At 40.9% G+C, this 72,089-nt stretch overlaps 2 protein-coding genes across 4 annotated transcripts in view; both read right to left on the bottom strand.

Moving 5' to 3' along the window:
* Positions 1 to 8,350: 8,350 nt before the first annotated feature.
* Positions 8,351 to 43,386, bottom strand: LOC138826799 (rho GTPase-activating protein 20-like). 3 transcript variants are annotated; one of them, XM_070022045.1, is made up of 18 exons: positions 43,250 to 43,383; positions 42,156 to 42,325; positions 41,327 to 41,476; positions 38,945 to 38,986; positions 38,056 to 38,134; positions 36,959 to 37,128; positions 36,351 to 36,500; positions 35,658 to 35,699; positions 34,806 to 34,890; positions 25,166 to 25,243; positions 24,593 to 24,659; positions 23,876 to 24,058; positions 21,842 to 22,020; positions 19,340 to 19,501; positions 14,322 to 14,431; positions 13,391 to 13,580; positions 11,942 to 12,023; positions 8,351 to 8,765 (listed from the first exon to the last, which is right to left on the bottom strand). In XM_070022045.1, exons 1-17 carry the CDS (start codon positions 43,334 to 43,336, stop codon positions 11,952 to 11,954), a joined length of 2,016 nt encoding a protein of 671 aa, XP_069878146.1. In that variant the 5' UTR covers positions 43,337 to 43,383; the 3' UTR covers positions 8,351 to 8,765; positions 11,942 to 11,951. The 3 variants fall into 3 exon arrangements, with proteins under 3 accessions (XP_069878146.1, XP_069878145.1, XP_069878147.1); XM_070022044.1 differs by having other exon boundaries at positions 35,658 to 35,729; XM_070022046.1 differs by lacking the exons at positions 13,391 to 13,580; positions 14,322 to 14,431 and having other exon boundaries at positions 35,658 to 35,729; positions 43,250 to 43,386.
* A 10,130-nt stretch (positions 43,387 to 53,516) lies between these two features.
* The window catches only part of LOC138826743 (rho GTPase-activating protein 20-like), an 88,704-nt gene continuing 70,131 nt past the window's right edge, over positions 53,517 to 72,089 (bottom strand). The window contains exons 4-9 of the mRNA XM_070021984.1: positions 71,795 to 71,872; positions 71,224 to 71,290; positions 70,478 to 70,660; positions 68,439 to 68,617; positions 54,776 to 54,879; positions 53,517 to 53,613 (exon numbers count right to left, since the gene is read on the bottom strand). Of these exons, the coding sequence (XP_069878085.1) occupies positions 54,835 to 54,879; positions 68,439 to 68,617; positions 70,478 to 70,660; positions 71,224 to 71,290; positions 71,795 to 71,872 (552 nt within the window). The 3' untranslated portion in view covers positions 53,517 to 53,613; positions 54,776 to 54,834. The remainder of the gene's footprint in view (positions 53,614 to 54,775; positions 54,880 to 68,438; positions 68,618 to 70,477; positions 70,661 to 71,223; positions 71,291 to 71,794; positions 71,873 to 72,089) is intronic.

Consider the following 72,089-nt stretch of genomic DNA (forward strand, 5'->3'; position numbering starts at 1 on the left):
AAAAAAAAAAAGAGTCTCATGGATTTTCCTGCTGGGGATGGCTTTGAACCATGATCCTCAGATCTCAGCTTCCTGAGTAGGTAGGATTAAAGACATGAGCCACTGGATCCTGGAAAACTATGTCTTTATAAGACTTGGGTAATTTAAAGCATACTGCCAAGTTCAATATCCTCAAAGTCAGACAAGTATTTTTTGTAATAAAAATGAATATACAAATATAGAAATGTAGATGAGAGACATAGGTAGATGAGAGACATAGAAATATATTCCGGTAAATATAAAATAGAAAATTAATGTCATCATTGAAAGCCAATTGATATATTTACATGTGGTGTGTGTGTGTGTGTGTGTGTGTGTGTGTGTGTGTGTGTGTGTGTGTGTGTGTTTGTGCTGGTTCTGAAAGTAGAACTCTGTTGGGTCTTTGTCTGTCCCACAAAATACAGACCGGGTCTGAGGAAGGTTGCCCCTTCCCCAGCCTCCCTCAGGCCAGGAGATATTCAGACACAGCGGGGAGCCAAATCCACAGATTCCCCCTTTTTTTTGTTTTAATGGCAGACCCACCTCCCAGTTAGTTATCCTTTTCCCTCCTCTGTAAAAGTTGTTTTAATAGGATTACATTGGTAAGGATAGCATTGGCTACCCAGGGGGTTCCAGGCAAGTCTGGGGGAAGAGGGTGGAGGGAATTAGGGAGATGAGGAGGGAAGGGATTGTAGGGGGAAAAACAAAGGAGGGAGAAACAATGTTTGATAAGAAATGTACTCATTACCTTACTTATGTAACTGTAACCTCTCTGTACATTGTCTTTACAATAAAAAAAAATACCAAAAAAGAACAAAGAGACTCAGGGATAGCACCCAGGCCCTGAATTCAAGACCCAGGACTAGCAAAATAAAATGGGGGAGGGAGAAGGGATGAATAGAGAGAGGAATGATGAACAAAACCAGTCATAACATTCAATTAAATATATACATAGGTGAAAATGCAACTAGAAAAATTGAGGGAAGGAGTTGGGAGAGAGGAGGGAGAACAGTGGAAGGGGTAATATTGATCAAGATTTGTTTTAATGGCAGACCCATCTCCCAGTTAGTTATCCTTTTCCCTCCTCTGTAAAGGTTGTTTTAACAGGATTACATTGGTAAGGATAGCATTGGCTATGCAGGGGGTTCGAGGCAAGTCTGGGAGTCGAGATTCGCCAGACTAGGATAGGGAGGGCCCTTGTGCATGATCCAAGAGCCCATCCCAGTTACCTCACATCCCCACCTAGCACAGTAATAAACATCAGTTGGACAAGATCTAAACTGGAAGCATAACAAAAGGTGGTTGTTTAACAATAAGTATGGATTCAATGCCGCTACACAAGCATTTAGCAAAAGAACAATTAAAGCAGGTAACATTAAAATAATTAACTCCTAAAAAATATTAAACAGTCCGTAGGGTGGTGATCAAAATGAAGGTCAGGCCACCAGGTCGAAGGGACAGCTTCTCTTGTGGTACTATTGATGATTTCTGCATTGCCAGCGTTGATCACTGCCCAGGTAACCTGTTGAGGTTGATGCAGATTCCATAGGGCCATTCCCAGGATTGGGAGTCAAGGCAGCCAACAGCTGGAGTATCGCCATCTGCAATTGTTAGAGAACACAAGAGCTTCTCAAGGGCTGGTTGCCCTTGGGGATGGTTAGTAATTGTCTTTCTAGCTTTTGTCTTTAAAACACAAGCCTTGGCCATGGCCGTTTTTCTTTCCTTGTTGGTTAGCTTATTCTTGGGCATCCTCCTGTATAGAGGAAATGGGTAAAAACTTAAGGTTCCTGGCAGGGATCCAAATGGGAGTGGACTCCCCTATGGGGAAAACATATCCAAGTCCCCTGCCCATATTAACTAGGGGGTCATGTCCTCTCCATTGTTGTGTCAGGGGGTCCTTCCACCTGACTTTCACTTGGGGCTTAGGGTTTAGTTGTCCCCAGTGCTTCTGAAATCTGGATTCAGTTGCCCCTTTTGAAAAAGTTAAAATGTTAATGGTAAACAAAGCTATCTGTAACTGTATATGGGGGCTAACTCCCCCTTTTTTGTTTTATTGGCTATCAGAATCCAAATTAAAGGGTTTTTGAATGTCCTGAAGGGCCGTAATTATGGCCAGCATTTCCTTATATTGTAATTGTAATTAACTTCTTGTGACATCCTGTCTTTTAGCAGGGCAAATAAGGGCACAAGACTATCTTTAGGGACAGAAACCCATGGCAACAGCCAATTGATTTCCCCTAAAAGACTCTGAAGTTGGGTTAAGGTCAGAGAGGCTGGGATATCCAGCAAAGGCTTAAGGGGGCTGGCCTGTGTCAAGGTAAGGGGGGGTCCCGAGCACCTTAAAAGGAGCTACCTTTTGAATTTTGGCGAGAACCTGGGCCAAAAGGCCCTCCAGGCAGCTTGGATCTTGGTGCCCCAGAATTATATCATCCATGTAGGCATAGGCAAGGGAGGTATCTGAACCCAGCAAGGCCCTAAAATTGTGGCCAAGTATTGTTGGCAGAAGGCCAGACTATTGGCCATATCCTGTGGCAGCACCGTCCATTCAAACCTCAGATCAGCCTGGGAAAAATTAAGAGAAGGTATAGAGAAAGCAAACTTCTCGCAGTCATCTGGATGCAGAGAGATAGAAAAAAAATACAATCTTTAATATCAATCACAACCAAGGTATATTCTGAAGGTATAGCAGGAGTCCAGGGCATACCTCTTAGGGGCGTTCCTACTAGCTCCATCCTTTCATTTACCTTATGTAGGTCTTGGAGCATAGGCAAAGCCCCAGAGGCTTTTTGAATAACAAATACGGGTGTGTTCCAAGGACTTATGGAAGGGCAAATATGCCCAAGGTTTATCTGTTCCTCCACCAGAAGGTGGAGGGCTTCAAGTTTAGGTTTGGTCAATGGCCACTGCTCCACCCAGATTGGGCTTCCTGGCTTCCACCTAATGGGAGGTACTCGGGGGGCAGTGGCCTTTTGGATTGGGGGTGCACCCGTGAGGGTTCCCTATGTTCTTCTCTGTAATTATGAAAGTTAAAAAAATCCCTCTCCTTAACTCCCTCTAGATCCTGTTTAAACCTTTGTGCTTCTTCCCCATCCAGGATATCATCATAGGATGCTCGATGGTCTAGTGACCACGGCATCCATTTGTCTTAGCATATCTTGCCCTAGTAAATTGGCAGTGAGGTTCTTTGCCACTAAAGGGCATATCTTTCCCTGTTCTCCCTCTGGGCTAGTCCATGTCATAAGGGCAACCTTCTCTTTGCTCTGGGAGTTGCCCCCCTACCCCCAATATCGGGGGCCCAGGTGCAAGCTTCCAGTCCAAGGGCACTTCCTCCTCCCTGAGTATGGTTCGGTCTGCCCCAGTGTCAATTAAGCAGTGAAACCTCTTTCTGCCTATGAGAATACTCATTTTAGGGTGGAGTCTGTCCACCAGGGGCACAGTCCAATGGGCCTGGGTCACCCTGCCATGAGGCTGCCTGGGCCTCACAACAGAGAGGGTTCCTCCTTCAGTTAATGGGGCTGGAGTTTGCCCCTCCCCAAGTTTAAAGACTTCCCATCTAAATCAAACTTGTATCCCTCCATGCCCCTGGGGCAGGGTGTAGGGGGCTGTTTGCCCTCAGTCCTATTGGCAGGAGATTGTTGTAAACAGTTCCTCTTTTTTTTTTTTTTAATTTTATTTTATTTGAGAACATACTGTACAGAGGGGTTACAATTACATTGGCAGGATAATGCATACATTTCTTACCAAGCATTGCAGCCTCCTCCTTTGTTTACCCTTCACCTCCCTTCCCAGCCTCCCCCCTCCCCCTCACCCAATCATACCCCCCTCCCCCCCACTCCGACATTGTAAAGCTTGCTTTGACATGACATTTTGTAATTCTCCTTGTTACAACAGGTCCACCTGAATCCTTAAACGACTTGTTTGTCCCCCTCTCCTCCACATGTTATACTGACATCAAATAAAGTGAAAGCGGGGGTTACACTGTGGGGGAGGGACATACAAAGCAACAAAGAAATAATCTTATAAATGCATTAGAAACACATGCATGAAAGAAACGAAAACATTAAAATACATATTTAAGGGTTCGTTTTCCTAACATCACATTATCTGATCTTTTCCGCTTGACTCATACCTATACTAGATATTGCAAATAAGGGAAACCATGGGACCTATGTTTCTTTGGGCCTGGCTTACTTCACTTAATATAATTTTTTCCAAGCCTTTCCATTTCCTAACAAATGGGGAAATGTCATTCTTTCTGATGGAGGCATAGAATTCCATTGTGTATATATACCACATTTTCTTGATCCATTCATCTACTGAGGGGCTTCTGGGTTGGTTCCATATCTTAGCTATGGTAAATAATGCTGCAATAAACATAGTTGTGCTGGTAGCTTTAGTGTGGTCTTGTTTGTATACATTTGGGTAAATGCCCAAAAGTGCGATTGCTGGATCATTGGGGAGATCTATGTGAAGTCTTTTGAGGAACCTCCATACTGCTTTCCAAAGTGGTTGAACAAGTTTACATTCCCACCAACAATGAAGTAAGGTTCCTTTCTGTCCACATCCCCTCCAGCATCTGTTGTTGTTAGAGTTCTTGATTTTTGCTGTTCTAACTGGAGTGAGGTGATATCTCAATGTTGTTTTGATTTGCATTTCTTTTATGGCTAGGGATGTTGAACATTTCTTCATGTGTCTAATGGCCATCCTTCTTTCTTCTTCAGAGAAGCTTCTCTTTAAGTCTTTCGCCCACTTATTTATTGGGCAGTTGTTTCTTTGAGGATTTGTTGTTGGGTGGTTTAATTTTTTGAGTTCCAAGTATATTTTAGATATGAGACCCTTGTCCGTTGTATGGCTAGTAAAGATCTTCTCCCAATCGTTGGGCTTTCTATTGATCTTGCTAGCTATGTCATTTGCCCTGCAGAAGCTCTGCAACCTTATGCAATCCCATTTGTCCAACCTTTCTTTGATTTGTTGTGTTTCCGGGTCTCTATTCAGAAAATTTCGGCCTGAGCCAAGGAGACCTAGGGTTTCTCCTATTCCATCCTGTAATGTTTTCAGAGTGTCTGCTTTGAGTTCAAGGTCTTTGATCCATTTGGAGTTGATTCTGGTGCAGGGTGATATATAAGGATCTAGCTTTAAAATTAGGAATCCATGGAACATTCCTCAATACAATAAAGGCTGTATATGACAAACCTACAGCCAGCATTATACTCAATGGTGAAAAACTAAAGCCATTTCCTCTTAACTCAGGAACAAGACAAGGATGCCCACTCTCTCCACTTCTCTTCAATCTAGTATTAGAATGCCTAGCTACAGCAATAAGACAAGATGCAGACATAAAGGGGACCCAAATAGGGAAAGAAGAAATAAAACTCTCCCTCTTTGCAGATGACATGATCTGGTATTTAAAGAATCCCATAGACTCCACTCCTAAATTACTCAAGCTGATTCAAAACTTTGGCAAAGTAGCAGGTTATAAAATTAACCCCCCAAAATCAATGGCTTTTCTGTATGCCAACAATGAGAAAAGTGTGGCTGAAATTAGGAAAGCAACTCCATTTGTAATAGCCCCACAAAAAAATAAAATACCTAGGAATTAACTTAACTAAAGAAGTGAAGGACCTCTATGATGAAAACTTTAAAATCTTGAAAAAGGAAATCAACACAGAGCAAAACCTCCCATGCTCCTGGATTGGCAAGATTAACATCGTGAAAATGGCAATACTTCCCAAGGCTATCTACAAATTCAATGCAATACCTATCAAAATTCCACCCTCATTCTTCAAGGAAATAGAAGAGGCAATCCAAAAATTCATATGGAACAATAAAAGACCCCGAATAGCAAAAACACTTCTCAACGGAAAGAACACTGCTGGAGGAATATCAATACCAAATTTCAAACTCTACTATAAAGCCATAGTAATCAAAAAAGCTTGGTATTGGCATAAGAACAGACCTCAGGACCAATGGAATAGAATTGAAAACCCAGAAATGAACCTACAGACCTATAGCCATCTAATCTTCGATAAGGATGCTAAAACAATAGAATGGAAGAAAGACAGCCTCTTCAGTAAATGGTGCTGGCAAAATTGGTAACTACATGTAGAAAACAGTCCCTCTTAAAGTGCCCCTCCTCCCCGCATTAAAAGCAAGTCCCCCCCCTTGGGGCTGGGAAGGTGGCTCAGTGGTAGAGTGCTTGCCTTGCATGCATGAGGCCCTGGGTTCGATTCCTCAGCACCACATAAGCAAAAAGAAAAAAGCCGGAAGTGGAGCTGTGGCTCAAGCGGTAGAGCGCTAGCCTTGAGCTGAAGAGCTGAGGGACAGTGCCCAGGCCCAGAGTTCAGGCCCCACGACCGGACCCAAAAAAAAAAAAAAAAACCAGTCCCTCTCCCCGGTAGTCTTGGGGTTCCTTGGCCCTGGGCTGCCAGCGCCCGAGTAATAGCCTCAGTCATTGTAGATGCCTGAGCCTGTAAAGCTAAAGCTAGTGATTGGGACTGGTGCTGTTGTGTTCCCACATCCTGGGAGGCCACCACCCATCTGCCCAGGGAACTCTCTCTCAATCCCCCCGCAGGCCATGTGGTGGTCTGCATTCATCCCTTCCCAGACCAGCAGCTTTACAAACTGATCTCGGAGGTTCCCTGTGGGCAGCTTGCAGTGAATGCTCTGTTGGACTCGGTCTATGAAATCAAGTAGAGGCTCTCCCGGTTTTTGCCTCACTCCTGCCATGGGTGACTCAGTGGGCCCATTATCTAGTTTGTACCAGGCAACAAGTCCTGCCTGCCTCACCTGGTGACAGTACGGGCCAGGTATTGCGGCCTGTTGGACACCGGTGGAGTAGGCTTCCCCCGTTCCTGCTAACATGGCATAAGTAATAGATATTGCGGGTTGAGCCTGCTGGTTACTCTCGGCTCGCATTCTGCATTCCTCCTTAAAGAAAGCACACCATTTAATAAACTGAGAACTAGTAAGAATGGCTTTGGCCACATCCATCCAGTCCTTAGGGACACATGGGTGATAGGCAATGTCTTATAATAGGGTCTGGGCCCAGGGAGAGTTCAGGCCATCCTCCGCCACCACCTTGTGGAGCTCTTTAAGATCCTTAGCTTCCCATGGATACTATTCCAAGGGCCTGTTAGCTCCTGGTGCCAGGTTGACCGGATATGCTTGGGGAAGCGAATCCTGTGGCCTAGAGTCGGGGCTCTGGAGTGGTCCTTCTTTCCAGAGGAGGTCTCCGAGTAGGTTACTTTCTGGCCCTTGGACCCTCCATGGAAGGTTGGTAGGGGTCTGGGTCTTGCAAGTCCCTCTCGAAGGTCTCGTAGGGCTCCATACCTCCCCTCCAATTGGGGGAATAGGGAGGAGGGGGCCTAGGACCATCAGTATCAGCTGGGTCAGAAGGGGTATCTTTTACCCTCGTTTTGACTTCCATTGTGCACGTTTCAGTGAGTTCTCGATCAATTTTTCCTTTTTTTCCTTCTCACTTCCCAAGTTCTCCTGTACTCCTTGTATGCCTAATGTTGCCTTCTCCTCCTTCTTCTGTGATATAGCATTACCCATATTTAGGGTTTCACTTAGAGAGACCGCTTAGCCTCAGCCTGTATCTTTTCCTTTCGGGCCCCACGTTGGGCCCCAGATGTTGGGTCTTCTTCCATCCCACAAAAGATGGACGGGGTCCGAGGAAAGGTAAGTGCTGTGCTCGCCCATTCCCCAGCCTCCCTCAGCCCGGGAGATAATCAGACACAGTGGGGAGCCAAATCCAGCAGGTAGAAAACTCATTTATTAACAGAGAGCAGCCCTTTTGAAAGCCAAACAGGGCAGGTGGCATGGCAAGGAGGAAGAGGAACCAATCACTGTCAAGTCACAGCCCATCATGCACCTGAGCCTTCACTGGCTGGTTAGGCACTGATTGGAAGATCAATTGGGCTCTGCCCACTCTACTCTCTCCCAGCGCCATCTTGGCTGCCCATGTGCTCTACAGTAAACTGGGCTCTGCCCATTCAACCCCCTCTCAGTGCCATCTTTGCTGCCCATGTGCTCTAAGGAACTCAGGGTTGGAGTCCTTTTGCTAAACACATGTTGCTAAGGACTAGCATTTTGCTGCTTGAGCCACAGCTCTCCTTCCTGGTTTTTAGTGGTGAGATGGAGATGTGTCTCAACCACTTTCCCGCACAGACTGGCTAGGAACAGTATCCCTCGATCTCAGCCTCTTGAGTTGGTAGAATGACAGATATGAGCCACCAGTTCCTGACTTGAGAGATAATTTGCTAAGACAATTCACCTATTTCTAGAATGAAGTAGATACCCATACCAATGACCATTACTTTGATTTTAGAAATGTTTATTTATAACATCACAAAGCATAACTGATTGATACATATGCAGTGTTATTGCCAGTTTGGTAGTGATTAGTATCAGAAAGGTATTCAGCCTTTTTTCCCACACAACTAGACAATTGGGATCTTTTCACAGTTTGAGGGTCCCGTAGATTTTATTTCATTTTGTAAGAGTTGACAAGATATGTAAGAGAACATAGAAGACAAGCGTCAGTGTTTCCTGCATGTAATTCTGGCTAGTCAGAAGGATGCCATCTGAAGAACATGATTGGAAGACAGGCTGCTCAGTGTAGGCGATGAGAATTTTTATCTCTACTTGAAAGAGTGTGGTGAGTAGAGTTGTGTGGCATAAAATGGTGAATACTTGCATAGAAGCCAAGGACATCTCTCTGTATGCATTCAATCACTGGAATATAACTAGACAAAATAATTAATACTATGTAAATACAGTTATAACAAATTGACTAGAGAAGGCTCAATAGTCAGGGGTCATATGTGTTGAGTAGAGTTGCAATTTAAAGTAAAAAAATACACTAGGCTGCAGTCATGGATTTAAACCGACTATTATGAAAGGATTTGAATATTTTTAACAGATCTTATCCAGGCATTACCTTCAGGATAAATGAACACAGAGTTTCCCATAAGGTTGATATTTACAGGGTGACATTTAAATAGCAGGCTAAATACTGGTGGGGCAAATATGCTTGTGAGCCAAGGACTGGTGCTGAGATCACATGGTATAGAATAGAATATATAATATTGCACATTGTATTATATATACTATATATATCTACCCACAAATACAGTGCATACGCACATATTTAGCATGGTCATTCCTCTGCATAGGTTTACTAAGGCCTAGTATACATTAAGAGCACTAGGACATTAAGAATAGATTAGAGGGGCTGGCAAGGTCACTCAGTGGTTGAGTGCTTGCCTTGCATGCATGCGGTCCTGGGCTCCATTCCTCAGAAACATATTTGCAGAAAAAGCCGGAATTGGCACTGTGACTCTAGTGGTAGGGCGCTAGCCTTGAGCTGAAAAGCTGAGGGACAGTGCCCAGGCCCAGAGTTCAGGCCCCTCAAGTGACAAAAAAAAAAAAAAAAAAAAAAAAAGATTAGATAAAAACACTCATCACATTGGATTATAATGAAAGAGTGTGATGCAGATCAGTCTCATAATGTGTCACTTGATCTCACATTACACATAAAGAAGTGTTTTCTGGCCCCTCTTTGCCCTTTCTGAGTGGTGGGCTGGACCACTCTTGTGCTATAGTGCCAACCCACTTTCTCAGGTGAACCACTACAGGAATACACAGGTCTTCCAGGTACTGCCACACAGAATGTGACCTGGTGACAGGAGGGCTTCTAAGGGACTAAAGGCCCGGTGGCTGGATGAGGTGCCCTGGATGAGGTACGATTCACATTCTGGTACACACGGCACTGCAGAGACAGTGAGGTTCAGCACACTGCTCAGATTCTGTGCAATTTACAAACTATGCATTGTTTGTTTCTGGAATTCTCCTTTAATGTGTTCAGACAATTGACTGAGGTTCACTGAAAGTGTGCTAAAGAGAACTGCTGATTTGGGGGATAATATCACAGAAAATAAGTGTCTTAACAAAGAGGATCAACTATCTACATTGGGATACAGAGGAAACATGCCAGAAACCACCCGAGAATGCAATGTAGATGGTCTTGAAAGGGAGGAGAAAATCCACAAGTCAGGTGTCAGTTGTAGCCTATAATGTTAATTTGAGCTACTCAGCATACTGAGGTCTGAGCATACTGAGGTGAGGAATCTTTTGAGACTCTTATCTCCAGTTAACTACCAGGAAAGCCAGTTGCCAGGTGCCAGTGGTGGCTCATGCCTGTAATCCTAGCTAATCAAGGGGCTGAGATCTTCCAATCCTGGTTTGAAGCCATCCTGGAAAGGAAAGTCTGTGACTCTTATCTCCAATTAGTTGCATCAAAACCTGGAAATGGTGCTGTAAATCAACTGGTAAAGTCCTCACCTGCAGCAAAATTATCCCAGTGATATCCCCCAGCCTCAAAGTTCTAGACCTACTCCTGAAAAAAAGGTAAACACAACAAAAAACCCAAAGTGTAGCTGTAGCTCAAGGGGTTGAGCACTTGCTTCAAGCAAAAACTCTCAGACTCTCTTAGACTTCAGCCTCCTGAGTAACTGGGATTCTAGGAGAGATACTGACACCCACTTGTTTCTCTTTTCAATTAGCTTAAAACTAATTGGCAAGAGTTTCATTTTGGTTTTCTATACATTCATAGACTGCTCACTTTTTTAATTACATTCCCCTATTATTCAGAATCCTTTTCATCCTCACTTTTGGTGAGTTCCTTTCACTACTTTCATGCTCTCAGATAACTTTCTTCAATGACCCAGGGCAGGCTGTTTGACTTTGTGCCCATGGAGGATTCTGTGTTGCTTCCTCTTTGGCTTATTACAAATGAACTGCTCTTTGGATCTTCACACAGCAGGGATGGGAACCTCTCATCCACACTCCCCAGGCCTTTAAGGCTCCCAGAATCCTGGCAAGCATATGCTTCTTGTCAGTGCATAGTGTAGAACACCTGTCTGGCCAGGCCATGGATCCAGTCACCATGTCTTAAAACAAACAAAGAAAATCCTTGCTTGATTGGAGAAATTAACAGAAGGTAGAAGACGGGAAACTTTCCCAGAGTGGTAAGTAGAAGACAGAAATTCAAATTCATCAGCCCCTCCAGATTTCATTTAAAGCCTTTCACAACCAAGCTAAATTTGAGGGATCATGTGGACTGTCACCTGCAGAGTCTCTATCCACATTCACATTGTTATTATAACATGTTTATTGTATAAAGTAATGGAGTTCACAGGGACATTGCCATAAATCTGACAGCCTGCCATGACCAAATAATACCATTTGGGTATCTAACTTCTCTTACACCAGTAGTAACTACATTATATTGACAAAATGTTAACATTGGAGAAGGTCACAGGAAAATACTTGTTTTCCAGAGAGTGGTGAACTACTCTAAAGACTTTCCCAAAGCAATGAGATAAACACCAAAAGAACATGAAAGTGCAAAATAAAAATATGTGATAGAAGTCCTGAGGTTCTGAATCTAAGCTCAATTTCTGAGATGAATCCTGGGGAAGAAGCTATAATTAGCTACCATTAACAATTCAGACCTGGATTTTCTAAGAAACCGCTATTAAATTTATTCAATTGGTAAAATTATTTTTTTTCACAAATTATCTGAAAGGAATCTTCAGATTCTGACATGATCCTGCTTGATTTGAGAGCTGAAAGAAACTAATTGTGAGACTGCACAATTAGATTGCCTTTTGAAAACAGACACCTCTTGCCATGGCTTTGGTCTCCTGACAGGGTAATGAGCTGTGATCACCTTTGGGAAGAGAAAGAGGTGGTGACCTGGCCTGCAACATTCCCCTCAGGACAGAATCTTCTGGATTAGCCATGGCCTAAACCATCTCCCAAGCCTGGGCAGCCTCCCTGCTTCTCCTCCCCAAGGGCAGTTCAACTGTTCATTTAAATTGTTCCTGCTTCCTGAGGCCACCTGACATTTCCACAGTACCTGAACTCTCCTAAGAGACAGGAGTGAAGTCTTTGGCAAATATTTTGTGAGCATTTTCAATCAAAAACTGGACCAGGGCAACCTGTAACACAAAAGGAGACATGAACACTTCTCTTGTCTTCTGGCAGTTATGAATCCTCTGATATGTGAATCTTGGAGCAAACACACAGAGGATTGAGGAATGTTGGGAGAAACTCAGAATTTAAATTAGAAGCGATGTATAAGCCACTTTTGTCAAAGACACAATTTTCAACCTATGGATGGTGTTTATAGACCAGAGTTTGAAACACAATGAATGGACTAAAGGCATAGTGAGTCACTTTGCTAAACTGCCAACATCTTTGTAATATCCAAAATTATATATTCCTTATGGCATCATTGTTATACCTCTAAATAGAATGTTTTACTTACTGTTGTATATACTAATGTTGAAAAGAAAATCATTGAATAGAATGAACTGATGAAATTCCCTTCCAAAGTGCCCTGCCTTAAACTCAGGCCAGCTTGTGTGTGGAGCTGTGGGGAAGGAAGAGCCCCTGCAGAGGAGCTCTGTGTCATGCAGCTGCAATCCCTGCTCCACACTGCTGGGCCTCAACCCTGTGGCAGGGTGAGCCTGGCAACTGCCCTGGTCTCATATACCCTCTGTTTATGTGCAGACATTTTAGAATAGTTCACTAGTTTCTATTTTGTGTTGTGAATGAGGAATACAATATATTGATTATATGTTAGGCATCTCTCAAAAATCCCTGAAGAATCTTTCCCTTCAGTTGGGTGTATTTGGGAGGAAAAGTTGCAGACCTTTCATTAGTGGGAGGTAATCATAAGGAGCTGAGCTCAGAGAATACTGAAGGATTCTAGTCTGTTCCTCTCAACTCTCTATCTCACTCTATGGACTAGATCAGTACAAGTTATTAGATGATACTCTTTACAAATGGGAATCTGATGACTTATCAACAGGGACCAATATTTCTCTGAATAAAAACAACTGATAGTGGGAGCCTAGGCATAGGATAGAGATCCTAGCCTTCATGGTTAAATCCCCTTCTTATCAGCAAGTGTCTGGACATGAACAGAGCACTGGGCAGGATCTCCACCTACATTGTAAAGAGGAAGACACTAGCTTGAAAAATATCCAGGGATCACAGAGGCACAATGGCAAGAAGAGAGCTGAACTTTGCTGGATGGACTCACTGTCACCATTGTCATCCTGCTTTCTTCCCAAGCGTTTGTCAGCCTAGACTCTTATATACTGAAGGAAAAGAGAAAGGACCACACTGCTGCTTTCTCCTTGCTGCACATGTTCCTAAACCTCACTAGAGATAGGGTGAACTCCTCTTGCTCCCAAGACCTGCAGTCCATTGTGTCCTTAAATCCTGGACTGTCAGGCATGTCTTTCCAGATCCAACCAGCCACTCTGCTCATCAGGATGAAGCTAAGAGAGGTCATTACCTTTCTCATGAGTGGAATATCAAATCCTACCCTGGCATCAGGGGGTGGAAACATCAAGCTGGTGGCTGTGGACACAGCTAGGTTGTAGGAGGTCATCAAGTTTAGGGAGGAATTCTGGTGGATTTGGCTTAACATTCCAAACAGATGTTTCAGCAGCAGTTGGTTGCCTCTGGGCAGCATTTCTAAAAGACTGAACTCAGAAAAACACACTTTCAGGTAAGTAATTACTTGTCGCAGATTCTACATACACAAAGTGCCTTTTCTATATGTTGGACTGAACTAATTGAAAGTATAAAGAGAGAAGGATATTCTTTAACCTACTGCATAAAATCTATCCTTGAGATGACTACACTACACATTTTCATGGAACACATATATTTAGAACAATAGAATGATAGTGTCTTATATATTAAATCCTGTATTGGTTCATACTGTACTCAAGAAAAATCTTCCTGAAAAATTAAACAGCTAAATTATTTCTGAAATGGCAATTATAGAGTCAGGTTTAGTGATCACATCCCAAAGTACATACTATAATGAGAGACTCATTCCAAGAAAGAATGAATATAAAAAATTTCATTGAAGCAATATAGACTTTGATGTTTATGTTAGTATTTGACCAAGCTGAGATCTTGCCCTCCCTACATGGGTCCATCAGTATAATCTGCTATCCATCAGTGTTGACTTTCCTTATGTGTACATGGGAAAGAAGCTATGCAAACAATACCACAGGAAAAAACTCATTCATACACAGAGTATAATTGCCTGTCTCTATGAAGTCTTGCATGAATGTGACCAAATGAAAATTTTACCAGACTCACAATTATTTCAGCACCTCAAGCTCTCTACTCCATGAGGCTACTTTTCCCTAAGAGTGGAAACGTTGGATTTTTGAATCCTATCCAGAGCAGACTCATTTCCTGCATCCTACCTCTGGGCCAGAATGATTTTCTCCTCTTCATGGTCTTCATCCATGATCCTAAGCCATGTCTCATACATGCCAGTGTAAAACACACCGCCTTGCACATTGCGAAGAAAATCCTTCCAGAGACAAAAGCAGGATGTTCTGATGGAACAAACTATGTCATACAGTTATAACATACAGGTGGAAGAAATGGATTGACCCCCATCCCTTCTCAATGAGTGAATCTGTGACCTACACTGCCCTCTCTTCACTTCCCAAATAGACAGGTGCCAGCAGCCTCCCCACCTGAACTGAAAGCACAAAGCAGAGCATGGCAGTGCTGCTGAGGCAGGAAGGATTAGGGACCCGGTGAAGACAACTTAGAAACAGGTATTTGGAAACATGCATGTGCTATATTTGCTTCAACCTGAAAGAAGAGGATCGCTTCTTTTCCCAAGGAACAGACTCCGTTTCAAAACAGGCTACACCTCTTCCTGACAGGAATGCACTTTCACTTAAAAAGTACACCCACACATCACAAACAAGAATGGAAAACAAGAGCCAGAAACATCAAAAGAACTAAGCGAACAGTCACTACTTTAAGAATCTTCGCAAACACCCACCTTTATTAGGTACTGTGGGAGTGAAGACCCATCTTCCCCTTTCTCTGAAAACTCCTACTTGACAGGAAGAATCTACTCTAAAGAATAATGCTAGGTATGCAGTTGTTCTAAATCCTATTGCTGAGCTGAAATAGGCCCACACATTTCACCTGTTTTTTGCAGTTTTAATTGAAAAAGTAGTGTTTTTTTAACTAAATACTTCTGTACATATCATATGGGAAGGACTAGGTATACAGTTTGTTAGTTCTGAATTTTGGGTTAAAATTCCCCAACACTCTGGAATGAATGAAATACATCATCTTACACCTGTGAGTACCAGCTGGTTACCTTTCCTTTTACATCCATGAACAGTACCTATATTAGGTTCCTTTCAGCCTGTTGGGTTAAAGCACCTGTCCAACCTCATCAACATGTATCAATATGAATTTAGATGTAGCATCCCTTTATGATGAGGGTTCTGGAAAAATTAGGAATCCAGGGAACATTCCTCAATATAATAAAGGCTGTATATGATAAACCTACAGCCAGCATTATACTTAATGGTGAAAAACTAAAGACATTTCCTCTTAACTCAGGAACGAGACAAGGATGTCCTCTCTCTCCACTTCTCTTCAATTTAGTATTAGAATGCCTAGCTACAGCAATAAGAGAAGATGCAAACATAAATGAGATCCAAATAGGGAAAGATCAAGTAAAACTGTCCCTTTTTGCAGATGACATAATCTTGTATTCAAAGACTCCCACAGACTCCACTCCCAAATTACTCAAGCTGATTCAAAATTTTGGTGAAGTACTAGGCTATAAAATTAACCCTCAAAAATCAATAAGGATACAAGGCTGGGAAGGGGGGTGAAGGGTAAACAAAGGAGGAGGCTGCAATGCTTGGTAAGAAATGTATGCATTATCCTGTCCATGTAATTGTAACCCCTCTGTACAGTATGTTCTCAAATAAAATAAAATTAAATTAAAAAACAATGGCTTTTCTGTATGCGAACAATAAGAAAAGCACAGCTGAAATCAGGAAAGTAACTCCATTCCTAATAGCCCTCTCCCAATAAAACACCTAGGAATTGACTTAACCAAAGAAGTGAAGGACCTCTATGATGGAGACTTTAAAAGCAAAGCAGAACTTAGAAAGAGGGAAAACCTCCCATGCCCCTGGATTGGAAGGATCAACATTGTGAAAATGGCTATACTTCCCAAACCAATCAACAAATTCAATCCAATACCTAACAACATTCCAACCTCATTCAAGAGGAAATAGAAGAGGCAATCCAAAAATTCATATGAACAATAAAAGACCCAGAATAGAAAAACAATCCTCAACAGAAAGAGCAGTGCTGGAGGAATATCAAATTTCAAACTCTACTAAAAAGCCATACTAAAAAAACAGCTTTGTACTGGCACAAGAAGAGACCACAGGACTAATAGAATAGAATTGAAAGGCCAGAAATGAACCCCCAGACCTATAGCCACTTAATCGTTGATAAAGGAGTTAAAAAATAGAATGGAAGAAAGACAGCCTCTTCAGTAAATGGTGCTGGCAAAATTGGTAAATCACTTGTGGAAAACTAAAGCTAGATCCTTATATATCACCCTGCACCAGAATCAACTGCAAATGGATCGAAGACCTCAGAGTCAAACCAGACACTCTGAAAACATTACAGTACGGAATAAGAGAAACCCTTGGTCTCCTTGGCTTAGGCTGAAATTTTCTTAATAGAGACACAGAAACACAACAAATCAAAGAAAGGTTGGGATTTCATGCAAATGGCATTGCATAAAATTACAGAGGTTCTGCATGGCAAAGGACATAGTTAGCATGAGCAATAGAAAGCCAACAGATTGGGAGAAGATCTTCAAAATCCATACAATGGACAAGGGTCTCATATCTAAAATTTACCTAGACCTCAAAAAATTAAACACCCCAACAACAGCCAAAGAAATAAAAAGAAACAACTGACCAATGAATAAGTGGGTTAAAGACTTAAAGAGAAACTTCTCTGAAGAGGAAAGAAGGATGCCAATAGATACATGAAAAAATGCTCAACCTACCTAGCCATAAAAGAAATGCAAATCAAAACAATATTGAAATACCACCTCACCCCAGTTAGAATGGCTATAATCAAGAACTCTAATAACAACAGATGCTGGAGGGTATATGGACAGAAGGGAACCCTTCGGCTTTGCTGGTGGGAGTGTAAACTTGTACAACCACTTTGGAAAGCAGTATGGAGCTTCCTCAAAAGACGCCACATAGAGCTCCCCAATGACCCAGCAATCCTACTTTTGGGCATTTACCCAAATGATCACAAACAAGACCATACTAAAACTATCAGCACTACTATGCTTATTGCACCATTATTTACCATAGCTAAGATATGGAACCAACCCAGATGCCCCTCAGTAAATGAAAGGATCAAGGAAATGTGGTATATATACACCATGGAATTCTATGCCTCCATCAGAAAGAATGACATTCCCCTATTTGGTAGGAAATTGAAAGACTTGGAAAAAAATACATTAAGTGAAGTAAGCCAGGCCCAAAGAAACACAGGTCCCATGGTTTCCCTTATTTGCAATAACCAGCATATGACTGAGACAAGCAGAAATGGTCACATACGTTGATGTTAGGCGAAATGAACTCCAAGGTAAGTATTCAAATGTTTTTTCTTTCTTGCAAATGTTTCTAATATAGGTATATTTTTTTGTTGCTTTGTATATCCCTCTCCAATGGTACAAGCCCTGTTTTCACTGTATTTGATGTTCATATACTTTGTGTAGGGCAAAGTAAAATACAAATTGTTTAAATAGGGATACAGATGGATGCATTGCCACAATGAGATGTACAAGATGTTATGTCGAAAGGAACTGTACAACTGTGGCGCAAGGTGTGTGTGTGTGTGTGTGTGTGTGTGTGTGTGTGTGTGTGTGTGTGTGTGTGTGTGTGTGTGTGTGTGTGTGTTTGGAATTGAGGTGGGAGGGAGATGGTAAGTGATGGGAAGGGGAAACAAAGTAGTAGGCAACAATGCTTGATAAGAAACATACCCATAAATCCTCTGTACAGTATTTTCCAAATTAAAAAAAAGAATTTAGATGTTGCCAATTTTGGACCTTTGAATCTCAAGGTTAGTGACCTGCACATGTAATCTTCTCCCTCAAGATCATTTTGAACAACTGATCACTAATTCTTGATCCCGTAACTTGGCCTATTAAAATGTATATACACAACATGACACAAAGGGGAAAAATGCCCACAGTGTTGGGTGTTGTGTTAACATTCTCGAAATGGCTCCATGGTACATTCATCATGGTCCTGAGCTTATATTCATCTCCAGGCTGGGTAAGCAGAACTCGGTATGCGTCTGTCATGTTATCACCAGGTACAAGACCAGAGAAGCTGAGATGTACTAGTCTACCTCTGGCTAGTCAGTGATGTGAGTTTCAAGTGGGCAGTACCATAATTGTTATTCCATGCACAGTAATGCATGCCTATCTTCCTGGCTGAAAATTATTAGCATGGCTAATGTCCACACCAACAATGAAAGGACATAAAAAAGACCTAGACCAAGTAAGAAAAAAATTATTTTTATAAAGCCATTCTTAGTCATTTTCACATGATTTTCTGCAGTGGTGTTCACAAAGAGCAAAACCTATATATATATTGGTTCTCTATTGAATACTTCCTTCTACAAGCATAAAGATATTTGTAATCTTCCTGTATCATTTCAAACTTTATGTAATGTTGGTGAAACTCAGGTGAATTTTCAGAGAGCACAGCTGTTTGGGATGCTTAATGATCAAATTTAAGGGTAATATGGTTAGAAATGACTTTTTAGGTAAGTATAATAGTGGGATGTATGGGAAGAAAGAAAAACAGAAGAAAAGGTGCAGATGGAGGATACTGAGAGAAGAGGAGCATCTGCATATCCACACCAACTTTCCTGTAAAGGTATTGGAGATGGGCAGGAATGGTGGCATGAGCTGGCTCTGCTGGCCTGGCAAATCATGATGGGACTCATTCGGGCCTTCACCTTTGGTTATGAATGTTTACAAATTCTATATCATTTTGTGCCTTTGTGCAACCTTCCTTAAAGAAGGCAGTGCTGGGTGCTTGTTTGGCAAATATGTGGCAGGATTTGTTTGTGCTCATAGTTGTATAGTGATGGCGATTTACAGTGATACAGTAAATCAGATCACTCATTAGTCACATTGGGCATGGGTGTTCAGGTGGGAAGATGAGAGGAGCTGAGGTGAGAAGACAAAGTATACAGACAGAACACACAGACATGTGTCTTTTCATTTCCCACATGCTTGATGTGTGAGGCCCCTCGTGGTTCTTGGGTGATTGTGGTGCTGGTGATGCAGTGCTGTGGGCTCACAGTGAAGCTGCCTCCCTGGGTGATGCTGGCTGTGTCCTACCTTTAACACTGAGGCGACCACAAACACGGATTCCTGGTGCAGGTCCAATGGGGCTCCAGACATGAGTTTTTCTTTGAGGGCTCTGACGGCATTGATGCTGCCTGACTTTCTGAAGATGCCCTCGGTGAGCCGCCCCTCCTGACTGAGGAAGGAAATCATCTCCTGTGTGGAGGAGAGGAAAGAAAGCCTGGGTCCTCCATGCCCACCAGCCCAGAGCACCACCTCACACTTCTGTAAGTAAGATGTCTAAGTGTGCAAGTCTCCAGTGCTCAAGCTAGGCAACCTCATTAATAATTATGTTCAGTGGTTGGAAATATATTCTTTTGTTGTTTTCTTTTATTCTAGGGTCTGACTCAGAAACTTTGAACAGTGAATGGATTTGTCTGTGTAATGAACTGACTCCTGCACCTTCTACTTAATGCTTCCAGCTTCAGCTGGCCCAGCCTCCTTCTTACACACGTGTCCCCTCACACCTTCCCAAGAATGCTAGCTTCCTGCGCATTTCTTCTTTTTTAATTTCCCATTTACACCTTCTGTAGTTGCTAGATTCTTCACATCCCATTCATACTTAATCCATTAGGAAGTTTTCCCTGATTGTATTCATCACTGGGGCCTGGCTCTCTTTGGTTCTATTTTGGTGTCCCCTGTTTCAGAGTGGACGACTTGTAGTGTGACCTTGGACACAGTCCCTTCGTAAGCCCTAAGCCCTTTCCCTCCCTCAATCCTTTATTCATTCTTTGGGTCCTTCCCTCCATCTTTTCTTTCCTCTTCTCATTTCCTTCCCTCCCTCCTTCCTTCCTTCCGCCATGCACACATATGGCTCCGGTGAAGTTCAAAGGCCCACTAGCCAGGCTGCCTTTGTTTCTCCTGACCCAAACATCTTTTATTTTATTTTATTTTATTAGTGTGAAAATACTGTACAGACTGGTTACAATTACATGGGCAAGATAATCAGTAAATTATTATCAAGCATTGTAGCCTCCTCCTTTGTTTCCCATTCCCATCCTCCCCCCCCCCCCGAAACCTCATTGCTTTCCCCCTCTCCCGCCCCCCCCTCCCAGCACCAAAGTTTTAAAGTTCGTTTTAGATGTAACAACTTGTACATCTCATTGCTGACCCAAACTTCTAATCCTCTTTTTTGCTACAGATTTTGGAATAGTAATCAGTGGACATTTCCTCCTGGGCTGGCCTGAAATTTTAGTCCTCCAGTTTCCCGTGTCCCAATAACCTGGGTTTATAATAATGTACTGCTTTCGTACAGTAGTATGTCCATTTTTAGATTTTCTATTATTTTTCCAAATGTGAGATTAGAACAAGGGTGATCTTATCTGCCTCCTAAAAATTCTTGATAAAAAGTAAGACCAGGGCATTCTCTGTTGCATCCAAGGGAAAATTCCCATCATGTAGTAGTGATTGTACACATGATAGACATCCATTCATCCAATCCTCACACACACACTATAGTAAATTAGGATTTTGGGTGTGCATGTATGCATGGCCTGAAGCTTTGAACTGATGGCTTGAGTGCTGTCAGTAAACTTTCATGCTCAAGTCTTTTGGCCTAAAACTTCAGCTGAAGTTCTGCCTCTGGTTTTTCAGTGCTTCATTAAAGACAAGAGTCTCATGAACATTCCAGTCTGGGCTAGCTATGGAGCAGAAGTCTCACATGTCACACTCAATCTCACACTTCTGAGGAGCTAGCATTAAAGGTGACTCAGTGTTGGCTGGTTAATATACCAGGAAGAAACCGTGAAAAAATATCAATGGTTATTCAATGATACTCTACCTCGTTACTTAGATTTTGTTGGTTTCTATCAGAGGTTGAAGCTTCTTTTTCAAACAAATGAAAGCAAAGTAATATCTTTCTTTTCCCTTTTGCATACATCACCTAAGAGTCACCATTGTAGCCAGTTTGAAGCACACAGTCCATTGGCCTTCAGTACAAACACAATACTGTGTGACCAGCTTCCTCAGAACTTTTCCATCTTCCTCCATAGAATGGGCAGATCTTTTAAACACTATTTGTCCATCCTCCTCTCTGAAAACCAACAACCACCAATGGGCTTTTCTGTTGCTAATAAACATTAAAATATGATCTTGTCTAATATATGTAAATAGACTGAGGAATGTCTGAGGAATGTCTATGTATGTGACTGGAGACATTTGCAAGTTGGAAGAATAAAGCTGGAAGGGAGCAGGAAGGATGGAGACTCAGAGCTTCACATGCACAGTGCCTGGTACTCCAGGTCTGCAGCAGGGAATGTTGCCGCTGGTGCACCAGTCCCCCACTGAAGAGAATACTTACCTGATGGGCTTGACTTAGGGAATTGTACATTGTGACATGTTTATACCTGGTAGCAATAGTAACAAAGCACCCCCACCCATTGTCTGATGCTTTGCTGAATTGGACCTGGGGCTCCATGAGAACACTCCTCTCCATCTCCTCCATACTCAGGAAGTTCCTCTCCTCAGGAGGGCAGCAGACACCAAACTGGGACCTACCAGAAGAGGGGAGGGTAGTTTGCCATCCTTACAAGCAGCCTCCAGGGAAGTCCCAAAGAGCAGTTTTCTCTTTGCAGATAAAGATTTCAGGGGTCTGTTCTCCTTAGCTGTGCTGGACCGCCGCCCAAAAAGCCAATTAATGAAAGATCTTCCCCTTCCTTCTTTCTTCTGCTCTGACTCTAAAGAAACAACAGTTTTCAAGGGATCACTTTAATTTCCTAGAATCTAAGCTTCTGTGTCAAATTATCCACATTCTCTCATGGCTTAATTCCCCTTATTATTGGGTCTGTGCCCAAATAAGTAAACTGTTGGTTATGGCTAGGGGCCTGAGCACATTCAGTTTATCTTTGTGATATTGTGGCCAGCTCTCTTGCACCTACAAAGTTCCTGAGTTGAAGGAGGGCTGTCAGGTGTATCTTTCCCTTCTGAAAGGGAAAACTACCATTCCAGTTGAGTTTTATAACCATTCACATTGAGAGCCATTGTCCTCCTATTTGAATTTCTGGATGTGTCCCATTGATCACTTCCTGTATCAGGCTATCTCCCCTTATCACACGGCATGCCTGCCAGGTGAAAGACTAGGAGTTTTCTGGACCTTTGTTTGTGGTTTTTTTAAATTTAATATAGTTTGGAAGATGTTATACAGAGGGTTTACAATTACATGAATAAGACAATGTACATTTCTTATTTCTCATTCTCTTTATATATATATATATATATATTCATATACATATAGTATAAAGATAATGTACAAAGGTGTTAGTTCCATGAGCAAGGTATTGAGTGTATTTCTTGTCAATAATTGTTAACCTCTCCTTTGTTGCTCTCCAACTGTTCCTTCTCTTCCTCACCTGCTCCATTCCTCTCTACCCAACATTATAAATTTTATTTCCAATTAAGTATGTTTTGAATATCATTATTGCAATGGGTCAACCTGTGTCCTTGTTATTTCCATACCTTCCCCAAAGTAGATAAATTTAAAGAAGGTGCACAGTGTCAAATTCAAGCACAGTGACCCCAAGGGATATACCATAGAGGGAAGAACATACAAAGGAAACACAAATCTCATTGTACATTACAAATAACAACAACAAAAAAGACCTCTTGTATTCACATCTTGGTGTTCATTTCCCATAATTTCATTTTATTTGGTATGTGTACAGAGTTTTGGGTTTCTGCTCATCTCATAAAATTACCCTAGACATATACTAATTATTGCCAATGAGGGAAACTGTGGTTGTCTTACACTGTCTCTGCTCTCTTGTCCCACCTGAGGCATTCAAAACAATATCCTATTTGGGCTGTAAAAATGAAAATGTTACTCTTGCACTGGTGGCTCACGACTGTAATCCTAGCTACTCAAGAGGTTGCAATCTGAGGTTGGTGGTTCAAAGCCAGCCGCGGCAAGTTAGTTGGTGAGACTCTTTTCTCCAAAAAATCACCAGAAAACTGGAAGTGGCACTCTGGGGCACGTGGTAGAGTGCTCATCTTGAGTTGAAGACCTGAGGGATAGAGCCCAGTCCCAGAGTTCAAGCCCCACAACTGACCAAAAAAATGCAAACTCTTTCCTTATGGGTGACTCTAGTCACATTCTAGTTTTCACCTAAGGAAAAAACTCTAATTTAAGCTTGCTGTATACATTGAATATTCTCCAGAAACTTTGGAGGATGTTGACATCTTTTCTTCTCTTTATGTCTTCCCACAGGCTACCTGGTGATCTCTGGAGCCTTGTCCCTTAAGTGAGCTTTCTCTTTCAAAGGAGCCCTTTACCTCTGAGACATGGTTCTATTCCAGATTTTTCATGGACATTTGGAGTTAAGACTCTCAGGACTTTCCTTTGCACACTGACTTGACTGAGAAAATCAGATTTCAGCCTCCTCCATAGTTGGAATTACAGCTTGAGCCATATGTATCCTGCTTCCATTTACTTAAATGTGTTTTTTATGCATGTCAAATGCTTTAAGAGACCATAGAGGTCCTCGAATGTACAGAAGATACAGAACTATGTAACCATATAGAAGTGAGAGGACTCACCGTTAAGTTGCTGGCCCTGGGCTGGCTGCCTTGGCTTCAGAATGAACCGGCCTCCTGTGGCTAGAGAGCACTGCTCCAGGATAGGATTCTGGGGAGTGTGAGTCTCATGTGGCCTTGGTCCTCGTGGCTGGAATGCAGTCTCTCCAAACTGACTCTTTTTAATCACATAGGGATTTTCATGCCCTATGGTGAGAAAACGCAGCAGGGACTTTCATTGGAACAGGAGCCCAGATTTTGACAATGAATTTCCAATCTGCTTTCTACTACATGAAAACAAAACCCCTTATTTTAATTAGTAAACCTCAATTATATTTGTAGTTCATGTTTCTTATCTTTATGTAGTGGTACAAAGCAGTTACTACTCAACAAATGAGTTTACGAATACAAGGCATCTTGACCAATATCATCCAATAATGTTATATTTCAAGTGAATAAAGGCAACTACCTATTTTTCTCCTCAAACCAAGATTTGCCACATGAGGAAATGAACCTAGGTAGCCACACACACACACACACACACACACACACACACACACACACACACACATATAAATCAAGTGGCTGGTCAGTATTTATTGAAAAATGTACAATTTAATTATATAGGATGTATTTACTCTTAGTAATATTAAGCTTAACACTTAAAGAATCAGTATTGAAGATTTAGAAGTCCAACTTTGATGCCATTCCCTCCCATTTGAAATTTTCTTTCATATTTACCAATGAAGACAAAGGGAGCTTCTTTATTTTCAGAATGGAGCCACAACTGGTAGTCACACTCAGAGCTCTGGGGGAGAGAAGGACTGAGTGTCACACAAAGCCTATCACAGTGGAACCAAGAAGAACACATTGCCTTATACAGCTGTGCTTCTAACAAGGAAAACTCTGCTTTTGACTTTTGGGGGGTTAGTGATGGACTGGCTTCCTGAGTAGCTAGGACTGCAAACATCAGCCACACCTTCCTGTCCTGAAACTTTCTTACTCAGAGTATTACACTAGCTCATCATAGATAGACTTTTATATATAACAGAAATATATGGAGTTAGCAGGACAAAATTATATATCAACTTCCTTGTGTGTTCAATTGCACTTGGCATGAGATTAAGAATGAGATTGAAAGAACACAAGTATAGATTCATCTCATGTCCAGCTGCCTGCAGGTTCTCAATCTTGAGGCCAGGAGAAGACCAATGTTAGTAATGCAGTAGTACACACATGAGCATAAATGCATCTCTTTTCATCTCCATTAGGAAACTGGTTTTTTATTTAAAAAAGAGCTTACAGATGACTTACTTTTTTTCCAAGGGTCGAGAGTGTCTTGCTGATAACATCCTTCACTGTATCTGAGTTTTTTGCTAATACAGTTATTGGCTATAAAACACATGTGAGAAAAGGTACATATTAAGAAAACAAACAGTATCATTGTATAGTTATCATGAATTAGTTTCCTGATGAGTCAAGCAAAATGTGATTTCAGGTATTTAAAGGCCACAACTGTATAGTGCACAAAAACTTGAGTAGAACTGTTTCTTCATTTATTTGTATAATATGAAGCCAGGAGAAAGCAATTCAGACCCATGGAAACAAACTGCACATAGGTCAAATCTGAATGACAGCTGAAGAGACACCAGAGACTATAGAGAACAAAAGGTACTGGAAAACCATTAACATACAGAGAGGGGGAAATTGTGAAGGCCTAAAATTCAGTGAAATGTCTTTCAAGAGACAAGGTCAAATAGGAACCTTGTCAGGTCGGATGGTATCACAGAGCTGCCCTGGACCCACAAGCATGAATATGGAGCCTTCCCACAAGCTGATTATCTATCAATAGGCAGACACTCAGCTCTTCTGGAGAAATGACATGCACCTGCAATCTTTACTTCAGTAAACTTAGACCTCAGTAAAGCCCTTTTTTATCATGTAGAGCTGAGCTAACAGATTGCTCTCTAAGCATTTTTGCTATTGGAGTGAGTCAGGCACAGACAAGTCTGTGCTATCCACTGAGAACCATGCAGCCTCCTCTCCCTCCAGCCATGACTATGGAACTTAAAACAGATCAATCATATTCTAGACATTTACTATCATCCACTTAGTAATGTTGTGTCCTTCTGCTTTCCCTTCTCAATACTATCTTGTGTATGTATATGGACACATGTGTATTAATATAATGAACATGTGCCTATGTTCATAAACACACAATACTGAAATTTAGTGAAGAAGAGAGAGTATAGATATAAAGAATACCATTATTCTTCAGAAGTAGTCATGTAGGCTGACAATGTCTTAGAACAACTTATAGAGGAAAAATTACTTAAAAACTTAGGTTAAGTATTTCTACATAAGAAAATTGATGCAACCAAATCTGACATTCTATATAATATTTGGCATTGTTCCATCATTTAGGAGTTCCACAAAATCAAATGGAATTCATGATAACCACTCCAAATATAAATAAAAAAATAACATAAGTAGTACTCTTATTCCAGGTAGACTATGCCCATTTACTGATAAAATTGACCTTGTTTACAATAAAGCTGTGATAATTTATGTATATTAAATGTGAAAATTTCCTTCAAAATTTATACATGTTAGCTAATGAAAGTGAATAAAGCTTCTTACTATAAGCTAAACACGTATTAAATAAATGAAAGTCATACATGTCGACATGATAAAGCAATCTTTTAAAGGATCTTCCTTTTGTGTTTTCTCTTTTGCTTTGTTGTTGTGAATGTTGGATATGGGGCGTGAATTCATGTCCTGGAGTCCTTCTCTGAGATCTTTTTGCATGTGGCTAGTGCTCTAGCACTTTGAGCCCACAGCTCTACTTTGGGGCTTTGAGTGGTTAGATGGAGATAAAGAATCCCATTGGGAGTTTTCTGCCTGGGCTGGCTGCTAACTACAATCTCATATCTCAGCCTGCTAAGTAGCTAGGATGACAGGAGGTGTGAGCCACCAGTGCTGGCTGGTCTTGCTTTCTTAGGCTAAATTCATAGGTAAATAAAATGACTTATTTTTGTACCTCATGGGGCTGAAACCCAGGGACAGAATTCTGTACCTGAGCATTGTGATTCAAGTCTCACATCTGCCAATTGAGCCACAGCTCCACTTCCAACATTCCCCTTTTTGCTAGTCATTTGGAGGTAAGTGTTTCAAGGTCATTCCTTCCCAGGCTGGTTGTGAATTACAATCCTCAGATCTCAAGCATGAGCCCATTGCAGGCCACAGTATTCTATTTCCATAAAAGTTATATCTCACTTTGTAATACAGTGATTAAAATATATAATAACCTAAGACAGATTCAGACATGAATGTTGGAAATCGAGTCTCAAATACAGGAAGCTATGATCCAATGAACAGAAAACTAAATTGTTCCAAGTGGAAGATAATTGTTCAGAACATATAGTACTGACATTGACTCATTGCTCTAATCTTTATATTTGTAGATATAAGTGAATCAAGCTCATCTCTCAATTTTGTTCTTTCCTAATTTTCTTCCTATCATTGTTCTTAAAAGTTTCCTTGGGGGGGGGGGCGGGAAGAAGACGGTGACGGGGCAGTAGGGAAATGCCACAGCTCTCCCCAACCAAAAAGAGAGTTCAAGTTCCAACATTTAATCTCCCCAAGAGACGGACAACAACAAAAAGATGAACACTCAGAGAAAAACCGGAGGTGGAAAATAACAAAAAAAGAAAGAGAGGAAAAGAAGAATTTCAGAACAGAGAAGAGCAAAGACCCCTCCCCCAACTTTTACTGGCCACGCGCCAGTGTGCCAAGCCATCGGCCAGCTGCCGGAGCCCCAGAGACACAGGGGGCCGCCTGCAGATCACCCTCGCAGAAGCCTCCTGAGGTACCGGTTTTCAGAATAACTGATCGCCAGGAACAAAGAAACCTACCAGCTGGGAGTCTCCACAAGGATCCCACCCCCACCCCCCACTTTCCACCTGAGCAGAGAGGCTCCATCCCACCAAAGCCGCCGGGTACTGGCAGCAAGACAAAGGGACCTGTCTGCAGACCACCTGCACAGAAGCTGCCTGAGGCACTAGACACGCCTGTTCATGATCACAACCACCCAGCGGGTGCCGCCCGGGTCCCAGAGGCACAGGGGGCTGCCTGCAGATCTCCCGCACAGAAGCCGCCTGAGGCACCGGCATCAGACCCACCAGATCTCTACAATCCGAGAAGAAGCTGTCTGAGCATGGACACTGTGGACCCGACAGCTTCGATAGAGGCAGAGACAGAAAAGAATCACACAGAGCCATCACCGCCCAGCCCAGCCCCCAACCACCCCAACTGAACTCGGATTGCAACAACAACTGACGACCTACACAACACAGAAACAACTAGCTCCAGGCTGAGTACCCCACAGGGGACAGTGTATCCCTCAAGGGAGACCAGAGCTGGAGGGAATGCCCCGACCCTGACCTAGACTTCCTACCCGAACACCCGGACCACAGGACCCACTAAAACTGGGAACTGTTTGAGAACTCCACCAGCCCATTGAGCACACTCCGCTGGCCAAGCCAGAGCAAGAGTGCCCCTGGAAGGGAGCTTAAATTCCCAAGCCAGGAACAGCGTCCCTGGGTCAAGACTATCAACAGTAGAAGAAATTTGAACTGTGTCCTCCAGGTTGCATAACCTAGGTGGTATACACATCAGCACAGGCCTAACGAGTGTGCTCCAGGCTGGGGCCGGAACCAGGCCCAGGGATCCGGCGCCTGAACAACACAACCAACTCCTCCCAACTGAAGTAAAAAGCTGAGCACATGCCTCAACAGAAGGGAGAAAATCAGGAAACAGCACTCCCTGGGAAGCACGCCTGTGACAACAAAAGACCTGGAGGCTCAGGACAAGAGAAGCCCAAAGCCCAAACCCCACCAAAACTCCACCCATGTACCCTAGGCGGAAATTGGGCAACACAGGCTGCCAGCACCTGATAGCAAGCAGGAGCGCAGGCTGATAAGGCGGCTCAGCAGTAGAGTGATAGTCTTGGATGTATGAGGCCCTGGATCTGATTCCTCAGCATCACAAAGGCAAAAAGGGTCAGAAGTGGTGCTGGGGCTCAAATGGTAGGGTGCCAGCCTTGAGCTGAAGAGCTGAGGGACAGCACCCAAACCTAGAGTTCAAGCCTACAACCAGCCCAAAACAAACAAACAAACAAAAACACATCAGGAGCCAATAGCAGACTCCAGTATTTGGGAGAGTGCATCCAGAGCATCTGATCTTCCCAAGAGCACCCATAGGAGCAAACACAAGCAGTCTAGGCTATTCAACCCTTCCAAAGGCAGGAATTGCCAGCAATCTACAGCAGAGAGCTGAGAATCCTAAGTAGGTCAGAATAGCAGCTGGAAATAGGCTCCCAACAGAACCCAGATCAGTCACAGACTCTCTCTACCAATACAGAATCAACAACCAAGCAAAGACAGACACACCAAAACAAAATTGCAGAGCAGTCTCCTGAATCCCCATGCGAAAATCACAGAGAAAAATCACAAGGTTTACCACCACCCAGGACAGCAAGCTCACCTCAAAAGCCAGCAGCCACACAGGGGAGAGCCCCAGTGGGAGCAAAGCAGGAATGGAAGACAAAAGCTACATCCAAGGGTTGCTGGAGGCAATGACTCAAGAAATAAAGTGAGAAATTGATCAGAAATTGAAAGAGCACAAGGATGAGCTATCAAATGAGATACAGGATATCAAACAAGAGTTGGATGCAAAAATAGAAGCTGCACAAACCTCAGTAAGAAGTGAGATAAATGCCAAATTAGAGGTAATACATACTGAGATCAGGACTCTGAGAACCAATATTGAATCCATAAAGGGATCCATTTCCTCCATGCAAACCACAATAGAAGCCAGGGTCAACAGAGTGAATGAAATGGAAGGTAGAGTGTCAGATACAGAAGACAGAATACACCAACTGGACCAAAAAGTGACAGATATGGAAAAATCACTCAAATTAAACCAAAGGGAAATTCAAGAGCAAGCAGATAATGCCAAGAAATTTAACCTTTGCATAATCGGTGTGGACAAAGGTGAGGAATTCCAGAGCAAGGGAAAGCAACACCTATTTAACAAGATAATCAGTGAAAATTTTCCCCACCTCAAAAAGGACCATCTTACCTACATTACAGAAGCATATAGAACATCCAACAAGCAAGATCCCAGGAGAAACACTTCTAGACACATTATAGTAAAAATGATAGATCGGAATAATAAGGAAACAATCTTGCATGCAGCAAAAATGAAGAAGGAGCTATACTACAACAGGAAAAAAATTAGAATCACTGCAGATCTCTCCACACAATGAATGCAAGAAAAGCCTGGGAAAGCACCACACGAGCCCTGAAAGCCAATAACTGCCAACCCAGACTGATATATCTGGCAAAGCTAGCATTCACATTCGATGGAGAACTGAAAACTTTTAATAGCAAAGAAAAACTAAATGAATACATAAACATTAAGCCAGCATTACAAAGAATTCTAAGAGGGGGGACACAACCTGAAGAAAGCAGCCAGGAACTGGGACCTGCCCCAAACAGGCATTACTCAAAGTCTAACTGAGCAAGCACAGGAGGAAAGGAAAGAAGAAAAACTTAGGAAAACGGAATGGCAGGGACAACAATGTGTCTCTCTATACTTTCTCTTAATATAAATGGGCTGAATTCACCAATTAAAAGAAAACAAACTGAGGACTGGATCAGAAAACAAGACCCATTCATCTGTTGCCTTCAGGAGACCCACCTCTCAGCCAAACATACAAACAAACTCAGAGTGCAGGGGTGGAAAAGGATCTACCAATCAAATGCCCCCAGTAAGAAAGCAGGTGTAGCTATCCTGATATCTAACAAAATAAACTTTTCATTAAAATCAGTACAGAAAGACAAGGACGGACACTATATATTAATAAAGGGAACAATCCAAGAGGAGGATATAACCATCATCAACTTATATGCCCCAAATATTGGTGCACCCAGATATGTTAAACAAATGCTCTCAAACTTACAGAATAAAATAGATCCCAATACGATAATACTAGGAGACTTTAACAAACCACTCTCACCAAAGGACAGGTCTACCAACCAGAGGATTGGCAAAGAAGCTACCGAATTATGTGAGGCCATACTTCAAGCGGAATTAACTGACATCCACCAAGTATTTCACCCTAAAACAACACAGTACACATTCTTCTCAGCAGCTCATGGAACTTTCTCCAAAATAGATCATATCATAGTTCATGCAAGGAACTTAAGCAAATACAAAGGGATCGACATAATCCCCTGTATCCTATCTGACCACAGTGGAATCAAGCTAGCTCTCAATAACAAAGCATACCACAGAAATTTCTCTAATACATGGAAATTGAACAGCACACTCCTTAACAATACCTGGGTAATGGAAGAGATCAGAGAAGAAATAAAGCATTTCCTACAACTCAATGAAAATGAAAACACCTCACAAAGAAACTTGTGGGACAGAGCAAAAGCAGTCCTGAGGGGCAAATTTATTGCCCTCAGTGCCCACATCAAGAGAATGCAGACAGACCAAGTAGATAATCTCATGTTGCAATTAAAACAGCTAGAAAAAAACAAGAAAAAATGGGACCTAAAGTTACTAGACGAAGCCAGATAACCAAATTAAGAGCAGAGATTAACCAATTAGAAAACCAGAAAACCACAACCAAAATAAACCAAACAAAAAGCTGGTTCTTTGAAAAAATAAACAAAATTGATGGCCCGTTGGCTAGATTAATTAAAAAAAGAAGAGAGGAAACCCATATTAATAGAATTAGGGATGCCACGGGAAACATCACAACACGTACCCAAGATATCCAAACAATTCTAACAGACTACTTTCAAAAGCTATACTCTCTAAAGGAAGAAAATCTGGCAGAAATGGATGCATTTTTAGAGAAATACAAGTTGCCCAAACTGAGCAAAGAAGAAGTTAACCAATTAAATAAGCCAATATCCTATAACGAGATACAGGAAGCTATCAAAAGTCTTCCAACAAAAAAAAGCTCAGGACCAGATGGATTCACAGCAGAATTCTATAAGACCTTTAAAGAAGAACTAATACCCATACTCCTCAAGCTCTTCAGAGAAACAGAGAAGGAGGGAGCTATCCCAAACTCATTCTACAAAGCCAATATCACACTCATCCCCAAACCAGGCAAAGACCCAACCAAAAACGAGAATTACAGGCCAATCTCCTTGATGAACACAGATGCAAAGATCCTTAACAAGATTCTAGCTAACAGAATCCAGAAACACATAAAAAAAATTATACACTATGACCAGGTAGGCTTCATCCAAGAGACACAAGGATGGTTTAACATATGTAAGTCAATAAATTAATCCAACATATCAACAGAGCCAAGGTCAAGAATCACATGATTATCGCCACAGATGCAGAAAAGGCCTTTGATAAAATTCAACATTCATTCATGCTAAAAGCCCTGGAGAAAATAGGAATAGAAGGAACATTCCTAAAAACAATAAAAGCCATTTATGACAGACCAATAGCCAATATTATACTTAATGGGGAAAAGCTACAACCAATTCTCCTAAAATCAGGAACAAGGCAAGGATGCCCACTGTCTCCACTCCTCTTCAATATAGTCCTGGAACCCTTAGCCAGGGCAATAAGGCAAGAAAAAGACATTAAAGGGATCCGCATAGGGAAAGAAGAAGTTAAACTATCCCTTTTTGCAGACGACATGATACTATATCTTCACGATCCCAAAAACTCCATCCCCAAACTCTTAGAAATCATAAATCACTTCGGCAAAATAGCAGGATACAAAATAAACCCACAAAAATCAGTTGCCTTCCTGTACACTGACAATGTACAAGAAGAGAGGGAAATAAAGGGAGCAACCCCATTCACAATAACCTCCCAAAAAATAAAATATTTAGGAATAAACCTAACCAAAAATGTAAAAGAACTATTTAATGAGAACTATAAAAAGTTAAAGAAAGAAATTGTAGAAGACACTAGGAAATGGAAAGACCTCCCATGCTCCTGGATAGGCCGACTTAATATAGTAAAGATGGTAATACTTCCAAAACTAATATACAAATTCAATGCAATTCCTATTAAAATCCCAATGAAGTATATCCCTGAAATACAGAAAACAGTCCAAAAATTCATATGGAACAACAAAAGACCTAGAATAGCCAAAACAATTCTAGGGGATAAAGACAATATGGGAGGGCTATCCATGCTGAACTTCAAACTCTACAACAGAGCTATAATAACAAAGACAGCATGGTACTGGCACAAAAACAGACCTGAAGACCAATAGAACAGAATAGAAGATCCAGAAACAAATCCACAGGCCCAGCCAGCTGATATTCGATAAAGGAGCCAAAGACATACAATGGAAGAAACACAGCCTCTTCAACCGCTGGTGCTGGGAAAATTGGGCAGCCACATGCAGAAAACTAAAAGTGGACCCCAGCCTATCACCATGCACCAACATCAACTCAAAATGGATTGAAGACCTTAACATTAAACGTGAATCTCTGAAACTACTGCAGGACAGAGTAGGAGAGACACTTGAACTCATAGGCACAGGAAGGAACTTCCTGAACAGAGTCCCAGGGTCACAACAAGTTGGAGAGAGACTCGACAAATGGGACTACCTTAAAATAAAAAGCTTCTGCACAGATAAAGCTATCGCAACTAAGCTACAAAGAAAATCAACTAATTGGGAAAAAATATTTACCAGCAATATGTCAGACAAGGGGTTAACATCCTGTATACACAGGGAACTCAAGAAACTAATCCCTCCCAAACCTAACAAACCAATTACTAAATGGGCAAGGGAACTAAAGAGGGACTTCTCAAATGAAGAAATAAAAATGGCAAAGAAACACATGAGGAAATGTTCATCATCCCTGGTGGTGAAGGAAATGCAAATAAAGACAACCCTGAGATACCACCTTACCCCAGTCAGAATGTCCCACATCCACAAATCAGCCAACGACAAATGCTGGTGGGGATGTGGAGAAAGAGGAACCCTATTGCACTGCTGGTGGGAATGTACACTTATACAACCACTTTGGAAAGCAGTCTGGAGGGTCTTTAGAAAGCTAAAGATTGACCTCCCTTACGACCCAGTCATACCACTTCTAGGCATCTATCCTAAACAACAGGAACCAATATACAAGGACACGTGCACCTCCATGTTTATTGCAGCACTATTCACAAGAGCTAGGATATGGAAACAACCCAGATGCCCCACTACAGATGAATGGATCCAAAAATTGTGGTATCTATACACAATGGAATATTATGCAGCCATTAGAAATGACAAAATAATGGCATTTGCAGGGAAATGCATGGAGCTAGAAGGAATCATATTGAGCGAGGTAAGCCAAGAACGAAGAGACAAAGGGCACATGGTCTCCCTGATAAGTGGATGCTAAATCCAAAATGTTAGGGGATACGACAAAAGTAACAGGACTTAAGAAACAAAGAAGTCCCACTCATCTGGTTGAACCACTACTAAATATCCCCATGCTGCTGATCACATGTATGGTGTATAACATGTGTACACCGTTATATGTTACAGACTGTGAGAGACAACTTGCTCAAGGAAAGTTAGAATGACCTTGTGACTTTAAATGAGCATCATTATTCTACAATACTGTGAAATTCCAGAAATTACGTAATCACTTAATCACAATAAAAAAAAAGAACCTCCGGGAAGGGAGGAAGAGAGGGGAAGGTAGGGGGAAAACAATGGAAGGGGTAACAATGTTCAAGAGGAAGTGCACTCATTACTTCACTCATGTAACTGTAATCCTCTTTATAGTATCTTTACAATAAAAAAAAAAGTTTCCTTACCATAGATAATTTATAAAATCTCCTGCCTTTCCAGCCTAAGCAAGTAACTGGAAATTTCCACTTTATTCTACATAACACTTACGAAGTGATTGTTCTTAACTTCATGGGTGAAGATCTGCAGAGGAATGCTGTCCTCATCTTCTTCCTCCTTTGCAAGGTTGATATACCTGATTCATTCAACCCAGAGTAGCACAATTATTAGCTGATAACTTATTTTTCAAATCCATCTTCATTGTTAATATTTTTCAATCTGTATTTCATAGTTTATAAACACTTAGGGAGCAATTATAGATTTGAATCAATGCAATAGTATTGTTGGGAAATAGGATTTGAAAGAGAACAGTGTCCTGGAATGTGACCTTTAGGAAGGCATCAGATTCAGGGTTTCAAATTTCACCATCTAGATGGGAGGGCTGAAGCCTGCCTAGACTACTGAAAGTAACAATGGCTCTGAGCTAGCTCAATGGAGCACAGGAATATAGATGGGGTCAAACATGGCCCTTGCACTCAATGTCTGTGTACTGTTTCTCTGCTCCAGGCTATGACTCTTACACTGGAGCCACAGCACCACTTCTGGCTCTTTTGACAGTAAAGTGGAGATAAGTGTCTCCTGACTATCTTACACAGAATGGCTGCAAACTGCAGTCCTTATATCACAGCATCCTGAGTAGTGGGATAATTGGATTGAGAAACTCTTGCCTGACGACCTATATATATTTTCAGAAATTTTTAGCTCAAGTATATCAATAAAGTGAAGGGAGATTTAGGGTGGATAACCTGAATATCTTTAAAAATAAAGACTGTTTATGATTTAGAATTGCAGCCATGGCAAATAATTTCCATAGAAAATGAGGCAGAATATATTGAAGATCTTGGTTTTCAGGTACCCATTCCCTAACAAACTAAAAATTATATAAAAGCACTTGCTTAATACCTTTGCAGAAAAGTGATCCATTTTTCTTTTTGTTCACAAGAACTGCAAAATAAAAGCAGAGACAATATTAAACTGCATCTCATATACAATATCTTTACAGTCATTAAAGGTAAAATACTATCAATTCATTGGTGTCCAAGCAAACACAGAATTGAACCTAATCCTAATTGGGGTTTTATGGACTCTTGGGCTTATAAGGGTGATCTTACTGTAATGTGACCCAGACTGCTGTAGAAGAAAAATGGATTGAATGGAATCCCTGCCACTGTGTGATGCAAGCCTCCTGACCATACTTCATCTCACACCACGGGCACCTTCCATTTCTCCTTTGATAAAACTGACAGAGCTGGATGTGCTCTTCCAATACTTTACAAAATAATCATTCAGATCAAGGCACCCAGAAGAAACATGGCATTTACATGGAATTTCCTAGATCCAGAAATCAACAGTAAGCATTTGCTAGGAAAAAAAAAGGGAAAATGAAAAGGGTTGGACTGTTTTACTTCCTTAGATAATTTCCTGAACTCTACTACCTTTTATTAGAACCTAGAAAACTTCCTTGACATTAGTAGGAACAAGGCTCAGTGTGACTGAAGGTCATTAGGAATGATATCTGACATAGCTAAGTGATTAATGAAGGATAACTCTTTTGCTATTTCCCTGCTGCTTTCAGGGTGCAGTGTTCAGTCTTACCCAAAGGTGGCCATGAAGTTCTCCAGGGGCCAGCCCAAAAGAAAGGACTTTCTGGAGTGATCACCACCCTTGTCCAAATTGACCCCACAGTCAGCCATCCACAGGGCACGCAGTGGGACCACAGTTTTAATCTTAAAGCATTTCTGATACCTAAAAAGGGCAAAAAACACCATCTCTCTTAATTTATCTTAGATGTGTCATGTTAAGAACTAGCTACTCTCCCAAACTATTCTCTCTGTTTCATAATTTTGAACTCCTCATACAAGATTATTTGTCTATCACATTCTTGATTATGTTGTCTTATGAGTGCTTGAGACCTGGCATTTAAATATAGTGTAGCCTGGACCCTAACTCTAGATTCTGCCTTAAAAGTTTATGTGCTGTGACTAGAGGATCAACAGCATGCCAGGTGGTATCTTCATTGTTGATCATATTCTCAACAATTACACAACACAGGAGCTTCATGAACACAGGAGAAATAAAAAATGAATCAGATCCTTTGAATACAAAATTGACAAATCACCTGTGGATTAAATGCAGATATCTAAATGTCATTTGCTAGTGTGAAGCATTTGTGCTGAGCATGACAGGGAGCAGTCCATACATACTTGGCATTAGTCACAAGTAATAAGTCAGTGAAGAGGAAGAGATGCTGCTTCTTCCTCTTGCATCCTTTTTGCATCTGCACCGGGCTGTGGATGAGCAGGTTTCTGCAGGGCTTCTCCAGGGACAAAGGTCTGTCCTGCTGAGTTTTCTTCTCAAGATGATGGCTCTCCAGCTGCACAGCAACACCACAGCACAGTCAGTGCTCCAGCATGGGATACAGCTTTATGCCCAACTTTCATGGTGCACAATGCAACATTTCCTCAACTGACACTTGGGAACTAACATGCAAGGCACTTTGTGGCTCAAAAGCAAGCAGAAAAGTAGGTCATTCTGAAAATGGTTGCAGGCAGATATAAAAAAAGAGCCCTGGACTTCTTCCACTGAAATGATGGGAATAGAAACAGGAAGGAAGCTAGTAAGGAAGCAGTGAGCTACGTGAAAAGAAAGAGCAAAGGAGACCTACCCAATTTTATTATCTTTTTGATTTTTTTTGGATAATATTAGAGTTGAGCTCTGGGTCTGTGCTCGGTCTCTGGTTTCTTTTGCCCAAGGCTACCACTCTCCACCTGAGGCACAACATCACTACTGTATTTTTGTGAGTAGACTACTGGATCTCAGAGTTTCATGGACTTTTTTGCCTGGGTTGGTTTGAACCAAAGTCTTCAGATCTAGTGTTCTGAGTAGCCAGATTTACAGGGGTGAGTCACTAGTCCCAAGCTGACCTAGCAAATTCTGTATCTAAACACACTCAGCATTGAAATGGATCCCGCAGAGGCAACTCTGTGCTTTCTTACAAGGACTATCCAGACTCCATCCTGCCTAAGAGATCAACAGGATATTCCTTGTTTATTTTTTTTTTTTGTGTAGGTGTTTGGGTGAGTCCTGTCAGGGGCCTGAAGGCTGGGCCTGAACACTGTCCCTCAGCTCTTCAGCTCAAGGCTAGCACTCTACCACTTGAGCCACAGCGCCACTTCCGATTTTTTTTTTTCTGCTTATGTGGTGCTGAGGAATTGAACCCAGGGCCTCTTGCATACAAGGCAAGCGCTCTACCACTGAGCCACCTTCCCAACCCTTCCTGTTTATTCTTAAAAACACTTACAGAGCCAGCCTTCTGGAAATCGTTGGCAAAGTTCTGCAATGGATTACACTTCTGAAGTTCCTTCTGTTTTTGAATGTTGCTATAGTGATAAATTGGATAATAATGAAAAAGAGCACAAGGAATTAGCTAGTTGTTTGAAAATATAGAATATTGTTTGACAGAAAAAAGCATGAGATTCAGAATACAAGTGATAGCCAAGGAAATGACATTTGGGAAGCAGATCCATTGTTTTTAAAAATTTACTATGTGAAGAGGAGGAATAATAACTTCCTGTGTACTACTAGAATCCCAAGTTTTTGAGTAGTATATATGCATATATAAGTCCATATGTATGGATGTATATGTATATATGTTTATTTCTGGAGTTATGTAAGCATACACACACACACACACACACACACACATACACACACACACACACACACACACACACACACACACACACACACACACTCATACACATAGTTCCAGTTGTGGACCTTGAACCTTGGACCTGAATATTGACCCTGAGCTTTTTAGCTCAAGGCCATCACACTATTACTTGATCCACACTCCACTGTCAACTTATTGGGAGTTTCTGGAAGATAAGAGTCTCAATAAACTTTCATGCCTGGGCTGGTTTGGAACCACAATCCTCAGGTCTCAATCTCCTGAGTAGCCAGGATGACAGTGCCTAGTCACCTACATATGTTTTAGAATATATTCACTCATGTCTATCAGTTGAAGCCTAGGAGAACTTTAGGTTTCCAACCAAATTTTCTTATGAAATAAAAAGTGCACTCTATTTATAAATTTACCCGGGACACATAATTTCTATCACTATGGAAACATTATTTGTAGGGACTTTTATTCATTCACTAACAAATAAAAAACTACAAACACTACTAACCTTTGAAGTAAAGAGCACCATGTTTCTTTTAGCTCTGAAGACCTGTGATTTAAAAGAAAGAAAATATTATGCTACATTTCACATTCATGCTTTGATTTTAAGTCTATCCTAAAAGAGACTGGCAATCTGGGAGTATCATTGTAAATGTGAGTGGAATAAGAACCGACTCATAACTGGGGTTTGATGGACTCTGCCTTTCCTGGTGATCTGACTGTGATGTGAATTAGACTTTGGTGTGGAAGAGATCTTGGATTGACATGGAGAAACTTATTTTCTAACGTGTGGTGCAAGCCACCTGACCATAGGTGAGTCTCACCCTAGCAACGCCTACAGTCCACAATGATAAAACCAGACAGATCACATATGCTATGCAACTATGAAAATGGTATGAAAATTCAAACCTATGGAAGAAATTGGTCATTTTGACAGAATATTTGTAATCCAGCTAGACAAGATAAAAATTTAGAAGAAGAATTAAAAATATGGAAATGTTGCAGTGTTTCATTTCCTTATAGAAATTTTAGAACTACAATGTGCTGTGTTATTTCCCAGGAAGCTTACACTTTATTACCTATCACACTATGTCTTTAATGATGAATGAAAAGGTTGCTGCTTACTGTTCTCTGTACCTTCTATTGTTATATTTCTGTCCTCTGAAGGGATTGAAAGACAGCACTGGATATATTACTCCCCCTTATAACTTTTCCTATTATGGAATACATCTGTTTTAAAAACACACTGCACTTTTAATTTGTAACTATTTTCAGGGTTTTATAAACCACATTATTATATATATATATATAAACATTATTGCTTTAATTTTTCTATGAAATTATACTCTCTCCCTCTCCGTCTTTCTCTCTCTCTCTCCCTCTCCCTGTCTCTCTCTCTGTCTTTCTCTCTGTCTCTCTCTGTCTCTGTCTCTGTCTCTCTCTCTCTCTCTCTCTCTCTTTCTCTCTCTCTCTCTCTCTCTCTCTCTCTCTCTCTGTGAATGTGTGTGTGTGTACTTTTGTGAACACCAGGTATAGAATTATTGGGGTATGTATCAATCCAATAACTTTCTCCTTATGAACAAGCAGACTTTTTGCAATGTCTGCATATTTTTTATTTAGATCATTAATAGCTCTTCTACTTAACAATTCTATGCTGTCCTGTAATGTGTTTCATCAGGAGAGAGGTACCCATCTTAGATGACCCCTAACCTGCCTACATGTATATAAATAAAGTCTATTTCCTGAGGCTATGTTGGCCATCTGCCAAGGAACAAGGACGCTGGACAGTGCAATAGCTTTAGAACTCATAGAGTTTATGAGGACCTCATTGCCATATTTTAATTTTCCTTAAAGGTATAGTTTCTAGGAACACCTCTATTTCCAGATTTTACCAGCTTCCATTAATCTGTATCCTGGAGTTCCCCTGCACAAGAAGAACAGAGAACCTTCACAGAAATATGCTATGGAGAAGACCTGCCGAAATGGACACACAGGTGTCCAGCTTCCCAATCAATTTTATCATTTTCAAGGCATATCCATCAGAGAATTAATAAGCTGACGATTTTGGAGCCATTTTTCTTCTTTATCTCAAACTTCTTAGGATGTGTTAGACCTTGGCTGTGAGGAAAGGTAACCTGCGTGCCTGCTGTTTGATCTCATATATAAAACAGGTAGAAATATGAGGTGCAGTTTGAGACCAAGAATAAAACACTTGACACCTTCCTTGTGAATCCTCCTGTTTTGACCTGTCTAAATGCATTCTATGTCTTCATGCAGGTCTAGGCATGTGTGCTGGAAAATCTGGCCTGGACTTTATCAGTAAATCCTGCTTCAGATTTCCCACACACCAAATAGCATGCAGTCTACTTACAAAGAAGTAATATGTCAGTCGACTACAGAGCAAGCCAAGCACTTTTTATTTAATGATCTATAGCTATTTATGGAATTAAAATCTGTCTCTACAGAGAATTACTGGGAGTGCTATATAAAGTTTTCAGAAAATACTTTCAGGATTCACTAACACTTGCTGAATGAATTCTATTACTGTGATTCAATACGTAGGTCACACCTGGTCTTCCACTGTCTGAACATCCTCTCTCCCCCAACAAGATTCTGTAAACCCATTGAAATTCACTGCTCACAACCACTTCAATATTGATCCATTCCAACATATTAGAATCTAAAATTGTCTGGAGGTGTTTGTATTAAAGGTTATTATTAAATTCGAAGGTGGAAGATCAGGCTAGAAAACAAACAAATTACAACCTTTTTCCTTCTAATAAATATTAGATGTAAATAAGTTATATTTTCCATTGTTGCTGGAAAATAGGTATGTCGCTTTCTTTTAGCAGAAGTCAAAGTATGCACATGGCATAGCTGTCAGTCTTACCGGAAAGTGACCTTGTATTTCTCCTTGGGCCAAATCAAGACAAAGGACTTTGTGGAACTCCCATCATCGTTTGCTACTTTGTCCCCACATTCTGCCATAGACAGGTTATGCAGTGGAATTGCATCTTTTATCTTAAAGCACTTCTTATATCTACAAAGAGAATTACACACCATCACTGTTATTTTATTACTTCTTTTGTGGGGTAGTCAATGGGTTTGAACTCAGGGCCTTGTTAAGGTCTCTGACATTGTTTATGAAGCCTAGCACTCTATCACTGGGGTCCTATCCCTGCTTCTAGCTTTTTGGAGTGTAATTGTATGAACATCCGTGCCAGATTGGATTGGACACACATTCCTCAAGTTTCAGCCTCCTGAGTGGCTGGGATGACAGTTGTGAGCATGCTGCCCTTGGTTGATTAGGTGTTTACTTATATGTGAGGAAGTATCACTCAGCTAAACTGAAATCATTACTCTCCCAAGATCTTCTTATATTTGGTCATATTTAAATTGGATAAAGATTGTCACATCATTATGGTTTTATTTGCTTTATTTGTTTTAGATAGGGCCTTTGTATGTTGTCTAGCCTAGGCTCTAACTCTGTATCCTCCTGCCTCAAACCCTTTGTGCTGGGAGAGACGGGGGATGGACCACAAGGCCATGTTGCTTTCTTCAGTCCTCACTATGGTCTTGAGAAATCAGCAAGGAATCTAAACTTCTATAAAAAGAAATGCATAAAAATTCTAAGTTGTCTTAAGGTAAGGGTTATATAAAGTCATTGCTGAGTGAAAAGCATTGCGTGCTTTGCAGGAGAGCATGCAGTCCATACGTACTTGGTATTAGACACCAGCAACACATTACTGAAGAGGAAGAGGTGCCGCTTCTTCCTACTCCAGCCTCTTCTCATTTGCACTGGGCTGTGGATGAGCAGGGCTCTGTCATTGTCCTCCAGGGACACAGGTGTGTCCTGCTGAGCATCCTCCTCAGGAAGATGGCTTTCCTGCTGCACACCAACACCACACACAGTCAGTGTAAACATATGTCCCAGAGTTTTATGCCTAATGGATGGGGACACACAGTGCCACAGGTGGCCCTCTCAATCCTCACCAGACTTTGTCACTGATACCAGGAGGCTTTGTGCTTTAGATTTTAAAGCAAACAGAAAATCTTAATAACTTTTTAAGATATAAGGAGGACAGATTATTCTAAGGAACAAATCCTGGACTTTTTTTTCTCTAAGAGATGGGGAAAAGAACAAGGCAGGAAGCTAATGCACCTGTCCCAGGAAAGGAGAAGAATCTGGCAAAGGAGCAGTGAGCCAGGAGAAATGTTAGGGGAGGCTAAGCAGATGACCACAGCAAAGTGAACAAACACCACTGCTAAACCTGAGAAGAGCATTTTTATGGCATAATATGAATATCCACAAAGAATTCCAAATTGCTTTTGTTCCACCACGAAAAGTAGCATAACTGTACCTACTTGGAAGTTTATTCCCACCTTATTTATATCATTATTCAGTATTGGAGCAAGAGAAAGTTGAGAAAGAGCATCATGAAATACTTGACACCATTAAGAATTCCTAAATGTGAGGAAGTCCTTAGATTTGTTGGTGGTACTGTGTCTCTTGTCAGTAGAGCTGTGGCTCTGTAGGTACGGGTCACTACATCAATAGTGTGGAAACTTCTGCTCACTGGCTCAGTTGTGGGCAGAGCTTCATCCACACCATCTTCCATTAGCCTCACTCCCATCTCCTCTGAGAATATGTGCACACTTGTCTTCACCCCAAGCTGAACAGTGTGAATAGGGGTCACTTTTTGTGAACAGTGTTGAAGGTCAGAGTCAGTGCAAAAGGTCAGGAGAAGGAAGACAGAACCCTTTCCAGGGCCCCCTCTAGAAGAAATCTCCAAACAAGTATTTAACAGACTACCTCGTGCAGGGAAGCCGCGCATGGTGTGTGTGGGGATTGCAGTGAACACTTGTCTTTGTCCATGTCGTGGCTCTGGACAGCAGACATGACTGCAGCTCCAACAGCCACTGCAGTCAACTGCCTGGAATCTGAGCATTGGTAGTTCCTCGTTCTCTGATGTCACGGTTCTAAGGCTCATGCCATAACTGCCAGGCTGACATACCCTCTGCCCTCTTTCAGCACTTTTCAACTCCTTAATTTAATCATATAAATGTATATATATATATGTATATATATATGTTTGCTATTGTTAAACTACTATAAATACTACATATATTTTTCTGTGTCCGTTTAATATAGCCATGCATCATAACCCAGTATATTCATTGAAATTTCAGTGCTCTAAAGATGCTGGGGCGTAGATATTTAACAATGACAAGATGTTCAATTGATAATCATGAAGGATGAATATCCAAATCATAGTATTCTGAAACTTGGTCTGTGGTCAGTGCCCTGGACTGGCTCACATCTCAATGACCAGGAGCACTGTGGAGAGAGCTTGTGTTGAGTCAGGATGCTGGGCAGAGTGGACACAGCAGGTGATCTCTTGTAGGTGCAATCCTCTCCAGAGAACTAACCAGATCTCCAGAGTTTTTCTCATTTGGAGGCCAGCTTCCTAGTCACTGGATGATCTTTACATGGATCTCTCTTCAAAAAGACCCCAACATCTCTCCTCACTGACCCTGAGACCAAGCTTTTATCAGGAATCTTTGTGTAAATCCAAATCCAGACCAGCAGAATTTCCATGCAGTCACAGTAGATGCCAGGGAGAATCCCCTGGAGACATACTATTTATTTCCCATTCCACAGACATGCCCACCACCTTCCCACACCTTCCAATAATCCAACACCTAGCCAGTGCTCATGTGATCTATACTCTACAGTTTTGTCTTTTGTAAACTGTTGTATGACCTGGATCATACAAGAGAATTCATTTGAACATTTTCTTTCATTTTCATAAGTGCATATTCATCCTTATTATTGAAGGTATTTATCAGTTCATTTCTTTGTAGCAATTTAGTAATGTCCTTTAATTCATTTTGCTTCTTCCTTTCTTTCTGCCTTCCTTCCTTTCTTTCTGTCCTTCCTTTCTTTCTTTCTTTCCTTCTTTCTTTCTTTCTTTCTTTCTTTCTTGCTTGCTTGCTTGCTTGCTTGCTTGCTTGCTTGCTTGCTTCCTTTCTTTCTTTCTTTCTTCCATTCTTTCTTTCTTGCTTGCTTGCTTTCTTGCTTGCTTGATGGCTTGTTTGCTTGCTTTCTTCCATTCTCTGTGTCTTTTTTCTTTCTATTTTTTTTTTACTTTTCCCTGTCTCTCTTCTCTCTGTTTCTCTGTATATTTCTCTTTCTTTCTTTCCTGCTGCCTTTCTTTCTCTCTTTCCTTTTCACAAGTCCTTTGACTTGAACTCATGGCCATGGTGATTTTCATGATATCACTCTGATCACGTAAGCCACAGCTCCTCTTCCTGCTCTTTTTTCTTGGTAGTTATTAGCAATCACATTCTCTTGGATTTCCCTGCTCAGCCAACTTCAAATCTGATCCTAGTTAAGCTTATGTAAGTGAGACAGACACTGCCCCATTCGATTAGTACTGAAAGTGGTCTCATTTTAGTGTTGTTACATTCATATAATGCACTTTGGTCCCATGCTTTGTTATTCTAAAGCCTCTTCTCCACATTTGAGTAGGTTTCCTCTTCCTATCTTCATCATGTGGATAATTTTCTTCAAGGACACACAACAGTTGCTTTGACCTTGTGCCCATTGCAGGAATTTGTGTTGCCTCCACTTTGACTTCCTGCAAATAAAGCTGCTCTAACCATCTGCATCCAGCCAGGTGTGAAGCCCTTGTTCCCACGCACAAGGCCTGGATAGGCCCTCACAATCCCTGGGACTTATGCTTCCTGTCAGGTTTAGATGCTGGAGAAGCTCTGTCCTGTGCAGTCTTGGATTCAGTTACCATGTCTCAAGACAAGCAAGAAAGCAAACAAAACAACTTGGTTGCATTGGAGACGTCAAAGGAAAGCACAAGATCTGTGAAACTCCTGAAGAAGTAAGGAGAAGCCAGGCTTATTCAAGTCTCTTACCTTCTCAAGATTTCATTAAAGCTTTGAAAACCAAAACCAAAATCAAAACATTGAGGTAACACAGAGACAGTAATCTCCAGAGACTACTTAGTTTTTACATTTTTATAATAATACATATATTGTGCAAAGGAATGGAAATGACTGGGATATTTCCATACATGCATAGAGGCTCCCACAGTCTGAATAGCACCTTCCTTGTTGGATACCCACTTTCCCCAATATCTGAAGACATGAGCCACTGGAGCCTGGGAAATTATGTCTTTTTAAGACTTGAGTAATTGAAAGCATACTGCCCATATCAATAATCTCAAAGTCTGAAAAGTAACTATTTTTGGAATAAAAACAAATATAAACATATACAAATGTTGATGTGCACATAAGTAAATGAGACACATGGAAATATATTCCATAAATATAAAATAATAATTTAACTTCAGCAATGAAAGCTATTTGATATACTTACGTGTGTGTGTGTGTGTGTGTGTGTGTGTGTGTGTGTGTGTGTGTGTGTGTGTGTGCTTTTTCTGAAAAGAACTCAGGGTTCAGGTGCTATTCCTGAATTTTGCTAAAGACTAGCATTTTGCTGCTTGAACCAGAGTTCTTCCTGTTGCTTAGTGGAGAGTTGCAGATGCATCTCAAGGATTTTCCTGCACAAGGTGGCTAGGAACAATAACCTTTATATTTCAGCCTCTTGAGTCGGTAGAATGACAGACATGAGCCAACAGTTCCTTACTTAAGAGTTAATGTGCTAAGACAATTCACCTATGAACATTTTCTTTCTGGAATGAAATAGATTCCCTTACCAACAAACATGATTTGATTTTAGAAATGTTTATATATTACATCACTAAGTATAACTGATTGATGCATTTGCACTGTTATTGGCAGTTTGGTAATGCTTAGTATCAGAAAGATTATCAGGCTTTTCTTCCATCACAACTAGAACTCTCCTCCACATTCCCCCACCTTGAAGCCTCTCAGAATCCTTGCAAGCATATGCTTCTTGTCAGGTGCCTAGTGTAGAACACCTGACTAGCCAGGCCATGGATGCAGACACCATGCCTCAAAGCAAACAAAGAAAATCCTTGCTTGATTGGAGAAATTAAAAGAAGGTATAAGAAGGGCAACTCTCCCAGAGTGGTAAGTAGAAGACAGAAATTCAAATTAATAAGCCCCTCCAGACTTTATTTAAAGCCTCTCACAACCAAATTAATTTGAGGGAGAATGTGGATGTCACCTGCAGTCTCTATCCACTTCCACATTGTTATTACAACATGTTTATGGTAAAAAAGTAATGGAGTTCACGGGGATATTTCCATAAATCTGACAGCCTGCCCTGACCAAATAATACCTACCATTTGGGCATCTAACTTCCTTTCCACCAGTAGTAACTACATTATATTGACAAAATGTTAACATTGGAGGTCACAGGAAAATACATGTTTTCCAGAGAGTGGTGAACTGTCTCACCTAAATCAAATATCTACATTAGCAAAGAAAGAACAGAAGTCAGTTACACTTGTAGGCTGCACTGTAGATGCTCTTGAAAGGGATATGAAAAAAAATGCAGAACTCCATGGAGCCAAGGTGGTTTAAGCCAATATTTCTAGCTTCTCAGCATGTTGACATCTGAGCATCAGGGTAAGAAGCCAGCCTGGATGTGGAAGACTTGGAGACTCTTATCTAAGTTATCTACCAAAAAACCTGAAAGTGGAGCTGAGGTTTCGGTGGTAGACTGTTGTCTTTGTGATAAAGCTCAGAGACAGCAATAGTCCCTGTGTTCAAGGCCGAGGACATGAACCCACGCCCACACTCAGTCTCTCTCTCTCTCTCTCTCTCTCTCTCTCTCTCTCTGTCTCTCTCTCTCTCTCTCTCTCTCTCTCTCTGTCTCTCTCTCTCTCTTTCTCTCTTTCTGTCTTTCTCACTCACACATACACACACTTACACACACACACACACACACACACACACACACACACACACATGAACATACAAAATGAACAAATCTACTGAAGAATTCTGAAGGTTAAGCAAAGTGTTAAATAAAACCTGTAGAACAGCACACACACATACACACACACACACAAATATGGGAATTCAAAGAAAATTTGCAAAATGTGAGCAAATCGGTAAAGTAGAGGTATAGTTGTGATATGTCCAGCATCATTACTGAACTTCTACCAAAAGGAGTATAATGACCTGTAATGAAAAACACAGAGGGGTTCTTCCTGAAATGTTTCTCTATGACTTTTCATTTTCATGCCTGTTAGAATGTCCCCAAAATACCCAAAAGCATTTCCATATTTGAATAGGGAAAGTTGTAACAAGTTCCAAATTGATGCATGAATGGAATACAATAAACGAAAGTATGTGCTTTGTAAGGTTTGAATGAATGTTTACATTTCCCTAATATTTGCTTTAATGGAGGGTGGTTTTCACAAAATTGAGTCCAGGAAAACAACAGGCCACACTGTGATGTGTAAATAAAGATTTAGCTGTTGTGCAATAAATGAGCTGCCTGATACAGGTGTGGAAATTTAAAACTTTTGTTTCTGAAATGTCTTTTGCTTCTTCAATCATGTTTCATCAAATCATGTGAAATAAGTCTACCAAAAAAGTAGACTTACTATACGATGGGCGTCTAAAACTGAATGCTAGGAGATAATGAATATTGTCTTGTTTATTTTCAAAAGTACAGTTCTAATTTGATTCTGTATTTTTAATCAGTGGAAGTCAGACTTTCCTTGTTGACGGGAGCATGTCTGTGTTGAGCGCAGACACTGGTGAGAATGTGGAGCAGGGGGAGAAGAGATGACCTTCTGGCCCTTGTCTGTGCACACTTGTGTCCGTGAGATGATCTGTTTCCTGTCTCATCCAAAACAGTTGGTTGTGAGGCTCTTCAAGGTTATATGTCACTCGCATTACCACCTTGGATGGGGATAATTTTCTGACCATTGTTGTGATGTAAACTTTGTTTCAATTTCAGACTTTTGGGTTTTTTAAGTCTGTGATGGCTTCTTACTTCCTTTTTATATTGATCACGAAGAATGCAACACATGCACAGGATGTTTCATTGCTTTATGTCATTCTGGGTATGTGTATGTTTGTATGCGAACACATGCATATTTCGCTTCGGCTCATGGTGTAGCACTGGTGACTGACCTTAATACGCAATGGAGGCATCATGGACTTAACTCCTAGGACTGGCTTGGAAGGCCAATCCTCAGATCACAGCCTCTACATTAACTGTGATTAAAGGCATAAATCCCATTGCCAGGCTTCTCTTCGGTCTTTACCACTAATATTTAACCTAACTCTTCATGTTGTGATTGGATCCCATTTACTCAGGAAAGTGAATATTTTTTTTTGAAATTTGGTGATAGATTTATTTCCATTTAAATCTCAAATGTGTTTTTTTATTGTGGACATACTGTACAGAGGGATTACAATTACATGGGCAAGATAATGAGTACATTTCTTATCAAGCATTGAAGCCTCCTCCTTTGTTTTCCCTTCACATCACTTCCTAGCCTCCCCCCACTCCGTACTCAATAGTCCCCCCCCTACCCAATTCTCCCCTCCCGCACCAAAATTGTAAAGTTCGTTTTTGACATGACAACTTGTACTTCTCATTGTTGCAACAGGTCCACCTGTATCTTTAAACGACTTGTATATGTATGAGTCAAGAAGAAAAGGGCAGATAAAGTGATGTCAGGAAAATGAACACTTAGATATGTATTTAAATGTTTTTCTTTAATGCATTTGTTTCTAATGCATTTATAAGATTATCTCTTTGTTGCTTTGTATGTCCCTCCACCACACTATAACCCCTGCCTTCACTATATTTGATGTCGGTATCATTTGTGGAGGAGATGGTGAAGAGGAAAATGAATATTTCTTTGTTGCTTTGTATGTCCCTCCCCCACAGTGTAACCCCCACTTTCACTTTATTTGATGTCAGTATAACATGTGGAGGAGATGGGGACAAACAAGTCGTTTAAGTATTCAGGTGGACCTGTTGCAACAAGGAGAATTACAAAATGTCATGTCAAAGCAAGCTTTACAACGTCGGTGTGTGGGGGGGGAGGAGGGTATGATTGGGTGGGGGGGAGGGGGGAGGCTGGGAAGGGAGGTGAAGGGTAAACAAAGGAGGAGGCTGCAATGCTTGGTAAGAAATGCATGCATTATCCTGCCAATGTAATTATAACCCCTCTGTACAGTATGTTCTCAAATAAAATAAAATTAAATTAAAAATTTAAAAAAAAAAGAATAAACAGCTACAAGGGCTTTCTCCAACCCTTTTCTGCTGAGGCATCTATTCTTGGTGACATTGTCTCACCTCTTCAAGGCATAAGATGGTGGGGACTAGGATTCCTTTAGGGATAAATTTCTGCCTTTATTCCACAGATAGCTTATACTTTGCTATTATCTCATTCAGCCCTTCTAGGAAATACAATTTTGGGAACGCTGGCCTGAAGAATGGATAACTGAAGACTGATGGAAAAAATATAGCATATGTATTAGTGATGCTGCTTGCATATGAATTTTCAGGACTTTCACCTACAGGAAGAAGCCTGCATAATAAACAACACCATCCTGTCTTATTACTTTAGATTTTGTCTTGGATTCCCCTCCATAGTCTTTACCTACATGGACTCCTGGCTTGTCTGTGGGACACTTGGCTGTGGTAATAGTGACAGGAACAGAACAGAACAGTCTTTGCCCACTTTGAGTCTAGGAAAGTGTATGTCTTCCTTATGAAAACTCAGCTCCTTGTAGAACATGTGGAATCCAACCAGAGCTGGCACAAAATATAAAGGCCTGTGTCAGCCCCGTTCTAGGGGCAGCAGATATAGCAACACACATGTCACTGGTTGAACCAGAACAACTGCCAGCTGAACCAACACCCTCAAACCAATATGCGGATGAACCAATAACATGACTGGCCAACACAGAGAATCCTGTTTTCATTTTATTATATCAACAATTAGCATAAGAGAAAACAATATAAGTGAAAAACTTAGCATACTATGGGGATAGGTATGACTTTACATTTGGAAAGATGGGAAGAGGAAGTGGGAGGCAAAAGAAGGTGAGCTTGTCTTCAGTGGTGCTCACACAATCATAGCTTCATTGTCAGTCTAAAAGAAACAAGAAGAAAACAAGAAATCTTGCTATGAATGGTCTCCAATTCTTCTCTCAAATCCTGACAAATACAACTACTCTAAAGACTTTCTCAAAGCAATGAGATAAACACCACAAAAACATGAAAGGGCAAAATAGAAATATGTGATAGAAATCCTGAAGTTCTGAATCTAAGCTCAATTTCTGAGATGAATCCTGGGGAAGAAGCTATACTTAGCTACCATTAACAAATCAGACCTGGATTTTCTAAGAAACCTCTATTAAATTTATTCAATTGGGAAAATTAACTTTTCACAAATTATCTGACAGGAATCCTCAGATTCTGACATGATCCTGGTTGATTTGAGAGTTGAAAGAAACTAATTGTGAGATTGCACAATTAGATTGCCTTTTGAAAACAGACATGGCCATGGTTTTGGTCTCCTGACAGGGTAATGAGCTGTGATCACCTTTGGGAAGAGAAAGAGGTGGTGACCTGGCCTGCACCATTCCCTTTAGGACAGAATCTTCTGCATTAGCCATGGCCTAAAGCATCTCCCAAGCCTGGGCAGCCTCCCTGCTGGTCCTCCCCAAGGGCAGTTCAACTGTTCATTTAAATTGTTCCTGCTTCCTGAGGCCACCTCACATTTCCACAGTACCTGAACTCTCCTAAGAAATGGGAGTGAAGTCTTTGGCAAAGATTCTGGGAGTATTTTCAATCAAAAACTGCACCAGGGCAACCTGTAACACAAAAAGAGACACATAGACTACTCTTGTCATCTGGCAGTTATGAATCCTCTGATCTGTGATTCTTGGAGCAAACACACAGAGGCTTGAGGAATGTGGGGAAAAACTCAGAATTTAAATTAGAAGCGATGTATAAGCCACTTTTGTCAGAGACATAATTTACAAACTATGCATGGTGTTTATAGACCAGAGCTTGAAACACAATGAATGGACGAGAGGCACAGTGAGTCACTTTGCTTAACTGCCAACATCTTTGTAATATCCAAAATTATATCTTCTTTATAGTGTCATTGTTATATCTCTAAATAGTTTGTTTTCCTTACAGTTGTATATAGTAATATTTAAAAGAAAATAATTGAATAAAATGAACTCCTGAAATTCCCTTCCAAAGTGCCCTGCCTTAAACTCAGGCCAGCTTGTGTGTGGAGCTGTGGGGAAGGAAGAGCCCCTGCAGAGGAGCTCTGTGTCATGCAGCTGCAATCCCTGCTCCACACTGCTGGGCCTCAACCCTGTGGCAGGGTGAGCCTGGCAACTGCCCTGGTCTCATATACCCTCTGTTTATGTGCAGACATTTTAGAATAGTTCACTAGTTTCTATTTTGTGTAGTGAATGAGGAATACTATGTATAGTTTATATATTAGGCATCTCTCAAAAGACCCTGAAGAATGTTTCCCTTCCGGTAGATGCATTTGGGAGGAAAAGTTGAAGACTTTTCATTAGTGGGAGGTAATCATAAGGAGCTGAGCTCAGAGAATACTGAAGGATTCTAGTCTGTTCCTCTCATCTCTCTGTCTCACTCTATGGACTAGATCAGTACAAGTTATTAGATGATACTCTTTACTAACAGGAATCTGATGACTTATCAACAGGGACCAATATTTCTCTAAATGAAAACAACTGCCAGAGGGAGCCTATGCATAGGACAGAGATTCTAGCCTTCATGGTTTAATCCCATTCTTAAGGGGAAGTGTCTGCACAGGAACAGAGCACTGGGCAGGATCTGCACCTCCACTCTACAGAGGAAAACACTAACTTGAAAACGATCCCAAGATAACAGATCCACAATGGCATGAAGAGAGCAAAACATTGGTGGTTGGACTCATTGTCACCATTGTCGTCATCCTTTCTTCCCTACGGTTTGGTCAGACTAGACTCTTCGACACTGCTGCTTTCTCCTTGCTGCACATGTTTGTAAACCTCACCACAGATAGGATGAACACCTCTTTTCCTGAGGTCTGCAGTCCATTGTGTCCTTAAATCCTGGGCTGTCAGGCATGCCTTTCCAGATCCAACCAGCCACTCTGCTTGTCAGGATGAAGCTAGGAGAGGCCATTACCTTTCTCATGAGTTGCATATCAAATCCTGCCCTGGCATCAGGGGGCGGGAACATCAAGCTGGGGGCTGTGCACACAGCTAGGTTGTAGGCGGTCATCAGGTTTAGGAAGCAATTCTGGTGGATTTGGCTAAACATTCCAAACAGATGTTTCAGCAGCAGTTGGTTGACTCTGGGCAGCATTTCTAAAAGACTGAACTCAGAAAAACACACTTTCAGGTAAGCAATTACTTGTAGCAGATTCTACATACACAAAGTGCCTGTTCTATATGTTGGACTGAACTAATTGAAAGTATAAAGAGAGAAGGATATACTTTAACCTACTGCATAAAATCTATCTTTGAGATGACTACAGTACACATTATCTTGGAACAGATGTATTTAGATCAATAGAATGATAGTGTCTTTTAAAATAAACATTGTATTGGGTCACATTGTACTCAACAAAAATCTTCCTGAAAAAAATAAACAACAAAATTATCTCTGAAATGGCAATTATGAAATCAGGTTTAGTGATCACATCGCAAAGTAATACTATTATGAGAGACTCATTCCAAGAAAGAATGAATATAAAAATTTCATTGAAGCGATTCAGACTTTGATGTTTATGTTAGTATTTGACCAAGCTGAGATCTTGCCCTCCCTACATGGGTCCATCAGTATAATCTGCTATCCATCAGTGTTGACTTTCCTTATGTGTACATGGGAAAGAAGCTATGCAAACAATACCACAGGAAAAAACTCATTCATATACACAGATTATAATTGCCTGTCTCTATGAAGTCTTGCATGAATGTGTCCAAATGAAAATTTTACCCGACTCAATTATTTCAGCACCTCAAACTCTCTTCTCCATGAGGCTACTTTTCCCTAAGAGTAGAAACGTTGGATTTTTTAATCCTACCCAGAGCAGACTCATTTCCTGAATCCTACCTCTGGGCCAGAATGATTTTCTCCTCTTCAAGGTCTTCATCCATGATCCTAAGCCATGTCTCATACATGCCAGTGTAAAACACACCGCCTTGCACATTGCGAAGAAAATCCTTCCAGAGACAAAAGCAGGATGTTCTGATGCAACAAACTATGTCATACAATTATAACATGCAGGGGGAAGCAATGTATTGACCCCCATCCCTTCTCAATGAGTGAATCTGTGACCTACAGTGCCCTCTCTTCACTTCCCACATAGACAGGTGCCAGCAGCCTCCCCACCTGAACTGAAAGCACAAAGCAGAGCATGGCAGTGCTGCTGAGGCAGGAAGGATTAGGGATCTGATGAAGACAACTTAGAAACAGGTATTTGGAAATATGCTAGTGCTATATTTGCTTCAAACTGAAGGAAGAGGATCACTTCTTTTCTCAAGGAACAGACTCTGTTTCATAACAGACTACACCCCTTCCTGACAGGAATACCCTCTCAATTAAAAAGTACACCCACACATCACAAACCAGAATGGAAAACAAGAGCCATGAACTTCAAAAGAACTAAGTGAACAGTCCCTACTTTAAGAAACTTCGGAAAAACCCACCTGTATTAGGTACTGTGGGAGTGAGGACCCATCTCCCCTTTCTCTGAAAACTCCTACCTGACAGGAACAATCTACTCTAAAGGACAATGCTGGGTATGCAGTGGTTCTAAATCCTATTGCTGATCAGAAATAGGCCCACACATTTCACCTGTTTCTTTGCAGTTTTAATTGAACCAGTAGTGTTTTTTGTGAATTAAATACTTCTGTACATATCATATGGGAAGGACTAGGGATACAGTATGTTAGTTCTGAATTTTGGCTTAAAATTCCCCAACACTCTGCAATGAATGAAATACATCCTCTTACACCTGTGAGTACCAGTTAGTTACCTTTCCTTTTACATCCATGAACAGTACCTATATTAGGTTTCTTTCAGCCTGTTGGGTTAAAGCACTTGTCCAACCTCATCAACATGCATCAATAAGAATTTCGCAAGAGATGGCGGAAGATGGCGGAGGAGAAGCTGGAATCTGAACAAGCTCTCGCATAGAAAACAGTTTTAGGGTTCCAGTGAACAGTCCTAATCCAGAGAATCACACCAAGTGTGCCATCACTGGACAGAGAGTTAGATAAGAGAGGGGAAGTCAAGGCAACAAGACACATCTGAGAGCTTGCCAGCAGCCGCCTCCGCGGCGGCAGTGTCGCGATGGCGACCGCACCCATACCTGACCCATACCTGAGCGTGCACACAGAGAGTCCGGGACGAAGGAGCCAGACGCAGCAGGCGAGCGGATTCTACTCAACACCAGCAAGAACCGACAAGGAGCGGACATCTTCATCCTGCAGTTTGCAGACCAGTGATGACCCAGGATCCAAGACTCGGCGTGAGTAGAAGCCCGACGTCCTCACTCCTTCTCAGGGAGCAGAGGAGGGAAGGCCACCCCTCCCCCCCAGCACTGATGATCTCCATCTTGGATACCGACAAAGCTCTCGGAGGAGCTGCCAGCTCCAACTCAGGCCTTGGAATAAAACGAGTCATTTAGCAGATCACAAGAACTTAACGGGGAAGTGACCTGCCAGACTCAGCTCGATCCAGGGAAAAGTCACCCAGCTCAGGTGCCAGCCATTGGAGTGGCTTTCCTCACTGGGTAACCAGAGCCAGACGCTGCCCCTTCCTCTAGCAGCCTCAACAATCAATTGAAAAACAGAAACCCTGAGAATGGCTCCAGGCTGGGCTCTGTGAGTTTTTTTTTTTTTCACAAAATAGCCCCAGGGAAAAGCTACTGATTGGTGAAAGGCTTCAACTCTACCCAGAACCTAGCCTCACCACTGCATCCCCCTCTTTTGTGATTCTCAAAGCAGATCTGTCTCCCATTAAACTAATCTGGGAGGGGGATCTCAAAATCTTGGGTAAAGCAGAGCATATTTCTGCCTGTTCGAACAAACTGACTTAAGAAACCAATCAAGCCACAGGACCTCAAGCTGACTAGAGACTCCAACAAGAGGCTGGTTACAGACAAAAGGGAGATACAGGATTCTTCCCACCCCTCCCAAAAAATCAAAAAAAAAATCAAAGAACTTTTTTCTTTTCTTTTTTTTTCTCCTTCTTTTCTTTTTTTTTTCTTTTCTTTCTTTTTTTTTGGTACCTTATACATATAAAAAAATTTTTTTTCCTTTTCTAAAAATTTTATTAATCTTTAATTTTTGCCTTTTTTGAAAAAATAATTGTTTTCCAGTAACTTCTTTCCTCTTATAATTTTTATTTTAGGAATACGTGAATGTGCGGTTTCCTTTCTTTTCTTGTCTTCTTTCGCTTTCTCTTTCTTTCTTAACTATCTTTTTGTTTTTTGTCTAGCTCTACTGAACTTCTGATCTTTTTTTCTCCCTTTATTATCCTGTTCACCTATTCCTCTCTCTTGATCTTCTTTATGTGACTTAACTCTTGTCCTGCACATCCTCAGATAAACCCCCTAGTTAACTAGTCTACTAGTTAACTATCCCCCATTGTATACACACTTAATCCACAAATTTATTACCCAATTCAAAACCTCTGAGACTTAAATTCCTTAATAGCAGTACTACCTCTTTATACCTATATAATATTTTAAGCATTTTTAAAAGTTTTTCACTTCTCCTCTATGTCCCTTCCCTTTTCTTAATATACTCACATTCCTCTCTAAATATATGGTCTTTTAATCTCCATAATAATATTAATTTTTACATTTCTATTTTTTTTGGTCTCTTTTCATTTCACTTTCCCTTTCTTCTTTTTCTCTCTCTCTCTACTTGCATCCTACCCAACCTATTTCCTGCATTAGGATTAGGACATAGTTAACTCTCCCTGTGCCCCCCCCCCCCACACCAATCTATTCCTATTTTTTGCCCACATCTCTCCTTAACCCTAATAATTTCTGGTCTTCCAAATTCTCCTCTGTGGTTCGAAGCCCATTAACATATATTTGTTTGATGTTGAATAGATGTATCTGTTGAACTAGATTGTATCTGTAGACTATTGACTGCACAAAAGCAAACTTTGATTGATGGTTGCCTTAAGATAGTGTTCTAGATAACAAAGCTGGTGCTATTTTCATCTCAAATGGCAGAGTAAGCCGGAAAAATACAAGAAAAATGGCAAATCTGGATATCTCAATTCCCAATCTTGATAATCAGGGGTCAGAACAGATAATGAATAATCCAGAGGAGAGTTCCCAAATAGCTCTACAAACACTGCTGGCAAATATGATAAATGAGAAGTTTGACAACTTACAAAGGATTCTGTATGAGCGTGAAAGGTAGAGAGAGGAGGCATCCCAAAAGCTTATACAGGAATATTATAAGCGTGAGGAAGCTACTCAAAAACTGATATAGGATTTTCGTGAACAACTTGAGAATATTCAAAGAGAAAGGGAGGAATGGTGTGAGCAGGCTGAGAACACTCAAAGAGAACTGCAGTAATCCCACAAACGGGAGGAAAGAGAACTACAGGAATCCCATGAACAGGAGGAAGCTAATCAAAGAGTAATACAGGAATTGAGAGACCAGGTAGAGAATACACAAAGATCACTAAAGGCATTCATGGAATCCATTAACAAAGAGCTGAAGGAAGTCAGGGAGACCACAAAGGGAATGCTGAATGGAACCCAACAGAAGGAATGGGAGTCCAAAGAAACCATAACCAATCAACTAAGTGATTTGAGAACAAACACTGAACACCAAATTAAGGAAGTAAAGAAATTCATACAAGACCTAAAACAGAGTTTCAACAAAGAACTTGAAGCCATCAAAGCTGACCAATTAGAAGGAAAAGAGATAAAAAACAAAGTAGAGAGTCTTGACAGCAGGTTAGACCATGCAGAAGATCGAATCTCAGGGACTGAAGACAGCCTAGATATTATACAGAAAGAACATACAACCATCCAAGACAAGTCCAAGAAATATGATAGATCTATCCAACACCTGGAAGACACCATCAGAAGGCCTAATCTAAGGATAATGGGTGTAGAGGAGCACCTAGAAACAGAAGTTAATGGTCTAGGAAATTTGTTTAACAGGATCCTAGCAGAGAACTTCCCAAACATACAAAAAGATAGGCCTATTCAGATACAAGAAGCTTTTAGAACCCCAAATAGACCAGACCAGAATAGGACATCCCACCGTCACATTATAATCCACACAGGATCAACACAGACCAAGGAAAAGATCCTTAAAGCTGTCAAGGAGAAAAGGGTAATCACCTATAAAGGGAAACCAATTAGAATCACCTCAGATTTCTCAGCAGAGACAATCAAAGCAAGAAGAGCCTGGAATGATGTATGCCATGCCCTAAAAACAAACAACTATCAACCAAGAATACTGTATCCAGCTAAACTCTCCTTCATGACTGAAGGCCAAATAAAAACCTTCCATAGCAAAGAAAAATTGAAACAATACATCTCCAGCCCTACAAAAGATTCTTAAAGATGTCCTACACATAGAAAACCAACAATACCGCAATAAAGGCCAAGAAACTGCACCCAAACTGAGAATCCAAGAACCATAGGAAGAACCCAGTTTACGCAGCCCCCAAGAAGGTGGATAACATGGCAGGAACTCCCAAATACCTCTCAGTCCTATCTCTTAACGTTAAAGGACAGAACGCACCAATTAAGCAACATAGACTGTCTAGTTGGATTAAAAAACAAGACCCTTCTATCTGCTGCCTGCAGGAGTCACATCTTGCCCGTAAAAACAAACACATTTTCAAGGTTAAAGTCTGGAATAAAATCTACCAAGCAAACAGCCCCCATAAACAGGCGGGAGTTGCAATCCTAATATCAGATAAAATAGACTTCAAATTAAAATTCGTGAGAAGAGATAAAGAAGGTCGCTACATACTAATTAAAGGATCTCTCCTTCAGGAGGATATTACAATTCTAAATATCTACTCGCCAAACAATGGAGCACCCAAATTTATCAAAGAAACACTACTTTCCCTCAAATCCCATATAAATCCAAAGACATTAATCATTGGGGATTTTAACACACCACTCTCCCCACTAGATAGATCAACTCGGCAAAAACTCAACAGAGAAACCGGAGATCTAAACAGCTGCATAGATCAACTAGACTTAACAGACATCTACCGAACATTTCACCCAGCAGCATCAGAATACACGTTTTTCTCTAAAATAGACCACATTTTAGGCCACAAAGCAAACTTGTCTAAATTCAGAAACATTGAAGTTATACCTTGCATCCTCTCTGACCACAAGGGAATAAAATTAGAATTCAACACCAAAAGCCACCAAAGAAAGTCCGGCATCACATGGAGGCTGAACAACACACTGCTGAATCAAGAGTGGGTCATGGAAGAGATTAGAAAGGAAATTAAAATGTTCATGCTATTCAACAAAAAAGAACACACAAATTACCAGCTCCTCTGGGACACAGCAAAGGCAGTACTCAGAGGCAAGTTTATACCTCTGAGCTCCTACATCAACAAATTGGAGAGATCTGCAACTAACAATTTAATGACGCATCTAAACCTCCTTGAAAAAGAGCAGCAAGATAAACCCCAATCCAGTAGACAGAAAGAAATAATCAAAATTAAATCAGAATTAAATGAATTAGAATCCAAAAAAACTATGGAAAGAATCAACAAAACAAAGAGTTGGTTCTTAGAAAAACTTAACAAAATTGACAGACCCTTAGCAAATCTTATCATAAAAAGAAGAGAACACACCCAAATTAATAAACTCAGAGATGAGAATGGAAACATCACCATGGAATCAACCAAGATTCAGAACATTATAAGGAAATACTTCTCAAAACTTTATGCTAATAAGTTTGAGAACTTGACAGAAATGGACCTTTTCCTAGCAAATATTGACATGCCAAAACTAAACCAAGATGAGTTAAACTATCTTAACAGGCCCATATCAAGCACTGAAATAGAAACAGCAATAAGAGACCTCCCAGCTAAGAAGAGTCCAGGACCAGATGGTTTTACAGCGGAATTTTACAAGGCCTTCAAAGCAGAGCTCACACCAATACTCCTCCAACTCTTCAATGAAATTGAAAGAGAAAGCTCACTACCGAACACATTCTATGAAGCCATCATAACCCTCATCCCAAACCCAGGCAGGGACTCATCAAAGAAAGAGAACTATAGACCCATTTCTTTGATGAACATTGATGCAAAACTTCTCAACAAAATTTTGGCCAATCGACTTCAACAATTCATCCAAAAAATCATACACCACGATCAAACAGGATTCATTTCAGGGATGCAAAGCTGGTTCAATATATGCAAATCAATTAATATTATTCATCACATCAACAGGAGCAAGAATAAGAACCACATGGGTATCTCAATAGATGCAGAAAAAGGATTCGACAAGATCCAACACCCCTTCATGATGAAGGTTTTGGAAAAATTAGGAATCCATGGAACATTCCTCAATACAATAAAGGCTGTATATGACAAACCTACAGCCAGCATTATACTCAATGGTGAAAAACTAAAGCCATTTCCTCTTAACTCAGGAACAAGAAAAGGATGCCACTTTCTCCACTTAAATTCAATCTAGTATTAGAATGCCTAGCTACAGCAATAAGACAAGATGCAGACATAATGGGGATCCAAATAGGGAAAGAAGAAATAAAACTCTCCCGCTTTGCACATGACATGATCTTACATTTAAAGAATCCCATAGACTCCACTCCCAAATTACTCAAGCTGATTCAAAACTTTGGCAAAGTAGCAGGTTATAAAATTAACCCCCCAAAATCAATGGCTTTTCTGTATGCCAACAATGAGAAAAGTGTGGCTGAAATTAGGAAAGCAACTCCATTTGTAATAGCCCCACAAAAAATAAAATACTTAGGAATTAACTTAACTAAAGAAGTGAAGGACCTCTATGATGAAAACTTTAAAATATTGAAAAAGGAAATCAACACAGAACTAAAAAAATGGCAAAGCGTCCCATGCTCCTGGATTGGAAAGATTAATATCCTGAAAATGGCAATACGTCCCAAGGCTATCTACAAATTCAACCCAATACCTATCAAAATTCCAACCTCATTCTTCAAGGAAATAGAAGAGGCAATCCAAAAATTCATATGGAACAATAAAAGAACTCGAATAGCAAAAACGCTCCTAAACGGAACTAACACTGCTGGAGGAATATCAATACCAAATTTCAAACTCTACTATAAAGCCATAGTAATCAAAACAGCTTGGTATTGGCATAAGAACAGACCTCAGGACCAATGGAATAGAATTGAAAACCCAGAAATGAACCTACAGACCTATAGCCATCTAATCTTCGATAAGGAAGCTAAAACAATAGAATGGAAGAAAGACAGCCTCTTCAGTAAATGGTGCTGGCAAAATTGGTTAACTACATGTAGAAAACTAAAGCTAGATCCTTATATATCACCCTGCACCAGAATCAACTCCAAATGGATCAAAGACCTTGAACTCAAAGCAGACACTCTGAAAACATTACAGGATGGAATAGGAGAAACCCTAGGTCTCCTTGGCTCAGGTCGATATTTTCTGAATAGAGACCCGGAAGCACAACAAATCCAAGAAAGGTTGGACAAATGGGATTGCATAAGATTGCAGAGCTTCTGCAGGGCAAATGACATAGCTAGCAAGATCAATAGAAAGCCCCCGGATTGGGAGAAGATCTTTACTAGCCATACAACGGACAAGGGTCTCATAGCTAAAATATACTTGGAACTCAAAAATTAAACCACCCAACAACAAATCCTCAAAGAAACAACTGCCCAATAAATATGTGGGCGAAAGACTTAAAGAGAAGCTTCTCTGAAGAAGAAAGAAGGATGGCCATTAGACACATGAAGAAATGTTCAACATCCCTAGCCATAAAAGAAATGCAAATCAAAACAACATTGAGATATCACCTCACTCCAGTTAGAAAGGCAAAAATCAAGAACTCTAACAACAACAGATGCTGGAGGGGATGTGGACAGAAAGGAACCTTACTTCATTGTTGGTGGGAATGTAAACTTGTTCAACCACTTTGGAAAGCAGTATGGAGGTTCCTCAAAAGACTTCACATAGATCTCCCCTATGATCCAGCAATCCCACTTTTGGGCATTTACCCAAATGTTTACAAACAAGACCACACTAAAGCTACCAGCACAACTATGTTTATTGCAGCATTATTTACCATAGCTAAGATATGGAACCAACCCAGATGCCCCTCAGTAGATGAATGGATCAAGAAAATGTGGTATATATACACAATGGAATTCTATGCCTCCATCAGAAAGAATGACATTTCCCCATTTGTTAGGAAATGGAAAGGTTTGGAAAAAATTATATTAAGTGAAGTAAGCCAGGCCCAAAGAAGCATAGGTCCCATGGTTTCCCTTATTTACAATATCTAATATAGGTATGAGTCAAGCGGAAAAGGTCAGATAATGTGATGTTAGGAAAATGAACCCTTAAATATGTATTTTAATGTTTTCGTTTCTTTCATGCATGTGTTTCTAACGCATTTATAAGATTATTTCTTTGTTGCTTTGTATGTCCCTCCCCCACAGTGTAAACCCCGCTTTCACTATATTTGATGTCAGTATAACATGTGGAGGAGATGGGGACAAACAAGTCGTTTAAGGATTCAGGTGGACCTGTTGCAACAATGAGAAGTACAAAATGTCATGTCAAAACCAGCTTTACAATTTCGGTGTGGGGGGGGAGGGGGGTATAATTGGGTGGGGGGAGGGGGGAGGCGGGGAAGGGAAGTGAAGGGTAAACAAAGGAGGAGGCTGCAATGCTTGGTAAGAAATGTATGCATTATCCTGCCCATGTAATTGTAGCCCCTCTGTACAATATGTTCTCAAATAAAATAAAATACAATTTAAAAAAAAAAAAAAAGAACAGACCTCAGGACCAATGGAATAGAATTGAAAACCCAGCAACGAACCTACAGACCTATAGCCATCTAAACCTCGATAAGGGAGCTAAAACAATAGAATGGAAGAAAGACAGCACCTTCAGTAAATGGTGCTGGCAAAATTGGTTAACTACTTGTAGAAAACTAAAGCTAGATCCTTATATATCACCCTGCACCAGAATCAACTCCAAATAGATCAAAGACCTTGAAGTCAAAGCAGACACTCTGAAAACATTACAGGATTAAATAGGAGAAACCCTAGGTCTCCTTGGCTCAGGCCGAAATTTTTTGAATAGAGACCCGGAAACACAACAAATCAAAGAAAGGTTGGACAAATGGGATTGCATAAGGTTGCAGAGCTTCTTCAGGGCAAATGACATAGCTAGCAAGATCAATAGAAAGCCCACAGACTGGGAGAAGTTCTTTACTAGCCATACAACGGACAAGGGTCTCATAGCTAAAATATACTTGGAACTCAAAAAATTAACCCCCCCAAAAACAAATCCTCAAAGAAACAACTGTCCAATAAATAAGTGGGCGAAAGACATAAAGAGAAACTTCTCTGAAGAAGAAAGAAGGATGGCCAATAGACACATGAAGAAATGTTCAACATCCCTAGCCATAAAAGAAATGCAAATCAAAACAACATTGAGATATCACCTCACTCCAGTTAGAAAGGCAAAAATCAAGAACTCTAACAACAACAGATGCTGGAGGGGATGTGGACAGAAAGGAACCTTACTTCATTGTTGGTGGGAATGTAAACTTGTTCAACCACTTTGGAAAGCAGTATGGAGGTTCCTCAAAAGACTTCACATAGATCTCCCCTATGAACCAGCAATCCCACTTTTGGGCATTTACCCAAATGTTTACAAACAAGACCACACTAAAGCTACCAGCACAACTATGTTTATTGCAGCATTATTTACCATAGCTAAGATATGGAACCAATCCAGATGCCCCACCAGTAGATGAATGGATCAAGAAAATGTGGTATATACACACAATGGAATTCTATGCCTCCATCAGAAAGAATGACATTGCCCCATTTGTTAGGAAATGGAAAAACTTGGAAAAAATTATATTAAGTGAAGTAAGACAGACCCAAAGAAACATAGGTCCCATGGATTCCCTTATTTGCAATATCTAGATATGTATGAGTCAAGCGGAAAAGGTCAGATAATGTGATGTTAGTAAAGTAACCCTTAGATATGTATTTTAATGTTTTTTCTTTCATGCATTTGTTTCTAACACATTTATAAGATTATTTCTTTGTTGCTTTGTATGTCCCTCCCCCACAGTATAACCCCTGCTTTCACTATGTTTGATGTCAGTATAACTTGTGGAGGAGATGGGGAAAAACACGTCGTTTAAGGATACAGGTGGACCTGTTGCAACAATGAGAAGTACAAGTTGTCATGTGGAAAACGAGCTTTACAACTTTGGTGGGGGTGGGAAGATTGGTTGTGGGAGTGGAGAGGGAGGCTGGGAAGGGATGTGAAGGGTAAAAAAAGGAGGAGGCTGCAATGCTTGATAAGAAATGTACGCATTATCCTGCCCATGTAATTGTAACCCCTATGTACAGTACTTTCACAATAAAAAATTTAAAAAAATCAATGGCTTTTCTGTATGCGAACAATGAGAAAATCGCAGCTGAAATCAGGAAAGCAACTCCATTCCTAATAGCCCTCTCCCAATAAAATACCTAGGAATTAACTTAACCAAAGAAGTGAAGGAACTCTATGATGGAGACTTAAAAACAAAGCAGAACTTAGAAAGTGGCAAAAACCCCCATGCTCCTGGATTGGAAAGATCAACATCGTGAAAATGGCTATGCTTCCCAAAGCTATCAACAAATTCAATCCAATACCTAACAACATTCCAACCTCATTCTAGAGGAAATAGAAGAGGCAATCCAAAAATTCATATGGAACAATAAAAGACCCAGAATAGCAAAACAATCCTCAACAGAAAGACCAGTGCTGGGGGAATATCAATATCAAATTTCAAACTCTACTCAAAAGCCATACTATTCAAACAGCTTGCTACTGGCACAAGAAGAGACTTCAGGACTAATGGAATAGAATGGAAAAGCCAGAAATGAACCCACAGACCTATAGCCACTTCATCTTCAATAAGGGAGTTAAAAAATAGAATGCAAGAAAGACAGCCTCTTCAGTAAATGGTGCTGGCAAAATTGGTTAATCACTTCTAGAAAACTAAAGCTAGACCCTTATATATCACCCTGCACCAGAATCAACTCCAAATGCATCAAAGACCTCAGAGTCAAACCAGACACTCTGAAAACATTACAGTATGGAATAAGAGAAACCCTTGGTCTCCTTGGTATAGGCTGAAATTTTCTTAATAGAGAGACAGAAACACAACAAATCAAAGAGGGGTTGGGAATTCATGCCAATGGGATTGCATGAAATTACAGAGGTTCTGCATCACAAAGGACATAGTTAGCATGATCACTAGAAAGCCCACAGACTGGGAGAAGATCCTCACCATCCATCCAATGGACAAGGGTCTCATATCTAAAATTTAAAATGACCCAACAATCCTACTTTTGGGCATTTACCCAAATGATCACAAACAAGACCATACTAAAGCTATCAGCACAACTATGCTTATTGCACCATTATTCACCATAGCTAAGATATGGAACCAACCCAGATGCCCCTCAGTAAATGAAAGGATCAAGGAAATGTTTTATAGATACACAATGGAATTCTATGCCTCCACCAGAAAGAATGACATTGCCCCATTAGTTAGGAAATTGAAAGACTTGGAAAAAAATACATTAAATGAAGTAAGCCAGGCCCAAAGAAACATAGGTTCCATGGTTTTCCTTATTTGCAATAACCAGCATATATCTGAGACAAGCAGAAATGGTCAGGTAAGTTGAAATTAGGCGAAATGAACCCCAAGATAAGGACTCAAATATTTTTTCTTTCTTGCAATTGTTTCTAATATAGTTATATGTTTTTGTTGCTTTGTATGTCCCTCTCCAATGGTACAAGCCCTGTTTTCACTGTATGTGATGTTGGTATACTTTGTGTAGGGCAAAGGAAAAAACAAATTGTTTAAATATGGATACAGGTGGACCCATTGCCACAGTGAGATGTACAAGACCTTATGTCGAAAAGAACTGTACAATTATGGCGCAAGATGTGTTTGTGTGTGTGTGTGTGTGTGTGTGTGTGTGTGTGTGTGTGTTTGTGTGTGTGTGTTTTTGTGTGTGTGTGTGTGTGTGTGTGCGCGCATGAGTGTGTGAGTTCCTTAAAGAAGGCAGTGCTGGGTGCTTGTTTGGCAAATATGTAGCAGGACTTGTTTGTGCTCATAGTTGTATTGTCATGGTGATTTACAATGATACAGTAAATCAGATCACTCATTAGTCACATTGGGCATGGGTGTTCAGGTGGGAAGATGAGAGGAGCTGAGGTGAGAAGACAAAGTAAACAGACAGAACACACAGACATGTGTCTTTTCATTTCCCACATGCTTGATGTGTGAGGCCCCTCGTGGTTCTTGGGTGATTGTGGTGCTGGTGATGCAGTGCTGTGGGCTCACAGTGAAGCTGCCTCCCTGGGTGATGCTGGCTGTGTCCTACCTTTAACACTGAGGCGACCACAAACACGGATTCCTGGTGCAGGTCCACTCGGGCTCCAGACATGAGTTTTTCTTTGAGGGCTCTGAAGGCTTTGATGCTGCCTGACTTTCTGAAGATGCCCTCGGCGAGTCGCCCTCCTGACTAAGGAAGGAAATCATCTCCAGTGTGGATGAGAGGAAAGAAAGCCTAGGTCCTCCATGTCCACCAGCCCAGAGCAGCACATCACACTTCTCTAAGTAAGATGTCTGAGTGTGCAAAGCTCCAGTGCTCAAGCTAGGCGACTTCATTAGCAATTGTATTTAGCTGTTGGGAATATATTCTGTTGTTGTTTTCCTTTATCCTAGGGTCTGACTCAGAAACATTGAACAGTGAATGGATTTGTCTGTGTAATGAACTGACTCCTGCACCTTCTACTTTATGCTTCCAGCTTTGGCTGGCCCAGCCTCCTTCTTACAGACCTGTCCCCTCACACCTTCCCAAGAATGTAGCTTCCTGCGCATTTCTTCTTTTTTAATTTCCCATTTATACCTTCTGTAGTTGGTAGATTCTTCACATCACATTCATACTTAGTCCATTAGGAAGTTTTCCCTGATTGTATTCATCACTGGGGCCTTGCTCTCTTTGGTTCTATTTTGGTGTCCTCTGTTTTCACAGTGGAGGAGTTGTAGTGTGACCTTGGACACAGTCCCTTCCTAAGCCCTAAGCCCTTTCCCTCCCTCAATCCTTTATTCACTCTTTTGGTCCTTCCCTCCATCTTTTCTTTCTTCTTCTCCTTTCCTTCCTTCCCTCCTTCCTTCCTTTCTACGTTAACATTGTCTCCTGTTAAGTTCCAACGCCCACTAGCCAGGCTGCCTTTGTTTCCCCTGACCCAAACTTCTTTATTTTATTTCATTTTTTTTTAGTGTGAAAATACTGTACACAGGGATTACAATTACATGGGCAAGTTCCTCAGTACATTTCTTGTCAAGCATTGTAGCCTCCTCCTTTGTTTCCCCTTCCCATTCTTTCCCATCCCTCCTTTTTGCTAGATATTTTGGAATAGTAACCTAGTGGACATTTCCTCAGGGCTGGCCTGAAATTTTAGTCCTCCAGGTTCCGGTGTCCCAATGACCTGGGATTATCATAATGTACTGCTTTCGAACAGGAGTATGTCCATTTTTGGATTTTCTATTATTTTTCTCAATGTGAGATTAGGACTAGGGTGATCCTATCTGCCTCCTAAAATTTCTGGGTACAATGTGAGACCAGGGCATTCTCTGTTGCATCCAAGGGAAAATTCCCATCACGTAGTAGTGATTGTACATTCATCCAATCCTCGCACACACTATAGTAAATTAGGATTTTGGGTGTGTATGTATGCATGGCCTGAAGCTTTGAACTGATGGCTTGAGTGCTGTCACTAAATTTTGATGCTCAAGTCTTTTGGCCTAAAACTTCAGCTGAAGTTCTGCCTCTGGTTTTTCAGTGCTTCATTAAACACAAGAGTCTCATGAACATTCCAGTCTGGGCTAGCTATGGAGCAGAAATCTCAGATGTCACACTCAATCTCACACTTCTGAGGAGCTATGATTACAGGTGTGACCCATTGTTGCCTGGTTAATATACCAGGAAGAAACAGTGAAAACAATATCAATGGTTTTTCAATGATACTCTACCTCATCACTCAGATTTTGTTGGTTTCTAACAGAGGTTGAAGCTTCTTTTTCAAACAAATGAAAGCAAAGTAATATCTTTCTTTTCTTTTTTGCCTACATCACCTAAGAGTCACCATTGTAGCCAGTTTAAAGCACACAGTCCATTGGCCTTCAGTACAAACACAATACTGTGTGACCAGCTTCCTCAGAACTTGTCCATTTTCCTCCATAGAAAGGACAGATCTTTTAAACACTATCTGTCCATCCTCCTCTCTGAAAACCAACAAACACCAGTGTGCTTTTCTGATGCTAGGAACCATGAAAATATGATCTTGTCTAATATATGTAAATAACTAGACTGAGGAATGTCTGAGGAATGTTTATGTATGTGACTGGAGATATTTGCAAGTTGGAAGAATAAAGCTAGAAGGGAGCATGAAGGACGGAGACTCAGAGCTTCACATGCACAGTGCCTGGAACTAAAATTCTGCAGCAGAGAATGAGGCTGCTGGTGTACCAGTCCCCCACTGAAGAAAATACTTACCTGTTGGGCTTGACTTAGGGAATTGTACATTGTGACATGTTTATATCTTGGAGCAATAGTAACAAAGCACCCCCACCCTTTGTCTGATGTTTTGCTGAATTGGACCTGGGGCTCCATGAGAACACTCCTCTCCCTCCCCTCCACACTCAGGGGGTTCCTCTCCTCAGGAGGGCAGCAGATACCAAACTGGGACCTACCAAAAGAGTGGAGGGTAGTTTTCCATCCTTACAAGCAGCCTCCAGGGAAGTCCCAAAGAGCAGTCTTGTCTTTACACGTGAAGATTTCAGGGGTCTGTTCTCCTTGGCTGTGCTGAACCGCCGCCCAAAAAGCCAGTTGATGAAAGTTCTTCCCCTTCCTTCTTTCTTCTGCTCTGACGCTAAAGAAGCAACAGTTTTCAAGGGATCACTTTAATTTCCTAGAATCTAAGCTTCTGTGTCAAATTATCCACATTCTCTAATGGCTTAATTCCCTTTACTATTGAGTCTTTGCCCAAATCGGTAAACTGTTGGGTATGGCTAGGGGCCTGAGCACACTCAGTTTATCTTTCTGATTATTGTGGCCAGCTCTCTTGCACCTACAAAGTTCCTGAGTTGAAGTAAGGCTGGCAGGTGTATCTTTCTCTTCTGAAAGGGAAAGCTACCATTCCAGTGGAGTTTTATAACCATTCACATTGAGAGCCATACTCCTCCTATTTGAATTTCTAGATGTGTCCCATTGATCACTTCCTGTATCAGGCTATCTCCCCTTATCACACGGCGTGCCTGCCAGGTGAAAGTCTAGGAGTTGTCTGGACGTTTGTTTGTGGGTTTTTTTTTACTTTAATATAGTTGTGAAGATGTTGTACAGAGGGTTTACAATTACATGAGAAAGACAATGAGTACATTTCTTTTTTTGTCATGCTCTTTACATATATATATACGTATTCATATACATATAGAATAAAGATGATGTACAAAGGTGTTAGTTACAGTAGCAAGGTATTGAGTCCATTTCTTGGCAAGAATTGTTAAATCTTCCTTTGTTGCTCTCCAACTGTTCCTTCTCTCCCTCACCTGCTCCATTCCTCTCTCCAAAACATTATAAATTTTATTTCCAAGTATCTTTTCAGTAGCATTATTGCAATGGGTCAACGAGTGTCCTTGTGATTTCCATACCCTCCCCAAAGCAGATAAATTTAAAGAAGGTGCACAGTGTCAAATTCAACCATGGTAACCCCAAGGGATATACCATAGAGGGAAGAACATACAAAGGAAACACAAATCTCATTCTACATGACAAATAACAACAACAAAGAAAGACCACTTCTGTTCACATCTTGGTGTTCATTTCCCCTAACATCATCTTATATGTTCATATTACAGAGTTTTTCAGTTCTGCTCATCTGATAAAATTACCCTAGCCATATACTAATTATTGCCAATGAGGGAAACTGTGCTTGTCTTACACTGTCTCTGCTCTCTTGGCCCAGCATAGACATTCAAAACAACATCCTATTTGGGCTGTAAAAATGATAATATTACTCTGGCACTGCTGGCTCATGACTGTAATCCTAGCTACCCAAGAGGTTGTAATCTGAGGTTGGGGGTTCAAAGCCAGCCGCGGCAGGTTAGTTGGTGAGACTCTTTTCTCCAAAAAATCACCAGAAAACTGGAAGTGGCACTCTTGGGCAAGTGCTAGAGTGCTAGTCTTGAGTTGAAGACCTGAGGGATATAGAGCCCAGTCCCAGAGTTCAATCCCCACAACTGACCAAAAAAAAATGCTAATGTTTTCCTTTTGGGTGACTATAGTCACATTCTAGTTTTCACTTAGGAAAAAACTCTAATTCAAGCTTGCTGTATACATTGAATATTCTCCAGAAACTTTGGAGGATGTTGACATCTTTTCTTCTCTTTATGTCCTCCTACAGGCTACCTAGTGATCTCTGGAGCCTTGTCCCTGACATGAGCTTTCTCTTTCAAAGGAGCCCTTTACCTCTGAGAAACAGTTCTATTCCAGCTTTTTCATGGACATTTGGAGATAAGACTCTCAGGCCTTTGCTTTGCACACTGACTTTACTCTGAGAAATTCAGATCGCAGCCTCCTCAGTAGCTGGAATTACAGCTTGAGCCATAGGTATCCTGCTTCCATTTACTTAGATGTGTTTTTATGCATGTCAAATGCTTTAAGAGACCACAGAGGTCCTCAATTGTACAGAAGAAAGAGAACTATGTAACCATATAGAAGTGAGAGGACTCACCGTTAAGTTGCTGGCCCTGGGCTGGCTGCCTTGACTTCAGAATGAACCGGCCTCCTGTGGCTAGATAGCACTGCTCCAGGATAGGATTCTGGGGAGTGTGAGTCTCATGTGGCCTTGGTCCTCGTGGCTGGAATGGAGTCTCTCCAAACTGACTCATTTTAATCACATAGGGATTTTCATGCCCTATGGTGAGAAAACGCAGCAGGGACTTTCATTGGAACAGGAGCCCAGATTTTGACAATGAATATCCAATCTGCTTTCTACTTCATGAAAACAAAACCCCTTATTTTAATTACAAAAGCTCAATTTTATTTTTAGTTCACATTTTTTATCTTTAAGTAGTGGTACAAAGAAGTTTCTACTCAACAAATCAATTTAGGAATACAAGGCATCTTGACCAATATCATCCAACAATGCTATATTTCAAGTGAATAAAGACAACTACCTATTTTTCTCCTCAAACCAAGATTTGCCACATGAAGAAATGAACCTAGGTACCACATACACACACACACACACACACACACACACACACACACACACACACACACACACACCTACACACACACACACATATAAATCAAGTGGTGTCTGGTCAGCATTTATTGAAAAACGTACAATCTAATTGTATAGACAATATTTACTCTAGTAATATTAAGCTTCACACTTAAAGAATCAGTATTTGAGATTTAGAAGTCCAACTTTGACACCATTCCCTCCCATTTGAAATTTTCTTTGATATTTACCAATGAAGACAAAGGGAGTTTCTTCATGTTCAGAATGGAGCCACAACTGGTAGTCACTCTCGGAGCCCTGGGGGAGAGAAGGACTGAGTGTCACACAAAGCCCATCACAGTGGACCCAAGAAGGACACAGTGCCTTACACAGCTGTGCTTCTAACAAGGAAAGCTCTGCTTTTGTCTTTTGGGGGGTTAGTGATGGGCTGGCTTCCTGAGCAGCTAGGACTGCAGACATCAACCACATCTGCCTGTCCTGAAACTTTCTCACTCAGAGTATTACACTAGCTCATCATAGATAGACTTTTATGTATAACAGAAATATATGGAGTTAGCAGGACAAAATTATATATCAACTTCCTTGCATGTTCAATTGCACTTGGCATGAGATTAACAATGAGATTGTAAGAAGCCAAATATAGATTCATCTCAAGTCCAGCTGCCTTCAGGTTCTCAATCTTCAGGCCAGGAGAGACCGATGTTAGTAGTGCAGCAGTACACACATGAGCATAAATGCATCTCTATTCATCTCCATTAGGAAATTGGTTTTTAATTTAAAAAGAGCTTACAGATGACTTACTTTTATTCCAAGGATCAAGAGTGTCTTGCTGATAACATCCTTCACTGTATCTGAGTTTTTTGCTAATACAGTTATTGGCTATAAAACACATGTGAAAAAAGGTACATATTAAGAAAACAAACAGTATCATTTTATAGTTATTGCCAGTTAGTTTCCTGGTCAGTCAAGCAAAATGTGATTTCAGGTATTTAAAGGCCACAACTGTTTTTCCCCATCTCCTCCACAAGGTATACTGACATCAAATATAGTGAAAACAGGGGTTATACTGTGAGGGAGGGACATACAAAGCAACAAA

Source organism: Dipodomys merriami, unplaced genomic scaffold (genome assembly GCF_024711535.1).
Source record: "Dipodomys merriami isolate MVZ:Mamm:240054 unplaced genomic scaffold, mDipMer1.0.p SCAF_15, whole genome shotgun sequence".
NCBI classification, from domain to species: Eukaryota; Metazoa; Chordata; class Mammalia; order Rodentia; family Heteromyidae; genus Dipodomys; species Dipodomys merriami.

What these genes read in the sequence shown, in the direction of transcription:
- LOC138826799 (XM_070022044.1), bottom strand. Translation starts at nt 43,336, where the DNA reads ATGTCTGCTGTCCAGAGCCACGACATGGACAAAGACAAGTGTTCACTG. An exon ending in AACTTCATGGCCACCTTTGG is followed by an intron (nt 35,730 to 36,350) that starts GTAAGACTGAAC and finishes TATGAGATGCAG; the next exon opens with TTTAATATTGTCTCTGCTTT. An exon ending in AGCTCCCTTTGTCTTCATTG is followed by an intron (nt 24,059 to 24,592) that starts GTAAATATGAAA and finishes TTCTCACCATAG; the next exon opens with GGCATGAAAATCCCTATGTG.